Here is a 72089-nt window from a genome sequence, read left to right on the forward strand (position 1 = left end):
GTGCTGAGTTTTCAGCACAAAACAAGCTTCTGGCATGAAATTTGGAGTGTGACTAGCATCTTCCATCTGTTGGCGGAACTCCTTGGAACCTCACAGAGTTTTTACGTACTCTATGGAATTCCACTGAGTGAAATTCTGAGAGTTCCACCCATGCAAGCAATAGGCATAATTGTGTGCCTTGCGTAAGTTCCCCCATATTTGTTTGCAGTAGGTTTGTGGTGCAAATGGAGCCATTGTGTTCCAGCCTGATTGCCCCAGTGGCACTGATATCTGGATCCCTGGTGATGATTTTTGCTCTCATGGGCAAACACAGCTCATGCATATGTAGCATGACATAGGCCTGGCTCATGGATTCTGGTGTTGTCGGATCAGAAGGGGTGCCCAAAGTGCTACCCTCATAGTGGTGAAGGGCTACTGCCTTTTCCAGGAGTTCAGTAGCATTAGTGGGGTGGTGGCAGCATACTGTGCAGTGGTCAGTAGGACCGAACAAGCCTTTTTTACTTGTGTCACTAGAGTGAAGAGGCATGCTCACTCACTTAAAGTTCCACTGCTGGGTACATAAGTCACATTTGGCCTACACCAAATTAGTATGTAGTGCCATAGAGCTCACATGTTGTTGCATGCATGTGCTTAGTTTAGGTGTGCCTGTGAATGGTACAATACATGGAAGACTCTGAGTTCCATTCTGGGAGACCCAGGTTTGACTACAAGAACACGTGGGGGCTGCAAAGATTTTTGGATTGTTGCATTTTTTAGGGCTGGATGGGATATACACTGAAGGAAAAAGAGCCAGGATCTTCAGTACACTTCAATGGGTACCCTTTGATTTAGGGAGCATTCACTGGAAAGGGGCTTGGGCACATCTCAGGAAGGAGATGGGGCTGATTAAGCAATTATAAAGAGTAGGGCCGGGGCCTTGTGGGAACATTTTGCTGAGCATATCACTAACCCACATCCAGGTGTGAACCTCTAGTCACTTTAATGGTCTGTGTTGTGGGGCTGTCGAATTTGGAGTTGCTCCTACTATGAAAGACTGCTTTCTTGATGATTGGAAGGGCAAATGAGTGGCACTTCAAAAGAAAATAGACCCCATCACAAACATCAAAAACCCAAATCACATTTTGTGTCTAGAAATGGACTGTAGGAAGGGAAGCTGGGAGTGCCCAACATTTTCAACTGTCAAGCAGCCAATCAGACTGTATGTTGAGAAGGAGAAGCTCTGCAAGACTTCTGCCTGTGATCAGGAATGGGGACTAAGGCCTGCCAATTCGGTAAGCTGGCTAGGAGGACATCGCCCAAGGAGATCCAGGACTACCCGCTCCTAGAGCCTGGATCACCAGTGTCTGTCACCTTGTCAAAACCAGTGTTCCCTGTGCGGAAGTGGAAATCGTTTGGTGTGAGCGTGATCCAGTGAAGGATCTTGGTGAGTGGATCACTATAGCAAAGTGTGAGGAGACAGCCGCTGCACCAATCGGGTTGTTGCCTGCGTGCAGATTCAAGTTGGAGACCCTATATGATAGAGGGGATAGAGGGAATACAGGGGATAGAGGGGCCCACCATGATTGAGCCTTGGTTGCACAAATCGGCCAAAACCCATATGAAGAGTCAAGTTGGTGACCGTGTATACTAGAATGGACCGCCGTGAATATTACAAGACAGCTGTGCTGATGAGACTAAAGCTCTTGAGGGGGCAGTCAGAAACAATGCAAGACTGTTGTGCTGATCAAGCTGTAGCCCAAGTGTGGAGTGAAGTCCGCGATCCCGTTCATCAGAGGGTGCCACCATGAACTGGAAATTACTGCCATGTTGATCTGGCGGTTGGTCATGTGCAGAGTAGGTCGGTGACCCTGTATGCCAGTGCGGGCCATCGTGAAGGACAAAGAACGTTGCCTAGTTCAGCTGCCATTGCAATAAGAGGTCGGCATGGTGACCTGAGCATGCCCAAGCAATCGCTTCTTCCACCTGTGGGAAGGGTCAGAAGAAATTACCGTCTCACTGGAGGAAGCACCATGGATGCCCAGACACTGCAACTGCTGAGCCACAAATGCTACTCACCGTCAGCAGCTGCTGCAGCCCTCTGCGACGTCCAGGGGTGATTCGATCCTGGGGGCTCCCATAATGCAACCCCTTCAGGGGTGGGTAAGACTGATCATAGGGCCGGAAAGCCTCTAGGGAACTTGTTCTGCCGCATAGCGGTTTGGACATTAGAACACTTCTGATTTTTTTTAAAGTTGAAGAGAGACTCCTGAGACTTCGACTGCTAGTGGGACTTTACCTGAATGTCATCTACAGTGAATGAGGAAGAACTACAATTGTTAGTGAAGGGGAACTGGGACTTAGGGACCTGCCTATCGACCACTAGGGCCCCATCTTTAGGGGGCTCTGTGTATTGTTTGTGTATGCGGTTTTCACTTTGTGTACATATATAAATATGCCTTCTCCACAAAAGCAAGTATTTGACTGGACAATCAGAAACACTGCAATTAAATGTACATACTACATTTTTTGAAGAAATGGTTCCTCTAAAAAATAAATATAATTTGCTGGTGCAATTGTTTACTATTTATCAGCAGAACTCAACAGGAAGATGTGTCTACTCGATACGTTTGACAGTACAACACAGGTAAGTACCATGCAGGTAATCTTTGGCTTGTTTACAGTGTGTTACATTTCCACACAGGTAAAAACAATAATTACATATTTTTAATATAATTTAAAAAAGGTATTTAAGGGTTAAAGGATGGTTTTCTAGGGTTCAGGGTTGGATAGAAGTAAAGGAAGGTAAGGGTTATTTAGGGGTCAGGAATGGGAAGATGTAAGTTTTTTTTAGGGTGAAGGGTTGGGTGGAGGTAAATGGAATTAAGGGTATTTTAGGATTCCTGCACAGGTATAGGGAAGGGAAGAGAAGGTGTTTTTAGGATTTAGGGTTGAATAGAGGTAAAGGGAACTAAGGGGTTGAGTCCAAAGCATGTCTTTCATTTAGGGGCCTGTATTATGGGACATGCCAATCACCATCAATGTTTTGTGACGGTGGGGCACACATGGGACTGAGAGAACCACCACAACAGTTACTGGTGGCGCGAGTCATACTGAAAACTTGTCAGTTTGTGGTTAGGCTAGAATATGACTTCAACCAGCTATATTTCCAGAAATCTATGCACTAGAAAGATGGTTGTGGGCACCCTCCTCCACCTAGTGAAACCAAAACCTATACTGTGGATATGAAGTCTGACTGCCCCCTGGATGTTCATTGTCTAAAAAAGGAATGATACAAGTACCCTTCAATGCACAGGATGGGTTCGTGAAGGTGCAAACTCACCCTTCCATCAATGACAGGGAATATAACAGCTTTATGCCCAGAATGATCATATGAGATGCCCTTGCAAAGGTCCTCCAGTTAGCTGGTCCTTTTGCAGGGTTTCCCAAGGACTAGTTTATTCCCATTAGCAGGCACAGTCCAGCTCCTCAGCAGGCAAACAGGTTCTTCTTCTTTCCCCAAATTACAGCAGCAAGTTGATTCCACATGTTTCCCAGATTTAAGATAAGGGTGAGGGGTGTATAGCTATCCAACAGAGGCTCTGTTTTGGGGCACAATCTTCTCTCCCGCTCTGATGTGCAGGTCTTGGTGCCTAGATAACAAAGAAGGAACAAATGCAGTACTTATTATTGTGTGGTGGTGAGATCCATAGTCAATCAGAGGATCTGCAACATTCAAAAGTGTGTAAGATGCTCTAGTCCTGGAGAAGAAATATATCCCTGTTGCTGGTTAGATCTCTCACTTAAGGACAGTTCACAGTTAAATCAGTTCTGACTGGTCAAAGTGGTACTTGTATTGGCTTCACACTGAAGCCAGCACCTCTGTCCACTACCAAAAGAAATGATCACAACACAAGAAATGAGGGATGGATGAGTTTTCCTTTTCCCGTGTGAAGTATCCTTCAAAAAACACCATTTGGCACTTATAATCCCATACATCCTTTTGAGGGAGAATCCCCCTTATTCTACATTTCAGTTCTGCCCAGGATTTTCAAATCATACTCAATTGCTCTTTTAGATATATATTTTGCCATTGCTTTTCTCTTTGAGGTAAACTATACCTTCTCTCTAAAGGTTTATTTAATTCTATCCAGTTTCCATTAATAGTGTGTTTTTGATGCATCATGTACTACAACTTAGGATACACATGTGAGAACCATTCAATCTCTATAAAATTACCTTTTCTTTTTCTCCATTTTTGATCAGGGTTAGGGAACCCTTGTGCTTTAAACGCTCAACTGGACATTAATGCTTCCCTACAGATCATTTTGAGAGCTAAAAACTCCCTATGATGTTATCTTAAAAAAAATATTTTCAGCTATGGGTGAGCACAAACAGGCAGCCATCTTTGAATGGGTTGAAAGCCCATTCAAGGACCGCTACCCATGTGTGCACATGTGTACCTTTGAACACACACAGGCAGCCATCTTTGTATTGGATTCAAGTTAATTAAAAATGCCCTATACAGTCCACTGCAAGAAGCACCAGAAACACACTAGCACTGGCTGGAGGGTTGCTGGATGCTCGCAGAAAAAATATTACATTTTTTTGAAAATAGGGCACGTAATGGCACAACAGTCCAGGGCACTCCAGGGGATAACTTTGTTTGGCAGACATGCGTTTCTTTGAATGGGCCGAATGCCACCGCTCACTGTGAAGTGAGCCAGTGACTCAACTTGGCTGACCCATTGCCTCAGTAAATTAAATATCAGACTGTTGGATGAAGAGGCAGGCTGCTCCCCTGTAAGTAAATATATGTATAAATTTGGAAACATCCAAAGATCTTGTCTAAAGCAGACCAACCAACAAGTTGTTATTAAAACACACATTTTCAGTATTTACCTTTATTTGTTTTGTAACTTGCCAGAACCACAGTGAGCTTTCTAATGTGTTTAAATTTTACAGTTGTTACCTATGTGTTGTGTTACCTGGTTTGTAAAAACACATTACTATGTAGTGGTGCAGTAGTGCTATAGACAATGTATATAAATGGCACAGTTGCATTCACCACTTTGTATTTATAAGTTTTTCACAGTTTCCATAGCAAAAGCATTTTTTGTTTTTCCTATAAGTTTTGCCTATAACTTCGGTGCTGTTTTAAGAATCTTCACAAAACTTTCCAAATAAAGGTGCATCCACCTCAGCTGTTTCCTGGAAAGTTTTGGGGTGATCCATCACGTGGGTGGTGAGCAAAAGGGACTATTCCAAAATACAATTTTCCCATGTTAATTCTCATAGGAATTTTGGGAAGCAGTACAGCAAGCAGATAAACAGAATTACATGACATTTATCAGAAAGTTAGGTCTTTAACTCAGAAAATTTACTTTTTGTGAATTGTTGTAAATCAATTAAGTCATTTTTGAGAAATGTGGCCATGCTGGAGCACAGAAGGATTCCTGCGTACCACAAATCCAAAAAATAGAGCATTCAGATTGGTCGAGAAACCTATTTTCCCATTGGCCCTGTCGGTCAACGTGGGACCAGTACCAGTCCAGCTGAACTAAGCGAACTAACATGTAGGAAAATTTTGCAGCCATCATTACAGGACACGGGGACTTGTTTCCTATCTTTCTGAGAGAAAATGTGAAAAAATATGCAATGGGGCAGGGCAGGGGTATCCTGACCCTCTGGCACTTATGTGCCAAAAATAGAGATAAACTGTTGTGCATGGGTCCTGCAGCACTCTTGCAGGCCCCAGCACAGAACCACATATGATCCCACAGCAGCCTTGGTACCATGCCACCACATAAGCTTCATCAAGTTTATCTTGTCCAGTTTTCTCGTACTGTGGTTGATGGTAAGCTGCATTATCGCAGGAGTACTGCTGTACCACTAAAAATAAATAAGTAAGGAAAATGTGATGTCAGAGTCTATTGGTGTTGGCCTCCCGTGAGGGCCAGAGGTCCTGTCTAAGGCCCGGTGCTACTGCCAACACCATGCAGCACACGGTCAAAGGGTGTGCATAGATGGGGTTGGCCACCTGCGGGGTTTTGGCACAAGCCTTGCTGCTTGACAGGCCCTGTTGCCAAACCATTGCTGTGCACAGCCAAAAGTCATGTGTGGTGGGTGTTTGAGTGCCTGTGAGGGGGTTGGGCTCAGGGCACTAGGTTAGGCCCTGTAGCCAACCTCATATAGCACAGAGTCTAAAGCTATGGTCAATGGGTGAATTGGGTGAGCATGATCAAAAAATCCAAGAAACTCACTGAAAAAAACAAAGGTTAAAGTGAAAGTCAACTAAATTTTAGAAACCGAAATACACTGAAATTCACCAGGTATAGATTACTGAGCTAATTATAACTTGTGCCTGCAATATGCACAGCTTATGACTTTTTACATTACATTACTCACAACATCTTAAATGGCATTGGTGCCTGATCTACTGATAGCTACACCCCAGAGGAAAAACAAGAATGGCCCACACATTGGCCTTTTCAAGGTGGTCCTTCTGACACTGCTAGACTGCTCAAAAAGCTATTCCAATACTGGTGGCATTCCTAAAACTCCCATTGACCCTTGACCCTCTGGTAGGTCGCTCCCCCACCGATGTAGCTCCACCTGCCCAGGCCCCTGCCACCTGTGTGTAGTTCTCGACTCCACTTCTGCGCTTGCTACTGAGTTGCCAGTTTTCTCTCTTGGTGCCTTTTCTTCTCTCTTTTGCCTTTATTGCTCTTGTTGCCTTTTCTCTCTTTTGCCTTATCGCTCTTGTTGCCTTTTCTCTCCCTTGCCTTTTTCTCTCTTTTGCCTTTATCGCTTTTTGCCATATCGCTCCTGCTGCCTTATCACTCTTGCTGCTCTCTTCTCTCTTTTGCCTTTATTGCTCTTGTTGCCTTTTCTCTCCCTTGCCTTTTTCTCTCTTTTGCCTTTATCGCTTTTTGCCATATCGCTCCTGCTGCCTTATCACTCTTGCTGCTCTCTTCTCTCTTTTGCCTTTATTGCTCTTGTTGCCTTTTCTCTCTTTTGCCTTATCGCTCTTGTTGCCTTTTCTCGCCTTTGCCTTTTTCTCTCTTTTGCCTTTATCGCTTTTTGCCTTATCGCTCCTGCTGCCTGATCGCTCTTGCTGCTCTCTTCTCTCTTTTGCCTTTTTCTCTCTTTTGCCTTTATCGCTTTTTGCCTCTATCGCTTTTTGACCTTTATCGCTCTTGTTGCCTTTTCTCTCTTTTGCCTTTTTCTCTCTCTTGCCTTTTCTCTCTTTTTGCCTATTTTTCTCCGGCTCCCTTTTTCTCTCTTGTTGCGCTCTCCCGCCTTCCCACCCTCCCGCCTCCCGCTTTCCCGCCACTGCCCCCGTGCGGCCCGCCCCTCCCTGCTCCCATTCGTTGTCCCCCCTCTCGCCTCCCAGCTGACCCCTCCTCCCCCTTCCCTCTTATGGCGGCCGCTGTGCAGCCACGCCGCTGGCGCGCCAAAGGCAAACCCATCTGCGCCCATCCGCGCCTGGACCGCGCCCAGCATCAGAACCCCTGGCCCCCACCGCACTCAAAACACCCGGCTAAGATACAACGCCGCCTCCCTCAATGCACTCAACCCCGGGCAAACTGCCAACTGCTACCAAGCCAGCCCCAAACACACTCATGGACCCTTCGCCTGTCAAGCCTGCAAGTATACCTTCCACCAAACCTGCAGTCCTTCCACCGGCCCACGCACCAACAACCACCTCAAGTGCATCCTCCTCAACACACGCTCCGTCCACAAGCACGCCACCGAACTATGGGACCTCCTGGACACAACAGCACCTGACGTTGCCTTCATCACAGAAACCTGGATGAACGCCTCCTCGGCTCCTGACATCGCCGTAGCCGTCCCCGACGGCTACAAGATTGCCCGAAAAGACCGCACCAACCAAATCGGGGGAGGAACCGCCATCATCTACAAGAACTCCATCAACATCACGGCCTCCACCGAAGACAACCCCCTCTCCGCCGAACACATGCACTTCCAGATCCACACCGACCCCAGGACCACACTCAGAGGTACTCTCGTCTACAGGCCCCCTGGCCCACGTGCCCTATTCAGCGAATCCATCACTGACTTCATCACCCCGTGCCCCCTAGCCTCACCAGACTACATCCTCCTCGGGGACCTGAACTTCCACCTGGAGAAGAACAACGACACCAACACCGCCACCCTGCTTGACAACCTCGAGCTCAAGCAACTAATGAACACCCACACCGCTGGCCACACGCTCAACCCCATCTTCCCCGCCAGCAACCACATATCCTTCAGCCACTCCTCTGAGCTACACTGGACCGACCACAGATGTGTCCACTTCACCTTCAAACGTGAGACCCACCACCTTCGCACACAACAAATCCCCCGCAGACCCTGGAACAAAATCTCCTCAGAGCAGCTACTCTCAACCCTAAACCATAACCAACCAGCCATCACCACCGACGCCAACAACGCAGCCCTCAGCCTCACACAGTGGATCACCAACTGTGCCGACAACCTCGCCCCTCTCAGAAGCCACCCAAGAGAGACCAACATCAAGAAACCCCCGTGGTTCACAGACGCCCTCAAAGAATCCAAGAAATCCTGCCATACCCTCGAAAAAACCTGGCGCAAAGAACACACCGCAGAAAACATGTCAGCCCTCAAGATCGCCACCCGTGAACACCACCAGCTGATCCGCTCCACCAAAAGGGCATCTTTCAAAGAGAGACTTGACAACAACACCCACAACAGCAAAGAACTCTTCAACATCGTCAAAGAGCTCTCCAACCCCAACGCCATCTCCAACACCATCACGCCCTCACAAGAACTTTGCAACTCCCTCGCTACTTTCTTCCATCGAAAGATCACCGACCTACACGACAGCTTCGGACCCCAAACCCCGCCGCCCACCACTGAACCAACAGCCCCAGCCACCACCGTCAACGCCTGGACTCCCATCTGCTCCGAAGAGACCAGAATCACCATGAACACCATCCACTCCGGCTCCCCCTCAGACCCGTGCCCCCATCACATCTTCAACAAATCTGACGCTATCATCCCCCCTATCTCCAGAGCATCATCAAAGCTTGTTCGCATCGGCCACCTTACCCGAGAGCTGGAAACATGCGGAAGTCAACGCTCTCCTGAAAAAACCCACAGCTGACCCCAACGACCTGAAGAACTTCCGCCCCATCTCTCTTCTCCCCTTCCCGGCCAAGGTCATTGAGAAGGCCGTCAACAAGCAACTGACCAACTTCCTTGAAGATAACAACCTGCTCGACCCCTCCCAATCAGGTTTTCGTGCCAATCACAGCACGGAAACCGCCCTCATCGCAGTCACCGACGACATCAGAACCCTGATGGACAACAGAGAAACAACCGCCCTCATCCTCCTGGACCTCTCGGCTGCCTTCGACACCGTGTTCCACAGCACCCAAATAACCCGCCTCCGCTCCACTGGAATCCAAGGACAGGCCCTGGACTGGATCATCTCATTCCTCTCTGACCGAACCCAAAGAGTCTTCCTCCCGCCTTTCCGCTCAGAACCCACCGAGATCATCTGCAGCAGTCCACAAGGCTCTTCGCTCAGCCCTACCCTCTTCAATATCTACATGAGCCCCCTCGCCAACATCCCCCGCAAACACAACATCAACATCATCTCCTATGCCAACGACACCCAGCTGACACTCTCCCTCACCAAAGACCCAGCCACCGCCAAAGCCAACCTGCAGGATGGAATGAAAGACGTCGCAGAATGGATGAAGCTCAGCCGCCTGAAGCTGAACTCTGACAAGACGGAGGTCCTCATCCTCGGACACTCTCCGTCCGCCTGGAATGACTCTTGGTGGCCCACGGCCCTGGGCACCGCTCCTACCCCTTCAGACCACGCACGCAACCTCAGATTCATCCTGGACCCCCTCCTCACCATGACCAAGTAAGTCAACGCCGTCTCGTCTTCTTGCTTCCACACCCTTCGCATGCTCCGAAAAATCTTCCGCTGGATCCCCGCCGAAACTAGAAAAACTTTTACCCACGCCCTCGTCACAAGCCGCCTGGACTACGGAAACACCCTATACGCAGGAACCACCGCAAAGCTACAGAATCGTCTTCAGCGCATACAGAATGCCTCCGCACGCCTCATCCTCGACATACTGTGCCACAGCCACATATCCGCCCACCTGAAACACCTGCACTGGCTCCCCGTCAACAAAAGGATCACCTTCAGGCTCCTCACCCACGCACACAAAGCCCTCCAAAAAAAAAGGCCCCGAATACCACAACAGACGCCTCTCATTCTACATGGCCACCCGTCAGCTTCGCTCAGCCAGCCTCACTCTCGCCACTGTCCCTCATATCCGCAGAACCACCGCTGGAGGAAAATCCTTCTCCTACCTGGCAGCCAAGACATGGAACTCCCTTCCCGTCCACCTAAGAACTACCCAGGACCACCTCGCCTTCAGGAGGCGCCTCAAGACTTGGCTCTTTGAGCAGCAGTAACTCCCCCCCTAGAGCCTTGAGACCCTCATGGGTGAGTAGCGCGCTCTATAAATGCCTTGATTGATTGATTGATTGATGAATCCCCTGTAGCAAAAACAACGAGGTGATGGAAGGAATGGTTGAATTAATCTCAGCTACTGGTGAAAGCTCTGTATCACATTTCAGACCATCGTTTGTCACCCATGTGAGCTCTGAAATTTTAACTAATAAATATTTCATGATTTTGTATTCTGAACATGCATAGAAAATGACTTAGCATAGAAAATAACATGTAAAATCGTAAAATGTCTCCACTTGAATGGCCACCGCCTAATATAAATTGTCGTGTTAAATATATAATAATGTTTATTTAGAATCTATATTGATAATATAATGCAGTAATATGTCATACTTGTGATTAAATGCTATGTTTATCAGAAAATGCAATGTCAGAATAAAATATGATCTCATACTTGCTGAATAGAAGATAACTAATTGTTTCAGTTTTGAAGGTTGACCAAATCTTACAAATGAGCAAATGTTTTTCCTGTCTTCATAAGCTACTGTGTATTAGGTAATGTGTGTAGAAACATGAATGTACTTAAGTTGTTACAATTATTAACTTCAGATGTATGGGAAAGTAATGTTCCCAGGAACAAACAATGGATGTACTGATGAAAGGAGCGGAAGAACGCTATATGTTGCTTCTTGACAACTCAAGAACGTGCGTAAAGGGAGAAGAACCAGTCATCGTGTGAAAGACTGTCTGATTTTCTGACCAATGAAAACATCGGACAACTTTAACTTAACCGCACTGCACTTAGAACTTGTCTGGCCACTCTTATGAGCTCTTTTATGGGTCACTTTTATACTTTTCTACTGAGACTTTACTCTATTGTTATCTTTGTGCTCCATGCATAAATGCTGTTGTTCACTCTTGCGCTTGATGCTTAGAGCTCAATGCGCCTTTAGCGCATGTCTTAGAAACTTCTCTTGATGGTTCAGAAAGCTTATAGTCCCTCAAATTCGGAACCATTACCCTTTCCATGTCCTGTTGCTGATGCTGCCAGAACTGATGCCTGCCTGACAAAGATTAATCACCGCTTGCTGATCCATAAAAGGACAAGTATCCTAATCTGCAGATGTTTTTAATATTGATTTGTCTTTTGTTTCTAGGTAACAACTGCTGCCTTTTGATAGAGCCTTAGTTAGATGTTTTCCAAATTAATGTTGACTAAACCTTGTGCATGAAGCCCAACATGCTGATGCTAATCCCATGACAGAGAGTCTATTTCCATTCAACTAAAATATTGATTTGATGTTGCTAAATTGCTGAATATTTCAATGTATGTTATTTCTATTGCGCAATAACTCTTATTGCTGTTCTGTACTCTGATCTTAGAAGGACTGATCGTAAATGCTTTAATTCAGTTGAGATTCTTTAGAAGATTTGGTCAACCATTGTTGTTTTTGTACCTATATCATGTGTTTTTGAGACTAATTTACGTGATACTATCATTGTAAACCTAGGGAAATGCAGTTCTAACTGATACTAAAGGTGTGGTTATTTGTGACCACACGGGTCACGGTGTGTTAAATTCACTGTCTCTAAAGATTTTCATTGATTGTTTTTGTTGGTATTCACGATATGTGCAAACTTGGGGGTGTGAGCGTCTTAAATTAGTCCAAAGGTTCATCATCATCATACATGTGTCCCCTTATCAGCTTATTGCAATAATTCAATAAGGTCAGACGCGCCAACAGAAATGGTAGTAAAGTAGGATGGTTTTTTAAGAGCACTTCCTTGAGTATAGTTCATGGTGTGTCTCCTTAAGAGATTGCCATAAAGTTCTGCAGATATGATAAAAGATCAAAAATTGATTTTGGTTGAGATTTTTCTGTTGATGATGCAAAATAGAGAGGAAATGTGTCCCTAAAAGCCTAGGATGACTTTCCCACGTACTCGGAGTTTGCCTATGCTTGTTTGAAAATGTTCTTGGCATTCTATTGACAGGATGAATGAAACAGGTTTTGCGATTGCACAGCTTAAGCATACTGCAGGTGAATTGTGATGTTTTGTGAAGATTTAGGCGAGTTGACATACTCCAAATGAAGTTGTAGAAGGAGTTTGCATACTCTGAAGTGTGAGGGTATGAAAGTCATCGAACTTCACTTGTGTGTTGCGCTTTATGCTCAAAGAATTGTATACATGGTTGTTGGTATACGGACCCTGCGAGGTCTAAGACTCAGGAGTATATTGAAAATGTCTATGAGACACTTGGGGACTGATTTATGAAAAGTTAGCACCGCCTTTGCATAATTTTTTGATGCAAAAGCAGCGTAAACTTAAAAATATTATTATATTTTGTGAATTTGTGCCGCTTTAGCGTAAAAAAAAATGACGCAAAGACAGCACTAACTTTTTATAGATCAGGCCCTTAGTTTTTGTTATAATTTGTCTGTTTAGTAGGTTGATCTGGTGTGGTCGACGAGTCGGTGTGTGTCAAAGTGAGGGCAAGAGATTTTTCCACTGACATCTGGCAAATCCTATGTGCACCAGGACAGACCCACTGATCAGTTGAGAGTAAAATTTGCGGGTCACATTGTGTTTGCCATTCAGGGAAACTGAGAAAGAAAGAGTAGCTGCTAGAGCGAAACTCCGTCAGTGAAAATCCCTAAGGTTTCTGAAGCGATTGTGTTACCCTACCTGTAGTAAACATACACATTGTTTTTTTGTTTTTTGTAGAAGTGCTTGCAATAATTTTGCATTAGATCAGTGTGAATCTGAATGGAGGAGGGCAAGCCTCAAGACTTTGTCAGCCGCTGTACGTGTGAGTGTGATGTCATTGGAGCTGCGCTGGGATAGGTTGGTTAGTGAGAAGAGTCGTGCATGGATTGGCTAGCGACCATGAAGCGCAATTGGTTTAGAAGGAAGGCGAAGAGGATTTTGGGACTAAAAGTCACTTCCTGATTTGATTTAAATAGCATGAAATTGCAAAGATTAAGGGGGTCATTCTGACCCCGGCAGGGTCGGAGGGAGCACCGCCAACAAGCTGGCGGTGCCCCGCAGGGCATTCTGACCGCGGCGGTTTGGCCGCGGTCAGAAGAGGAAAACCGGCGGTCTCCCGCCGGTTTTCCGCTGCCCTGCTGAATCCTCCATGGCGGCGCAGCTTGCTGTGCCGCCATGGGGATTCAGACACCCCATACCGCCATCCTGTTCCTGGCGGTTCGCCCGCCAGGAACAGGATGGCGGTATGGGGTGTCGTGGGGCCCCTGGGGGCCCCTGCAGTGCCCATGCCAATGGCATGGGCACTGCAGGGGCCCCCGTAAGAGGGTCCCACCCTGAATTTCAGTGTCTGCTTTGCAGACACTGAAATTCGCGACGGGTGCAACTGCACCCGTCGCACCTTCCCACTCCGCCGGCTCCATTCAGAGCCGGCTTCCTCGTGGGAAGGGTGTTTCCCACTGGGCTGGCGGGCGGCCTTTTGGCGGTCGCCCGCCAGCCCAGTGGGAAACCCAGAATAACCGCAGTGGTCTTCGGACCGCGGTGCGGTATTCTGGAGGGGGGAACTCTGGCGGGCGGCCTCCGCCGCCCGCCAGGGTTAGAATCACCCCCTAAATGTTTTAAAGCTCTAAAGAATGCCCTAAGAGGAAAAATATATATTCCAGTGACAATAGGGGAAGTTACTCCACCAGAAGGTACACCTGCATATGTAGTTTTCGAAGAGCGAGGTGCTGCGCAAAGGCCTTTGGTTAAAACAGTGTTGCAGAGCGACAGAAAAAGATGGGAGTTTAGCATTTCCTACACATGGGACATTTAATTTCAGAATTTTAGAGAACTTAAGGATGGTGATGTACGAAATGAAGCCCCTCCCGAGACCAGCACAGTTTGAAGCATTAGCAATCTGGGAACTAGTGGCTAGACAGCAACAACAGTTAAAATTTGAGGGAAGGATGAAAAAGGCAGAAAAGACACTAGTGGAGGCTAGATGGGACAGTGATCAGAGGTTCTGGAGATCTGAGACTTTACAGGTAATCAAACTGTTTTCTGCGATTACACAGGAGAATGAGAAAGAAGGGAGGAAAGCTACCAAGAAGGCAAATAAAAGCCCTTCTGAGGGTAGAGAGCAGAAATCAAAAGAGACTAGGAAGTCCATGACACCTGACGAAGAGTCAGATGATGAAGAGTTTATTTTACAGTTACTGAGAAACCGTCCTCCACCATATGCAGCACAAGAAAGTGGTCCGAGCACTAATGTAAATCCTAGAGCTCAGACACAAGTTAACCTGACGCAGAGTCCGGTACAGAGTAGTCTGAGTATACCTACTACATTGACAACTTAAAATACAATGCCGCGGCCGAGTATTCCAAGAATTTATCCAGATGTGCCCATGGTAGATACTGCAACAAATTTAACGGTGCCGGCAGGACAGGTTTACCAGAAACAGACATTGGTTCAGACAGAGTCAACTCCACACTTTTTGCCTCAAATGCCGCCACAAACAATTCCGAAATTTACCCCTGTGAAAGGAACACAGACAGAGATGTCTAGGCTACATGAGTCAGAATACGGGAATGATGCACCCCCAGAATCCAATTGTTAGGCCAAGTCCAGACGCAGTCTCAGTACCTGCTACTATTGGTCGAGTCATACCATTCTTTGCCCAGGGAAATAGCGGAACAAATGACCAGGGAATCCTGAGTCAGAATATAATGGGAGAAAGATTTGATGGGAATGCAGGAATAGTATCCCCAATGAGACAGACCCTAGATGAAGCAGGATCATTATTAGATTTGCGTCCGTATAGAGTTCCTTCAAATACTGAAGCAGGGTCACATGTCAGTCCCAACCTGAAGTTAATGACACCCTAACCTCCCAAGCTAAATGCACATCAGTTGCCAAGTACACAGCCTAATAATACTACACAGCAAATGACTGAATGGTTGGAACAGTTGAGTAGTCCGCAAGGTGTATCCACTGGAGAGAATTCCGTAAATTATACTAGACTTGTAATGGAAGTAGAGGAATTGATTGAAGGGACAATGGGAGTAAAAAGACTTGAATCATATACAGAAGACTAATTGAGACACGTGTGTCCAATAGTCACTAAGAGAGCAGGAATTGTTCATCAGACATTGGCAGAGGTAGCAGATAATCAAGACATAAACCTCAAGAAAATTAAACATTTGAAGAGGAATTACAGGCTAGAATTTGATACAAAGGATTTTGAAAACATCAGGACTGCAGGAATGAAAACGCATCTTAGAGAATTACTTCAAAGCATTCAAACATGGAGAGCATTATACAAATGGGAAAGCAGATGGGTGAAGAAATGAGTGAAAAGAAAGAGAGATTCTGACATTCCTCCTGCAAACATGCCACAGGCTGAGGAAGCAGTAGAAATACTATCAATGACAGAAATTCCAGGAGGGAATGTTGTTCATGTCTCTTGGAGCATTTACAAATGACTACCCCAGACTCAGGAAGAAACCTGTAGAATGGTAACAGCAGCAGACAGACAGGTTCGTGAAACTTGCAGAATGCCTATGGAAAGACTTAAAGACTCTGTTAGAGACAGTAGTCCCAGCAGATTTATGGGTGGAATGCAAGAGGAGTGTAGATTGGCCAACAAGGCAACCAGAGAGAGATCCAGTAACAGGTGCACCATCTCCTGAAGAAAGGAAATATTACTTTAAGGTCATTGATTTTTTTAAAACCAGGATTTCGCCCAAGAACATTTATTGGCAGCACATAGACAGAACAGCCCAGGAAGAGAAAGAGTGGATTCATGCATACTGTGAGAGACTGTTGCAGGCATTTAAACATTACAGTGGTACAGAACCAATTGAGCCAAAAGACATGATTCATTTTATTTTCAGATTTGTCGAAGGTCTGAGACCTGAAATTAGCCAGATGATTAAGAGCCATTTGATTTGCTGATTTGCTGGCAAGCGAAGCCGATTGATGAAGTGTTGCAGCATGCAAAGTACTTTAGAGTTGAGTTTGAATTGAAACAGAGAAAGTTGAAGAAAAAGGCAATGGTGATGCAGATTAAAGCAGCGCAGACAAGGATTCAGGGAAGTTTTCTGCCGCAGTGGGGAAACATGTTGTATCAAAGTCAAGGCAGAGGTAGAGAGAATGGAGAAAGTATGAATCGTGGTCCTGATTTGAATACGGTGATGGTGCAAGGTGAAGCACAAGGAATGAAAAGAATGTTACCATATCACTCTTGTGGAGGCCTCGGGCATTGGAAATGGGAGTGCCCGATGATGAATCAGGGAGGTGTTGTTCAGCAAATGAGTGATGCCAATTCTTTCCAAAATATGAGATGGCCGAGACTGTGAGGTCCAAATCCAAATGTCCAGAATAATGTGAATCAGATACAAGGTTTTCAGCCCATGCAGCAGGTGCAGTTGCCTCAATTACAAATACCTCAGACACAGCCGATGCAACCGCAAGTGCAAATGGTGCCTAGACAACAAATCCAAATACCTCATGCTCCAATGGAACAGCAACAAGTGATGCTTTCTCAGACGCTCACAAGTCAAAGGTTCACCCAGAGTAATAATAATACTGTACACTAGTTCCCCTTCCACAGTGAGAATGGAATAAACAATGATTGGGGGAGCGAAAGTTTAGCTGAGAAAGAATGTGTGTTGACTGCATCACTAGAGATAAATCAGAAAGGTCCCTACGCTAAAGGAAAGGTGAATGGTCACACAGTCTAATTTTTAGTCGACACTGCAGATACACGCTCCACAGTGAGAAATGCAGAAGTTCCAGACCTGCCCCTTTCAGGGAAAACAGTCCAAATTGTAGGAGTTGAAAACCAATATCTTACGCGCCCGATTACAGAACCAGTCCCAGTCAAAATTGGCAATTGTAGGGGATTGCACAAATTTGTGGTTCGTGATTCGAGTCCTGTGTCCCTATTGGGAAGGGATTTGGTGTGCAAAAGAAAATGGTCGATTACTTGCTCCAATGATGGGATTGAGACTCAGACAAACAGTGATGATGAAGATGATTTACTTACAGAGACAAACAATAACACAGTGACTGAAGAATACCCTCTGTTTAGCTTCTTTCCAGTTTTCACTGTGAGAGATCTTCCTTCCTATTTACTGGGATCTGTTATACTGAAGGTGTAGGATTTTTCAGGAAGACATTGGTCTGATGAAAGGGGTTGAGCCAGTTAAAGTTACGGTCAAGCTTAATGCTGTTTTTCCCCAAGGTCTGCAATACCACATGACAAAGGTGACAATTGAAAGTGCATCACCAATAATTGAAGAATTCCTAGACAAAGGAGTTTTGAAAGAAGTGCTGAGCAGTCCATGTAATTCACCAATAATGGGTTTGAGAAAGCCATGTTGCAAAGTCCGAATTGTTCAAGATTTGAGAAAAGTGAAGGACATTGTGGTTAAATGTTGCCCAGTGGTACCTAATCCCGCAGTGATCATGTTTCAAATTCTATGCAATTCTGAGTGGTTCACCACAGTGGACCTGTCACAAGCATTGTTTTCTGTTCCTCTTCGCGAGGATAGCCAATTTCTCTCCTGTTTCAAATTCATAAATCAAGTCTATTGTTGATGCAGGATTCCACAAGGGTTTTTAAAGTCACCATTCATTTTTAACCAGATCTTAAAAAAGAATTTAGAGTCATTAGAGATGCCTTACCAGTCAACATTGGTACAGTACATTGATGATTTATTGATCGCTTCCAAAACGAAGGAAGAATGCAAACACGCCACAATTGCCTTCCTGGATCATTACAGAACAATGGTCATAAAGTGTCCCCAGCGAAGTTACAATACCGAAGAGAGAAGTAAAATACTTGGGTCACCTAATTGAGAAAGGAATTCAGAAAATATCCAGAGAGAGAGTTGCAGCCATATTGCAGAGAATGTTAAAATGTTTTTGGAATTGGTGGGCTACTGCCGCCAATGGATTCTAAATGTTTCTGTCATTTCAAAACCCCTGCCAAATCTGACCCACAAGGAGGTTACTGACCCTCTAGTGTTAGATCAGGCCTGTATGAAAGCCTTTCCGGAATTGAGAGAGAGTCTGTGTCAAGCACCAGCTTTAGGTATGCCTGATTACATGAAACCCTTTATGTTGTTTTGTCATGAACGTGTTGTCTGTCTTGACTCAAACACATGGCAGTGTAAATCACCCAGTAGCCTAATTTTCAGCTACCTTGGACCCCATAGCAGCAGCCTTACAAGGTTGTCTAAGGTCCGTTGCAGCAGTTGAACAGAGTCTCACTCAGAATGAAAGTGTTGTGATGGGACACCCCCTTACGGTACTGGTCCCTCAATCAATTGAAGTTTTGCTCACTAGATCAAAGACCCAGCACTTAACGAGTGCTCGATTGACCAAGAATGAGTCCATAATCTTGGGATCCCCAAATGTGTCAATTAAAAGATGTACAGTGCTTAACCCAGCAACTTTACTTCCGAATGAAAATGTTGAAATTGACAAAATTGATGACATGGAACATGACTGTCTGGAAGTAACTGAATTGTGTGCAAAACCAAGACCTGATAGTAGAGATACTTGTTTGGAAGAAAATGACAAAATTGTCTTTGTTGATGGCTCTTGTGTGAGAGATAACTTGAGTGCATTGAGAGCAGGATATGCTGTTTGTACTATCTCTGGAATACCAGAAGTGTCCTGGTTGCAAGGAGTATATTCTGCACAAGGGGTAGAGCTGGTAGCACTTACTAGAGCATGCCATGTTTCCGCACAGTTTAAAGTCACAATTTTTACAGACAGCCAGTATGGATTCGGAATAGTCCATGACTTTGGCCAACTGTGGTCATAGAGAGGTATCCTGACCTCTTTTGGTTCATCAGTAAGAAATGACAAGAGAATTTTGTAATTGTTACAAGTGATTCAATTGCCCGAAAAGATTGCTGTGGTTAAATGTAGTGCTCATCAGAAATTGCAAGATTTTGTTTCAATGGGAAATGGATACGCAGATCAAGTCGCAAGGTTTTACACATTGAACTGTATATCATTCAAAGACAATTGTGAAGTGTTACCTGATGACAACAAATTACTTACAAATTATGCTTTGCATGTTATCGATACCCTGGAGGAATTAAAAGCTTTACAGGACAATGTGTCAAAGGAAGAAAAGAGGGAGTGGGTTAAGATGAAATGTGTTCAAAGGGAAGACGATGTTTGGATGTCAGAGGAAGAAAGGGTAGACTTGCCGAATAGCCTACTGACTCAAATGGCTAGATACTACCATGGCCAAGCACATATTGGAAGGGATGTGATGGTTCACACCATCAAACAAAATTGCTTCAATCCAAAGTTTAGACAGGTTGCCGAAGCAATTTGCTAAAGATGCGTTGTATGCCAACAGATGAATGTGGGAAAGGGAACAGTAGTCAATATGGGCTACATTGGAAAAGCCGGAGGTCCATTCAGCAGAATGCAGAAGGATTTCATTGAGATGCCTGTATGTGGAGGTCCGAGATATGTGTTGGTGATTACATGCATCTTTAGCCATTGGATTGAGGCTTACCCTAAACGAAGAAATGACAGCCTTGCAGTAGCGAAGCTACTACTTAGAGAACTGATACCACAGTTTAGGTTTCCGGTCTCTTTAGAATTAGATAGAGGAAGTCACTTCAACAATGAAGTAATCAAATTGCTACGTTCAGCTTTAAACATTGGGCAGAAACTGCACTGTAGTTACTTCCCAGAAGCACCAGGACTTGTGGAACAGATAAGTAGTATCCTTGAAGCCAAGAATGGCAAAACTGTGTGCGTCCATGAATCTGAAATGGCCTGATGCACTACCATTAGTTTTAATGTCAATGAGAAGTACACCGGACAAGAAAATAGGACTGGCACCACACGAGATCCTCATGGTCAGAGCGATGAGGTTGCCAGCGGTCCCTGCAAATGCTCTTGTGAACATTACAGATGATATGGTGTTGGACTACTGCAAAGGCTTGGCTGATGTGGTTCCCTCTTTCTCTCATCAGGTGGAAGCTACCACCCTGCAGACACAATCTGAAAGCAGGAGACTGGGTTGTGGTCAGAAAGCATATAAGGAAGTTGTGCTTGGAGCCTCGGTGGAAAGACCCCTACCAGATAGGGCTGATCATAACCACAGCTGTAAAGTGCGCTGGTCTTCCGAACTGGATTCATGCCAGCCACACTCAGAAAGTACATAACCCTTCTGATGAGGAAGCAGAGTTGTTGAGATTACCAACAATGTCCAGACAAGCTCCAGGCTGGGAAAGAGGAGAAAGCGAACTGGAGACTGTACCTGAGCAGACCACATCCAAAATAAACACTCCTGTGAGAGACGAAGTGGAAGGAATACAGGAGAATGATAATGAACCGACCTCTACTGAAACAATAGGAGGACCTGACCAGAGGAGGGCTTTCCCAGAAGCAAACAGTCTTGAACGACAAATAGAACACACAACTGGCCCCAACAGGGAAGGAGTGGAGGCAGATCAAAGCCACATAGATTTGACTCCTCCAGAACTGGTTGCGGGAACGTCAAATGAAGATATCGCAGGCCAAGGGAGATCTGTAAGTCCAGAACTGAAAAGAGAAGGAACAAGAGGGTCATTGAGAGGAGATAAGTGGCCAGAATCACAGCCAAAAGCAAAGAAAATGATTAAAGTGAGAACAATTGAGGAAGAAGTCGATACCACCGGAATAGAAGACTCAAGTGAAGGAGAACTAGGTGGAGATCGAAGGCTGAAAAGAAAGAGAATCATAAATCGAAGGTACTCAGGTCCTGAATTGGCGTATGTATCTACCAGTGAGTGGCAGAAATAATTTTTGTCTTTTTGTTTTGATTGAGATATTCCAGGTCAATACTTTGGCACATTAAGAGAATTGATGAACTGAACTGTTGAAAACCTAAACTGAGAAAGTGCCAGGAAAAGAAACTGTTATGATTAACCGGAAGATACATTTTTGATAACCTGATTTGACAAGCTGCTAAACTAATTTAGACAAAGTTACCGATTTTGACAAGGGTCCTGAATGAGAGACTGAAAGCTGTAAATAATTGCTGAAGAAGATTGAAGATTTTTTTGTTTTATTTTGCTGCATAGCTATACATTTTTATTACTTCTACTTTCTGATCCTTTACAGACCATGAGTAACCCTAACCAGACGGGTAGAAATAATAGATGCTGTAAATACATGGGCATTGGTTTGGCGACTGTATGTGTGATAGTGTGCCTGATATTGATTGCAGGTGTGACTGTTCTTGATGAGAATGAAGCCAATCATACCACAGCTATAGAAACAACGACACTCTAAAAAATAGATAAGTTTAGGTTAGATGAGAAATATCTGCATGTGGATGACACACAGGGAGAACTTTCTTGTAATGTTTTCTATCGCTTATTGCATGAGTATGTTGATACAATGGATGTGAAAGAGTGTTATGTTTGTACACACATTCCTGCCTTAGTCGAGGAAGGAGTGACGTATCATAGTCTGCCTCTAACCTACGGCATAAATTGTAGTCTTTTACTAACAAGATTTTATAATCCAGAGTATATCCAGTATTTTTATTCCAATTTTCATGTAGTGTTTTCGTTTGTTCCTATAATTAGAGATCTGAATAAAATAGCTAAAGATAACAACATAGTAATAGTGAGAGATTTCTTTGAGCCTACATTAACATTTGGAACTGCTTACGCGCATAGGAACAATCTAACATGTTTGCTTATACCAGTAGAAAAGAGCTTTATAGAACACTCAGAAGATAGAAGAAGAGCATTAAAAGCACTGATAGAAAAGGAGTTAGTAATAAGGAAACTGTGAAATGATCATGCATTTAGTGACACAACCATGCAAGGGAAATTAGCTTTAGATGCGCTACATGTAGGAAAACTTTGTGTGTATATATAGGGCCTAAATCTAAAGCTGACAAGGTGTTTGTGGGAACAAGTGAATGAAGGCATGTGTTTTTGTTTCAGTATAAATGGATATTTATGATGAATGGTCAGGACCTAGCAGTTCCAGGTGGTTATTACATCTGTGAACCAAATGCATATTACCATCTTCCTAGAGGACGGTATGGCACATGTTACAAAATGACTGAATTACATCATGAAAAACAAAAGTGAGAATCAGTTTCTGGCATTGTAGGAGACATATTGGAGCAATCATTCCTTCAGTAGGAGTTGTTCTGAATTCTATTAAGATTTGAAAGTTGTCTACTATCGTGAATAACATGCTGACAGATTTTTCAGGAGCTATTATCCTTTATGGATACAGGAATGGCTGCGTTAAGAGCTTTGACTCTTCAGAACCGCCTTGCATTAGACATCCTTTTTGCAAAAGAGGGCGGAGTTTGTAAATTGCTAGATCCGCAACATAGTTGCTCATACATTCCAGATAATAGTGGAGAGATTAGAGGTCTTGTTAACAATCTAGCCAAAGATAAAGCTGATTTAAAAGAACTAATTGAACCAAGTTTATGGGAAAATGTTGGCAAAGACATTGCTTCTATGGGGAATTAGCTTTGCAACCTGGGAAATAATTAAAATAATGCAAGTAATTTAGGGAAAATTAGAGAGGGAAAAGAACAAATAAGAACATAAAGGAAACCAAATGTTGAAAAGAAAATTTGTGGGGTAAATTTGTGTGATGACATATTTAGTCATCAGAGGAGGGATTGCGAGTGCTGAAATTTTACCTAATAAATATTTTATGATTTTGTATTCTGAAAACGCGTAGAAAATGACTTAACATAGAAGATAACATGTAAAATCGTAAAATGTGCCCACTTGAATTGCCACCACCTAATATAAATTGTCGTATTAAAGCTATATTAATGTTTATTTAGAGTCTATATTAATAATAAAATGCAGTCATATGTCATACTTGTGATTAAATGATGTGTATTAGGCTAAATTAACTGTAGGCCTCAAGCTAACAAAGCCTTAGCTTTAGGATTGAACTATTGTTTATTAGAAAATGTAATGTCAGAATAAAATATGATCTCATGCTCGCTGAATAGAAGATAACTAATTGTTTCAGTTTTGAAGGTTGATCAAATCTTACGAATGACCAAATGTTTTTCCTGTCTTCATAAGCTACTGTGTATTAGGTAATGTGTGTAGAAACATCAATGTACTAAAGTTGTTACAATTTTTAACTTCAGATGTATGGGAAAGTAATGTTCTGAGGAATAAACAATGGATGTACTGACGAAAGGAGTGGAAGAACGCTAAATGTTGCTTCTTGACAACTCAACGACGTGTGTAAAGGGAGAAGAACCAATCATCAACTTGTGAAAGACTGTCTAGTTATGACTCTGATTTAGAATATTAATATTATTGGACTAATAGTTATCGCATGGTTTTCTGACCGATGACAAAGTGATACAACTTTAACTTAACTGCACTCAGAACTTGTGTGGCCACTCTCATGAGCTCTTCTCTGGGTCACTTTGATACTTTTCTACTGAGAGCTTACTCTATTGTTATCTTTGTGCTCCATGCATAAATGCTGGTGTTCACTCTTGCGCTCAATGCTTAGAGCTCGATGGGCCTTTACTGCATTTCTTAGAAACTTCTCTTGATGGTTCGGAAAGCTTAGAGTCCCCCCGATTCTGAACCATTACCCTTTCCATGTTCTGTTGCTGATGCTGCCTGAACTGATGCCTGTCTTACGAAGATTAATCACCGCTTGCTGTTCCATAAAAGGACAGTTATCCTAATCTGCAAATGTCTTTAATACAGATTTGCCTTTTGTTTCTAGGTACCAACTGCTGCCTTTTGATAGAGCCATAGTTAGATGTTTTCCAAATTAATGTTGACTAAAACTTTTGCATGAAGCCCAATATGCTGATGCTAATCCAATGACAGAGAGTCTATTTCCATTCAACTAAAATATTGATTTGATGTTGCTAAATTGCTGAATATCTAAATGTATGTTATTTCTATTGCGCAATTACTCTTATCGTTGTTCTGTATTCTGATCCTAGAAGGATTGATCGTAAATGCTTTAATTAAGTTGAGATTCTTTAGAAGATTTGGTCAACCAGTGTTGTTTTTGTACTTATATCATGTGGTTTTGAGACTAATTTACGTCATACTAGCATTGTTAATCTAGGTAAATAAATTTCTAACTGATACTAAAGGTGTGGTTATTTGTGACCAAATGGGTCATGGTGTGTGAAATTTACTGTCTCTAAAGATTTTCATTGATTGTTTTTATTGATATTCACGATACGTGTAAACTCGAGGTGTGAACGTCTTAAACGGGTCCAAAGGTTCATCTACCTTATATATGCGTCACTTTATCAACTTATTGCAATAAATCAATAAGGTCCAAGGCGCCAACAGCCACTTAGGTGACATAGGGCTTATGTTGGAAAATGGGTTATTGGTAAGAGCAGGTAGGTATCTACACTTAGCAATAGGCCACTAACCTCCACTTAGGTCCAGTTAGGTCTCAGTAAATTAAACCCAGCTCAACCCTTGGTAGCTTGGCAACGAGTGACAAGGCTTAACCTAGGAGACAAACTGTAAAGCATTCAAATATCACAAAACAGTAATTAAATAAAACACAGGAAACAGTTTAAAAATCCAAAACCAATTTATAAAAATAGATTATATTTTTATCTTTAAAATGACACAAAAACGAATAAAAGCGGATAAGGGGAACCGGAGATATGAATTTGTAAAGAATTATTGTTTTTTTTAGCGCCTAGAAACAACAAGCGCCATCGGGTCATCTGTTTGTACCTCGACCGGGGCAAAGTCAAAGTTTAAGGCTGACAGCGATGGAGCCCGGCTCGGCTACAGGCCGCAGGAGGCCTTGGTCAAAAGTTTACCTTCGCACTTAGTCATTTTTCTGAAGATTTTCTTCAGCGGGACGAACCTGCCAGTCCAATCCGATCTCCTGGAACCCTTCTCCAGATACGCGTCGCGGGAATCCTCGGTGGAGATTTTTACCTTCAGACTTAGTCGTTTTTTCGAGGTGAAAATCCTTCGACCGGGGTGAACCTGAATCTTGATCCAACGTCCTTGGGGCCCTCCTCGGATACGCTGGCTGGGAGGTCCCGGTCAACTTTGTATGTTCGGACGTAGTCTCTTTTTTGGAGATTTTCTTCACCGGGACAAACCTGCAAGTCAGGCCAGGTCGCGGTTGAGGCAAGCCGGCTAGAATTGCCGCGGCGGGTCGGTCCCTCTATGGAGCTTTTTTCAAAAGTTCTCAAAACTTCTCCAAGCTTCTGGATCTTCTCCCAGATGTTCCTTTAAGGTTCTTTTGGGGTCCACAGCTCACTCCAAGGGTCCAGAAGCTCTGAGATGATTCTTGAGGGTGTGGACTACAACTCCCAGAATGCACCTGGTGCAAACTCCTTTTTGGCCACTGGGATATCTTCAGGAGTTGGTGCAGTGGACTCTGGTTAGCTATTTTTCACCTGTAGCAAACAGGGAGTCCCTCCTTGAACCAGTTGAAGCCAGTCAAAGTCCTTCTTGTGGTGAAGCCCAAGTGTGCAGCTGGTACAGTCCTTCAGAGTGCAGGGTCCAGGTGCAGGCCAGTGGTCCAGCAGGGCAGTCCTTCTTCTTCTGTAGTTCTTCCTGGTAGGGATGTGGTAGGGAACTGAGGTGTGTGTGCAGGTCTGCCAATGTTATCCTTTCTCCTGGGTGAAAAACAGGGGGGTCCTGATTCTCCAGTCAGGTGCAGGGTCCTTCCCCCTTTGATGACCACTTCCTGGGAAGTGTGGCAAAAATCAATCCCAGGAGGCAACATTCTTCAAAAATTCATCATGGCTGAAAGTGATTTTTGGAGGTTACATCTGGCTGAGCCCACCCACTGGTGTGGTTAAAAATCATAAACACACCCCTCTCCTGCCGTCACCTAATCTAATCAAGGGGACACCTAGTTGTCTGGGGTTGCAGGATGTGGGGTGTTGCTGGGTTGCTCCAAATGTCCTTCTCTGCCTTTGAAGACCAGTTTGGCAGCCCTCCCCCTTCCTGCCTCACCATCTGCTGAGGGGAGATCCCCCCCCACAGGCACATCTCTTTGTGTGAAGCCAGGCCACTAAACACCTCATCAAGTCAGCCTGGCCAGGCTGCCAGAGTCTGGCCAATCAGAGCACAGCAGCAAAAACAATGCAGGGCTGAAATTGGCAAGTTTTCAGGTCAATTTCAAAACTCTTTACCTGAACAAGTTATATTAAATCCAACAACTGGAAGTTGTTGGATTTATTATAACATTTAATTTGATACCAAACTCTTTGATCTGTCACTTAAGGGGACTTTTAAAATTAAAATAAAGTCTCCCCATTCTAGCTTATGAAGGCCGTTCACTACAATGAGGGAATAACTAATTTGGCTGTGTTTACCTCACAAGGGTTTATAAAACTACTTTTATAAGGTCCCTGCTTATAGTTACATGGCACCCAGGTACATAGGTCACACCTTAGGGGTGACTTATATGTACAAATAAGGTAGTTTAAGACTTTGGAACTACTTTTAATTCCAAAGTCGAATTTGCATATAACTTTAATTTAAATGCAGCCAGCAGGCACCTCAGCAGTGCACCTATGGGTGCACTACCTATGCTGTGGTCCCTAAACCTACATGCCCTACCATATACTAGAGACTTATAGGTAGGTTGACTTAGCCAATTATAATTAGCCTAATTTGCATACTGATTTTACACAGAGCACAGGCCCTGGGACTGGTTAGCAGTACCCAGGGCACCATCAGAGTCAGGAAAACACCAGCAAAAAGTGGAAAATTGGGGCATAACGTTAGGGGGCCTCTGCAATCAGCTTTCTCACAGCTTAATTACGATTTTGGCGGTCTTTTTGTTGCCTGAATAGACGGCTGCATCGCCAACACTGCCACGCCAGCAAGCTTTGTGGAATCCTGCTGGCATGGTGGTGCTGGTGGTGCAAAGCCGCCAGGACCCATCCCCTCCCGGACGACCTCCTTGACTGTGAAGTTAAGTGGTCCTCCAAAAGGGGGGGGTGTCTGTGTGTGTGGTGCGTGTGTGCGTGTATGCGGAGGGGAGTGTAGTGTGAGTCTGTATGTGGAGGGGGAGGGAGGTGTAGTGTGAGTGCATGTAGGCAGAGGGGGGTGGTAAATGCGTGCATGTATGTGATTGCATGTGAATGTGTGCGTGTATGTGCGCGTATAGGGTGAAGGTAAGTGGTCGTCCAAAAGGGGGCTGGGTGTCTGTGTGTGTGGTGCATGTGTGCGTGTATGCGGAGGGGAGTGTAGGGTGAGTGTGTATGTGGAGGGGGAGGGAGGTGTAGTGTGAGTGCATGTATGCAGAGGGGGCGGTAAATGTGTGCATGTATGTGATTGCATGTGAATGTTTGTGTGCGTGTATGTGCGCATATGAGTGTGTCTGAGTGAGTGGGGGTGTGTGGCTGCATTTATGTTAGTGAGTGGGGGTGTCTGTGTGAATGAATGCGTATGCCGAGGGAAGTGTATGTGAATGCATGCGTGCAGGAAGGGGAGGGGGGTGTTTTTAAGTGTGTGGACGGATGGAGGAGTGCCTTCCTGTGTGTGGAGGCGTGGGGTGCGTGTGCCAGTGACAGGAATGGGGATTCTTGTCGCCAGGTGCGTGTTCCCCAGGGTTTTCGTGGCAGGGTGAATGCCTCAGAAAGCCTGGCAGACTGCAGCCCTATAATCCGGCCGGCACGCTGAGGCCTGCCTCTTGGTTTGAGGTGCTCACCACCGGCTGCATTTGTTTGACCGCACCGGCAGACCAGGCAGCATTGTGGAGGTTTGGCTTCTGCCAAACCCCACAACTTGTGATGTGGCGCTGTTTACCGTCGGGTCCACGGCGCTAAAACCGCCACAGCGAGGCTGACGGTCTGATGACTGCCAGCCTCGTAATGAGGGCCATAGTGTACTAAATATTTATGGCCTGCGATGCAGCCCTGAATAATTACCATTGGCTGAGATTACTAAAAGCATTCCATCCATAATTTTTTTTGTATACTTTAACGTGACACCCTAAATGTGAGGGTATGCCCAGGTGTGGGTTCCATGCCCACTGTGCTGCTGAAACCAACCTACACTAGACTGAAGAGGCCCAATCAGGAGGAAACCAGGCTTGAGTTGCTTGTGTTCCTGTTCAGTGAGGACTTGTCCTAGCAATTCGGACTGGACTGTTCTATTGGAGCAGAGTCATGACTGATTTGCATATGGCTGGATCTAAACTGTGGTAACATGGTGTGCCAAATAACAATAGACTAGGATGTGGCCTTGAGTAATTCCTAGTGGCTGAGATTAATTGAAGCATTCCATCCATCCCTTTTTTCTATACTTCACTTGATGTTCTCTACACATATCCAGGTATGATATGGAGGGTTCATACTCTATGTCCATTGTAACAAATGCTTTTTTTTTGCCCTGGTATCGCTGGCTGAACCGTGACCTGGATTTTAATATTTTACTGCAAGTTTTTAAGAAGTGGAACAACACTGCGAGTAATGTACTTTCGGCCCATATGCCTTAGATTGACTCTACACATCATTGTTTAAGATGGAAAAGTAATTTGGGCCCCAGTGAGTGGTTGCGTTTTTTTAAGTATCTCAGAGGTAGAAAACTTTAGATCTACTGTGCTTGGTAGTTCGCTAGAAACAGTAGCCATGAGTTTAAAGAAATGTTTTGCTCTATTAGGGATGAATTTGAATGTGTTTAAAAGACATTCGAAAAAAATTGTTGAAACAAGGAGTTGTTAAAGAAATTTTCTAAGACTTGGGTTACATTAGAAATATCTTTGTAAACCAAATGATTGCCAGTGCATCTGGGTACAGTACCAATCTTGGTCTTCGACACTGTGCAGACTTTTGTAGCTGATTTTTGTAACGCATATTGACTAAGGTAGTTGATCAGAATGTCTCTGGATTTAAAATTTGAAGAAATAGAGATAGCTTGAAGTACACCCTCAACTACTAAGGAAGGAGTATAAATTACATGATTTAGGAGCAAGGTGCTGTGACAATAAACCCCTGGCAAATCCGTGCACAGAACACATGCCCCATGTCTGGGCCATGATTTTAAATACTAATTATTTATTTATTTCGTGTAAGTATTCTATTTTACAAATAGACATGTGTTAACTCTACCAACCCTCCCGAGAAAACACCAGCCTTCTATTTTAGAACAGGTCGTGCAGCTGCCTAAAGTATTCTTTGTAAATGTCTACTTTTTGAGAAGTGTTGATGTTCTCTAGTTTCTTATCTCCCTCTGGTCGCCTCGTTCGTGCGGAGCTTTTGACTGGGTCGCTTCCCTTTGTGAGGTCGGTTTTAACACTACAGCAAATCAGCATCACCATCGTCTGTCAGCTTCATGGAGGAAGGTGTGAACTTCTGTGCAAAGTGGAAACGGAGACAGCCTAGCACTGAGATATTCAAATATATGAAATACTGAGGTATGAATCCCTCTCCCTCTTTAATACTGGTCCCTGAGGGTCTGTTAAACTCTGCGCCAAGGTGCCGTTGTTGTCACCAAAATATTGCCATATCGAGGGCATATTTACAAGAAAGTGGTGCAACAGTCCTGATGTGCCACATTTCTTGCATCGCCCCCTGCCCCACCTAACGACACCATGGTTGCGCCAAATTTACAATACGGCACACCATGGCGGTCGCAACTTTTTGTATGCTATTGTGCCGCTTTGCTACACTAGCATCAAAAATGTTGATGCTAGTGCAGCAAAGCACAGGGAGGACCATTGCTTAAAATGGGTGTGTCATTTTAACGCCTGCTGTGAGCAGGCATTAAAATGACCTAAAAAATTGTGCAATCAAATATTGTAAATTTCACTGTGCCACTTTTTTGGGCCTCCCTGCGTCGGAACGCAGGCAAAATGTAGCACAAGGGTTTATAAAGTGGCGCAATGCAAGTATTGAGCCACTTTGTAAATATGGCCCGGGAGAAAGGCCTCCTTAATGCTGCTTATGCTAGGGCGGTGCACAGTGGCACTAGGGACTTGTAAATATGCCCCTTGTTCCTTTTTTCAGCACATCTATTCACATTATCAGGAAAACAATCAATACATCTACCTTACGATCATATGAGTTCATATACCACATGTACGTATCATTCGCCTTCCAAAATATGATGTTATTCCCGCACCCGTCGGCTATGAGTGTCCTTTGCACCACAAGGGAACCCTATCTGCAATCCTGATGTGTTGTGATTGTTGCCTCTGAGCTAAATTTCTCCCATGCAGTCTTCTCTTTTGGAGAGACATGTTTTATTCAGGAATTAAAAAATATGTGCCTCTTCTTTATGTAATTCTCAGGATTATGGGCCTTATTTAGAGTTCAGCTGATTGCATACTGTCAAAACATGGCGGATTTGCCGTCTGTTGTACTACATGTGTCAAAGGCTAAAATGCACTTGTGATATGGTGGACAGAACATATGCCCAGTGGTGCTGGCACAATTTTCAGAGTGGGGATGCTGCCATCAATGTTACGTCACTGAAATGGCAGTGATTGTGAAAACTCGAAGCACTACATAAAGACAACTACAATATTTAATTTGTAAAAGAATAAGCTCAGGGGCACAAGGATATGCTCAGCTCACAGCCAATGCTATTTAATGGCTGGGATGCACGCATACCAAGGGTCACATGTATGAAACATTTCATTTGCGATTCCCAGTGCGTCACAAATAGACCTCCTCATGAATATTAATGAGGTAGGTCTTGGTTTGCGACCCATTGAGAATCGCTAAAATCACAGGGATGGTGATCTGCTGCAGTCAGCAGATTACTATGCCTGTTATTGCTTTTAAATGCAACCTGTTTAAGAGTATGCAGATGGCCCCTGGAATTTAATTTCAGAGTTAGCACCACCATGGAAAGGCTGGCAGAGAATGGGCGCACAGTGCCCCCCTGGCCAGCACTGACGCAATGTTCATTGTCTGCTTTGCAGACAGTGAACTTTGCGACACATGCTTGTGCAGCCTATCCTCTACAGCATTGCCGCCAGCACTATTACGAGCAGGAAACAATGCTGTAGGCTGTCTCCCGCTAGGCCACCGGGCGGAAACTGAGGTTCTGCCCGCTGACCCAACGGGTAACTCGTAATGGGCCCAGTGGGGAGGTAGCCACAATGGCGGCAAATTCCCCGTCAGACTTTCAGTGGACGGGCTGTTCCGTCTGCCGAAATCATAATGAGGCCCTAAATGTTTCCCCTTTTCTTATGGATGCAATGCTGCCTTGTAGGATGTTGGCTCTGTATATACTATTTCAAAGTAAGAAATAGCATGCAGAGAGTCCAGGGGTTCCCCTTAGGGGTAAGATAGTGGCAAAAAGATAATTCTAATGCTCTATTTTGTGGTAGTGTGGTCGAGCACTAGGCTTATCAGAGGAGTAATGTTAAGAATTTGCTGTACACACACAGGCAATAAATGAGGAACACACACTCAGAGACAATTCCAGGCCAATAGGTTTTTGTATAGAAAAATATATTTTCTTAGTTTATTTTAAGAACCACAGGTTCAAGATTTAGAAGTAATACTTTAAATGAAAGGTACTTCACTTAGGAACTTTAGGAACTTTGAATTAGAAAAATAACATATACAGTTTTCACATAAATGACATATAGCTATTTTAAAACTAGACAGTGCAATTTTCAACAGTTCCTGGGGGAGGTAAGTGTGTGTTAGTTTTTGCAGATAAGTAAACCACCTACGGAGTTCAAGTTTGGGTCCAAGGTAGTCCACCGTTAGGGGTTCAGAGCAACCCCAAAGTTACCACACCAGCAGCTCAGGGCAGGTCAGGTGCAGAGGTTAAAGTGTTGCCCAAAACGCATGGGCTTCAATGGAGAAGGGGGTGCCCCGGTTCCAGTCTGCCAGCAGTTAAGTACCTGCTACTAAGGAGGGCAGACCAGGGGGGTTTTGTATGGCACCGGGGGGGACACAAGTCAGCACAAAAAGTACCCTCAGCGGCACGGGGGCGGCCGGGTGCAGTGTGCAAACAGGCGTCAGGTTCGCAATAGGTTTCAATGGGAGACCAAGGGGTATTTTCAGCGATGCAGGCAGGCAAGGGGGGGGGGGCTCCTCGGGGTAGCCACCACCTGGGCAAGGGAGAGGGCAACCTGGGGGTCGCTCCTGCACTGGAGGTCGGATCCTTCAGTTCCTGGGGACTGCGGGTGCAGAGTCTTTACCAGGCGTCGGGTCTTTGAAGCAGGCAGTTGCGGTCAGGGGGAGCCTCGGGATTCCCTCTGCAGGCATCGCTGTGGGGGCTCATGGGGGTCATCTCTGGCTACTCACGGTCTCGTAGTCACCGGGGAATCCTCCCTGTGGTGTCTGTTCTCCACAAGTCGATCCGGGGGCGTTGGGTGCAGAGTGCAAAGTCTCACGCTTCCGGCGGGAAACGTGTGTTGTTTCAAAGTTGCTTCTTTGTTGCAAAGTTGCAGTCTTTGGGGAACAGAGCCGCTGTCCTCTGGAGTTCTTGGTCCTTCTCGATGCAGGGTAGTCCTCTGAGGCTTCAGAGGTTGCTGGACCCTGGGAACGCGTCGCTGGAGCAGTGTCTTTAAAAGTGGGGAGACATGCCGGTAGAGCTGGGGCCAAAGCAGTTGGTGTCTCTGTCTTCTCTGCAGGTTTTTCAGTTCAGCAGTCCTCTTCTTCTTAGGTTGCAGGAATCTATCTTGCTGTGTTCTGGAAGCCCCTAAATACAGAATTTAGGGGTGTGTTTAGGTCTGGGAGGGCAGTAGCCAATGGCTACTGTCCTTGAGGGTGGCTACACCCTCCTTGTGCCGCCTCGCTGAGTGGAGGGGGGCACATTCCTATCCCTATTGGGGGAATCCTCCATCTGCAAGATGGAGGATTTCTAAAAGTCAGAGTCACCTCAGCTCTGGACACCTTAGGGTCTGTCCTGACTGGCCAGTGACTCCTCCTTGTTTTTCTCATTATCTCCTCCGGCCTTGCCACCAAAAGTGGGGCCGTGGCCGGAGTGGGGGGCAACTCCACTAGCTGGAGTGCCCTTGGGTGCTGTAACAAAGGGGGTGAGCCTTTGAAGGTCACCGCCAGGTGTTACAGTTCCTGCAAGGGTAGGTGAGAAGCACCTCCACCCAGTACAGGCTTTTTTACTAGCCACAGAGTGACAAAGGCACCCTCCCCATGTGGCCAGCAACATCTCTGGTGTGTGGCAGGCTGCTAAAACCAGACAGCCTATACGGGTAGTCGGTTAAGGTTTCAGGGGGCACCTCTAAGGTGCCCTCTGGGGTGTATGTTACAATAAAATGTACACTGGCATCAGTGTGCATTTATTGTGCTGAGAAGTTTGATACCAAACTTCACAGTTTTCAGTGTAGCCATTATGGTGCTTTGGAGTTCGTGCATGACAGACTCCCAGACCATATACTCTTATGGCTACCCTGCACTTGCAATGTCTAAGGTTTTGCTTAGACACTGTAGGGGCAGAGTGCTCATGCACTTATGCCCTCACCCATGGTATAGTGCATCCTGCCTTAGGGCTGTAAGGCCTGCTAGAGGGGTGACTTATCTGTACCTATAGGGAGTGTGAGGTTGGCATGGCACCCTGAGGGGAGTGCCATGTCGACTTAGTCTTTTTATCCCCACTAGCACACACAAGCTGGCAAGCAGTGTGTCTGTGCTGAGTGAGGGGTCCCCAGGGTGGCATAAGACATGCTGCAGCCCTTAGAGACCTTCCCTGGCATCAGGGCCCTTGGTACCAGGGGTACCAGTTACATGGGACTTACCTGGATGCCAGGGTGTGCCAATTGTGGAAACAAAGGTACAGGTTAGGGAAAGAACACTGGTGCTGGGGCCTGGTTAGCAGGCCTCAGTACTCTTTCAAATCATAACTTGGCATCAGCACAGGCAAAAGGTTAGGGGGTAACCATGCCAAGGAGGCATTTCCTTACACCCCCCCCCCCAAACGAAAGAGGATGAGACTAACCTTTCCCAAGAGAGTCTTCATTTTCTAAGTGGAAGAACCTGGAAAGGCCATCTGCAGTGGCATGGGCAGTCCCAGGTCTGTGTTCCACTATAAAGTCCATTCCCTGTAGGGAGATGGACCACCTCAACAGTTTTGGATTTTCACCTTTCATTTGCATTAGCCATCTGAGAGGTCTGTGGTCAGTTTGAACTACAAAGTGAGTACCAAAGAGGTATGGTCTCAGCTTCTTCAGGGACCAAACCACAGCAAAGGCCTCCCTCTCAATGGCACTCCAACGCTGCTCCCTGGGGAGTAACCTCCTGCTAATGAAAGCAACAGACTGGTCAAGGCCATCCTCATTTGTTTGGGACAGAACTGCCACTATCCCATGTTCAGAGGCATCAGTCTGCACAATGAACTGCTTGGAGTAATGTGGAGCTTTGAGAACTGGTGCTGTGCACATTGCTTGTTTCAGGGTGTCAAAGGCCTGTTGGCATTCTACAGTCCAGTTTACCTTCTTGGGCATTTTCTTGGAGGTACGTTCTGTGAGGGCTGTCACTATAGATCCATATCCCTTCACAAACCTCCTGTAGTACCCAGTCAAACCAAGTAATGCCCTGACTTGAGTCTGGGTTTTTGGAGCTGCCCAGTCCAGAATAGTCTGGATCTTAGGCTGGAGTGGCTGAACTTGGCCTCCACCTACAAGGTGACCCAAGTAAACCACAGTTCCCTGTCCTATCTGGCATTTGGATGCCTTGATAGAGAGGCCTGCTGCTTGCAGAGCCTTCAAAACCTTCTTCAGGTGGACCAGGTGATCCTGCCAGCTGGAGCTAAAGACAGCAATATCGTCAAGATAAGCTGCACTAAAGGATTCCAAGCCAGCAAGGACTTGATTCACCAACCTTTGGAAGGTGGCAGGGGCATTCTTTAAACCAAAGGGCATAACAGTAAACTGATAATGCCCATCAGGTGTGGAGAATGCTGTCTTTTCTTTTGCTCCTGGTGCCATTTTGATTTGCCAGTACCCTGCTGTCAAGTCAATTGTACTTAAGTATCTGGCAGCACCTAGTTTGTCAATTAATTCATCTGCCCTTGGAATGGGATGGGCATCTGTCTTGGTGACAGAATTAAGTCCTCTGTAGTCCACACAAAACCTCATCTCTCTCTTTCCATCTTTGGTGTGAGGTTTGGGGACTAAGACCACTGGGCTAGCCCAGGGGCTGTCAGAGTGCTCAATGACTCCCAATTCCAGCATCTTGTGGACTTCCACTTTGATGCTTTCCTTAACTTGGTCAGACTGTCTGAATATTTTGTTTTTGACAGGCATGCTGTCTCCTGTGTCCACATCATGGGTACACAGGTGTGTCTGACCAGGGGTTAGGGAAAAGAGCTCAGCAAACTGTTGCAGGACCTTCCTACAGTCAGATTGCTGTTGGCCAGAGAGGGTGTCTGAATAGATCACTCCATCAACTGAACCATCTTTAGGGTCTGTGGAGAGGAGATCAGGGAGAGGTTCACTCTCAGCTTACTGGTGCTCATCTGTTACCATCAACAGATTGAAATCTGCCCTGTCATGGAAGAGTTTGAGGCGGTTCACATGGATCACCCTTTTGGGGGTCCTGCTAGTGCCTAGGTCTACCAGGTAGGTGACCTGACTCTTCTTTTCTAGCACTGGGTAAGGGCCAATCCATCTGTCCTGAAGTGCCCTGGGAGCCACAGGCTCCAGAACCCAGACTTTCTGCCCTGGCTGAAACTCAACCATAGCAGCCTTTTGGTCATACCAAAACTTCTAGAGTTGTTGGCTGGCCTCAAGGATTTCACTTGCCTTTTCCATATACTATGCCATCCTTGAACGTAGGCCTAGTACATAGTCCACTATATCTTGCTTAGGCTCATGAAGAGGTCTCTCCCAGCCTTCTTTCACAAGAGCTAGTGGTCCCTGTAGGAGGCTGGACTGGCTTATAGTGAGTACCAAGGGGTACTTACACCTTGCACCAGGCACAGGTATCCCTTATTAGTGTAGAGGGGTGTCTAGCAGCTTAGGCTGATAGAAAAGGTAGCTTAGCAGAGCAGCTTAGGCTGAACTAGGAGACGAGTGAAGCTCCTACAGTACCACTAGTGTCATATGCACAATATCATAAGAAAACACAATACACAGATATACTAAAAATAAAGGTAATTTATTTTTATGACAATATGCCAAAGTATCTCAGTGAGTACCCTCAGTATGAGGATAGCAAATATACACAAGATATATGTACACAATACCAAAATATGCAGTAATAGCAATAGAAAACAGTGCAAACAATGTATAGTCACAATAGAATGCAATGGGGGCACATAGGGATAGGGGCAACACAAACCATATACTCTAGAAGTGGAATGCGAACCACGAATGGACCCCAAACCTATGTGACCTTGTAGAGGGTCGCTGGGACTGTAAGAAAACAGTGAGGGTTAGAAAAATAGCCCACCCCAAGACCCTGAAAAGTGGGTGCAAAGTGAACCTAAGTTCCCCAAAGAGCACAGAAGTCGTGATAGGGGAATTCTGCAAGGAAGACCAACACCAGCAATGCAACAACAATGGATTTCCTGACGAGAGTACCTGTGGAACAAGGGGACCAAGTCCAAAAGTCACGATCAAGTCGGGAGTGGGCAGATGCCCAGGAAATGCCAGCTGTGGGTGCAAAGAAGGTGCCAAAGGGTGGTAGAAGCTGTGGATTCTGCAAGAACGACAAGGGCTAGAAACTTCCCCTTTGGAGGGTGGATGTCCCACGTCGTGAAGAGTCGTGCAGAGGTGGTTCCGTGCAGAAAGACCGCAAACAAGCCTTGCTAGCTGCAAGGGTTGCGGTTAGGGTTTTTGGATGCTGCTGTGGCCCAGGAGGGACCAGGATGTCGCCAATTGCGTGAGGAGACAGAGGGGGCATCCAGCAAGACAAAGAGCCCATTCAGAAGCAAGCAGCACCCAGAGAAGTGCTGGAACAGGCACTACGAAGTGGAGTGAACCAGAGCTCACCCGAAGTTGCACAAGAGGGTCCCACGAAACCGGAGGACAACTCAGGAGGTCGTGCAATGCAGGTTAGAGCCAGGGACCCAGGCTTGGCTGTGCACAAAGGAAATCCTGGAAGAGTGCACAGGAGCCGGAGTAGCTGCAAAACACGCGGTTCCCAGCAATGCAGTCTAGCGTGGGGAGGCAAGGACTTACCTCCACCAAACTTGGACTGAACAGTCACTGGACTGTGGGAGTCACTTGGACATAGTTGCTGAGTTCAAGGGACCTCGCTCGTCGTGCTGAGAGGAGACCCAGAGGACTGGTGATGCAGTTCTTTGGTGCCTGCGGTTGCAGGGGGAAGATTCCGTCGACCCACGGGAGATTTCTTCGGAGCTTCTAGTGCAGAGAGGAGGCAGACTACCCCCACAGCATGCACCACCAGGAAAACAGTCAAGAAGGCGGCAGGGTCAGCATTACAAGGTTGCAGTAGTCGTCTTTGCTACTTTGTTGCAGTTTTGCAGGCTTCCAGTGCGGTCAGCAGTCGATTCCTTGGCAGAAGGTGAAGAGAGAGATGCAGAGGAACTCTGATGAGCTCTTGCATTCGTTATCTAAGGAATTCCCCAAAGCAGAGACCCTAAATAGCCAGAAAAGGAGGTTTGGCTACTTAGGAGAGAGGATAGGCTAGCAACACCTGAAGGAGCCTATCAGAAGGAGTCTCTGACGTCACCTGCTGGCACTGGCCACTCAGAGCAGTCCAGTGTGCCAGCAGCACCTCTGTTTCCAAGATGGCAGAGGTCTGGAGCACACTGGAGGGGCTCTGGGCACCTCCCAGGGGAAGTGCAGGGGAGTGGCCACTCCCCTTTCCTTTGTCCAGTTTCGCGCCAGAGCAGGGCTGAGGGATCCCTTAACCGGTGCAGACTGGCTTATGCAGAGATGGGCACCATCTGTGCCCATCAAAGCATTTCCAGAGGCTGGGGGAGGCTATTCCTCCCCAGACCTGACACCTTTTTCCAAAGGGAGAGGGTGTAACACCCTCTCTCTGAGGAAGTCCTTTGTTCTGCCTTCCTGGGCCAAGCCTGGCTGGACCCCAGGAGGGCAGAAACCTGTCTGAGGGGTTGGCAGCAGCAGCAGCTGCAGCTGCAGTGAAACCCCGGGAGAGGTAGTTTGGCAGTTGAGCTAGAGACTCGGGGGATCATGGAATTGTCTCCACAATGCCAGTATGGCATTGGGGTGACAATTCCATGATCTTAGACATATTACATGGCCATGTTCGGAGTTACCATTGTGACGCTATACATATGTCGTGACATATGTATAGTGCACACGTGTAATGGTGTCCCCGCACTCACAAAGTCCGGGAAATTTGCCCTGAACAATGTGGGAGCACCTTGGCTAGTGCCAGGGTGCCCACACACTAAGTAACTTAGCACTCAACCTTTACCAGGTAAAGGTTAGACATATAGGTGACTTATAAGTTACTTAAGTGCAGTTGTAAATGGCTGTGAAATAACGTGGACATTATTTCACTCAGGCTGCACTGGCAGGCCTGTGTAAGAATTGCCAGATCTCCCTATGGGTGGCACAAAAATGCTGCAGCCCATAGGGATCTCCTGGAACCCCAATACCCTGGGTACCTCAGTACCATGTACTAGGGAATGATAAGGGTATTCCAGTATGCCAATGTGAATTGGTGAAATTGGTCACTAGCATGTTAGTGACAATTTGGAAAGAGAATGAGAGAGCATAACCACTGAGGTTCTGGATAGCAGAGCATCAGTGAGACAGTTAGTCATAACACAGGTAACACATACAGGGCACACTTATGAGCACTGGGGCCCTGGCTGGCAGGGTCCCAGTGACACATACAACTAAAACAACATATATATAGTGAAATATGGGAGTAACATGCCAGGCAAGATGGTACTTTCCTACAGTCCCCTTACAGGATGGCCAAACAGAAGTTCAAAGGGGGAAAACCCTACTCCCTTCTGAGGCACCTCTCTGTAGGCGAAAAGCAGACATGGCAAGAGGACATCCCATCTCCTTTTGAGTTTTTTAGGGAGCCCCATGATCATGCCTTTTAATGTCTTGTTGAATCTTTCCACAAGTCCATTGGTTTGTGGATGGTATGGGGTGGTGAATTTGTAAGTCACCCCACACTCATTCCACATGTGCTTCGGGTATGCTGACATAAAGTTGATACCTCTGTCAGACACCACCTCCTTAGGAAAACCCACTCTGGTAAAAATACCAATGAGTGCCTTGGCTACTGCAGGGGCAGTAGTCGACCTAAGGGGAATTGCTTCAGGGTATCTAGTAGCATGATCCACTACTACTAGTATGTATTGGTTCCCTGAGGCTGTGGGAGGTTCAATTGGACCCACTATGTACACACCCACTCTTTCAAAGGGGACCCCCACCACTGGAAGTGGAATGAGGGAGGCCTTTGGGTGTCCACCTGTCTTACCACTGGCTTGACAGGTGGCACAGGAGACACAAAACACCTTGACCTTCTGGGACATGTTGGGCCAATAGAAGTGGTTGACTAGTCTCTCCCACGTCTTGTTCTGTCCCAAATGCCCAGCAAGAGGAATGTCATGAGCTAAGGTTAGGATGATCTCCCTAAACTCCTGAGGCACTACGACTCTCCTAGAGGCACCAGGTTTGGGATCTCTTGCCTCAGTGTAAAGGAGTCCATCTTCCCAATGGACTCTATGTGTTCCTGTTATTTTTCCTTTGGACTCTTCAGCAGCTTGCTGCCTAAGGCCTTCAAGAGAGGGACAGGTTTCTTGCCCCTTACACAACTGTTCCCTTTAGGGTCCCCCTGGGCCTAGGAGCTCAACCTGATAAGGTTCTAACTCCAGAGGCTCAGTCCCCTCAGAGGGCCGAATTTCTTCCTGGGAAGAGAGGTTCTCTTTCTCTTGTTGTGTTGAAGCTGGTTTCCCAGCCTTCTTTCCTTTTCTCTTGGAGGGCTGGGCCCTTTTCCAGGCTCCAACACTACTTTTTCACCCTTAGCCTTGAACTGTGCCCTTGTCTTGACACACACCAGTTCAGGGATACCCAGCATGGCTGCATGGGTTTTGAGTTCTACCTCAGCCCATGCTGAGGACTCCAGGTCATTTCCGAGCAAACAGTCTACAGGGATATTTGAGGAGACCACCACCTGTTTCAGGCCATTGACCCCTCCCCACTCTAAAGTTACCATAGCCATGGGATGTACTTTAGTCTGATTGTCAGCGTTGGTGACTGGATAAGTTTGTCCAGCCAGGTAATGACCAGGGGAAACCAGTTTCTCTGTCACCATGGTGACACTGGCACCTGTATCCCTCAGGCCTTCTACACTTTGCCCATTAATTAAGAGTTGCTGCCTGTATCTTTGCATATTAGGGGGCCAGGCAGCCAGTGTGGATAAATCCACCCCACCATCAGAGACTAATGTAGCTTCAGTGTGAACCCTGATTTGCTCTGGGCACACTGTTGATCCCACTTGGAGACTGGCCATTCCAGTGTTAGCTGGAGTAGAGTTAGAAGTGAAACCTTTCTTGGGACAGGCCTTGTCTCCAGTTTGGTGTCCTGGCTGATTACAGCTACGACACCAGGCCTTTTTGGGATCAAAGTTTTTATCCTTGTTCCCAAAATTGGATTGTGAAGAGGCTTTGGACCCTCCCTCCTGAGCAGGTTTTTGGGGCCCTTTAGAAGACTCTTTACTTTTTACCTTGGATGTCTCAACACTCTTCCCCTGGGGAGCCTTTGTGACCCCTTTCTTTTGGTCACCCCTTGTGGAAGTCTTGGTCACCCTAGTCTTGACCCACTGGTCCGCCTTCTTTCCCAATTCTTGGGGAGAAATTGGGCCTAGGTCTACCAGATGCTGATGCAGTTTATCATTGAAACAATTACTTAACACGTGTTCTTTCACAAATAAATTGTACAGCCTGTCATAATCATTTACACCACTGCCTGGAATCCAACCATCCAGTGTTTTTACTGAGTAGGCAACAAAATCAACCCAGGTCTGACTCGAGGATTTTTGAGCCCCCCTGAACCTAATTCTATACTCCTCAGTGGAGAATCCAAAGCCCTCAATCAGGGTAGCCTTCATGAGGTCATCTTTTCCAGAGAGTGTGAGGAGTCTATCCCTACACTTTCCAGTGAACATTTGCCAAAGGAGAGCACCCCAGTGAGAGCTGTTTACTTTTCTGGTTGCACAAGCCCTCTCAAAAGCTGTGAACCATTTGGTGATGTCATCACCATCTTCATATTTAGTTGCAATCCCTTTAGGGATTTTCAACACGTCAGGAGAATCTCTGACCCTATTTATGTTGCTGCCACCATGGATGGGACCAAAACCCATCTCTTGTCTTTCCCTTTCTATGGCTAGGAGCTGTCTCTCTAAAGCCAATCTTTTGACCATCCTGGCTAACAGTAGGTCATCTTCACTGAGGCTGTCCTCAGTGATTCCAGAGTTGCTGGACTCTCCTGTGAGAGAACCAGTATCTCTGACTATCACATTTGGAACCAGGGCTTGAGGTGCCCTGGTCTCACTAACTAGGACTGGAGGTGGGACTTCCTCCACATCACTAGTTTATTCCTCTGTGAGGTCATCCTCAGAGGGGTTGTTCTTGGCAAACTCTGCCAAAAGCTCCTGGAGCTGTAATTTGGTAGGGTTTGAACCAGTTCTAATCTTTTTTATTTTGGAGAGAGACATTAACTCTTTCATCCTAAGATTCATGTATGGGGTGATGTCGAGTTCCATCACATTCTCATCTGCATTAGACATTATGGCCCTCATTCTGACCGCGGCGGGCGGCGGTCGCCGCCAAATGGCCGCTCCGCGGTCAGAAGACCGCGGATGCCATTCTGGCTTTCCCGCTGGGCCGGCGGGCGACCGCCAAAAGAGCGCCCGCCGGCCAAGGGGGAAAGGCCCTGCAACAATGAAGCCGGCTCCGAATGGAGCCGGCGGAGTTGCAGGGGTGTGACGGGTGCAGTTGCACCCGTCGCGATTTTCACTGTCTGCAATGCAGACAGTGAAAATCTTTATGGGGCCCTGTTAGGGGGCCCCTGCACTGCCCATGCCAGGGGCATGGGCAGTGCAGGGGCCCCCAGGGGCCCCACGACACCCGTTCCCGCCATCCTGTTCCTGGCGGTAAAAACCGCCAGAAACAGGATGGCGGGAAGGGGGTCGGAATCTCCATGGCGGCGCTGCTTGCAGCGCCGCCATGGAGATTCAGCCCATGCAGGGGAAATCCGGCGGGAAACCGCCGGATTCCCTTTTCTGACTGAGGCTTTAACGCCGCGGTCAGAATGGGCTGGGAAGCACAGCCAGCCTGTTGGCGGTGCTTCCGTGGTCGTCGACCCTGGCGGTCGATGACTGCCAGCGTCAGAATGACCCCCTATGTTTCTAAAAGTTGGAATACTTTTTAATATTCTAAAACTATCTCTAGAACTTACTTCAAACTTTTACAAAACTTTTAAACTCTAAAAGAAATGCTAACAGGGACTAACACAAGGCCCTAGCAGGACTTTTAAAAATTTAGAAAAATAGTTAAAATTTCAAAAACCAGTTTCTAATGACAATTTTTGGAATTTACTTGTGTGATCAGGTATTGGCTGAGTAGTCCAGCAAATGCAAAGTCTTGTACCCCACCGCTGATCCACCAATGTAGGAAGTTGGCTCTATATGTGCATGCTATTTCTTACTTTGAAATAGTACAGAGTCAAAGGGTCCCCTTAGAGGTAAGATAGTGGCAAAAAGAGATAATTCTAATGCTCTATTTTGTGGTAGTGTGGTCGAGCAGTAGGCTTATCAGAGGAGTAGTGTTAAGCATTTGTTGTACACACACAGGCAATAAATGAGGAACACACACTCCAGGCCAATAGGTTTTTGTATAGAAAAATATATTTTCTTAGTTTATTTTAAGAACCACAGGTTCAAGATTTACAAGTAATACTTTAAATGAAAGGTACTTCACTTAGGAACTTTAGGAACTTTGAATTAGCAAAATAGCATATACTGTTTTCACATAAATGACATATAGCTATTTTAAAACTAGACACTGCAATTTTCAACAGTTCCTGGGGGAGGTAAGTGTTTGTTAGTTTTTACAGGTAAGTAAACCACCTACGGGGTTCAAGTTTGGGTCCAAGGTAGCCCACCGTTGGGGGTTCAGAGCAACCCAAAGTTACCACACCAGCAGCTCAGGGCCGGTCAGGTGCAGAGGTCAAAGTGGTGCCCAAAACGCATAGGCTTCAATGGAGAAGGGGGTGCCCCGGTTCCAGTCTGCCAGCAGGTAAGTACCTGCGTCTTCGGAGGGCAGACCAGGGGGGTTTTGTAGGGCACCGGGGGGGAAACAGGTCAGCACAGAAAGTACACCCTCAGCGGCACGGGGCGGCCGGGTGCAGTGTGCAAACAGGCGTCGGGTTTGCAATAGGTTTCAATGGGAGACCAAGGGGTATTTTCAGCGATGCAGGCAGGCAAGGGGGGTGCTCCTCGGGGTAGCCACCACCTGGGCAAGGGAGAGGGCCACCTGGGGGTCGCTCCTGCACTGGAGGTCGGATCCTTCAGGTCCTGGGGGCTGCGGGTGCAGAGTCTTTACCAGGCGTCGGGTCTTTGAAGCAGGCAGTCGCGGTCAGGGGGAGCCTCGGGATTCCCTCTGCAGGCGTAGCTGTGGGGGCTCAGGGGGGTCAACTCTGGCTACTCACGGTCTCGTAGTCACCGGGGAGTCCTCCCTGTGGTGTTTGTTCTCCACAAGTCGAGCCGGGCCGTCGGGTGCAGAGTGCAAAGTCTCACGCTTCTGGCGTGAAAAGTGTGTTGTTTCAAAGTTGCTTCTTTGTTGCAAAGTTGCAGTCTTTGGGGAACAGAGCCTCTGTCCTCGGGAGTTCTTGGTCCTTCTAGATGCAAGGTAGCCCTCTGAGGCTTCAGAAGTTGCTGGACCCTGGGAACGCGTCGCTGGAGCAGTGTCTTTAGAAGCCGGTAGAGCTGGGGCCAAAGCAGTTGGTGTCTCCGTCTTCTCTGCAGTTTTTTCAGTTCAGCAGTCCTCTTCTTCTTAGGTTGCAGGAATCTATCTTGCTGTGTTCTGGGAGCCCCTAAATACAGAATTTAGGGGTGTGTTTAGGTCTGGGAGGGCAGTAGCCAATGGCTACTGTCCTTGAGAGTGGCTACACCCTCCTTGTGCCGCCTCCCTGAGGGGAGGGGGGCACATTCCTATCCCTATTGGGGGAATCATCCATCTGCAAGATGGAGAATTTCTAAAAGTCAGAGTCACCTCAGCTCAGGACACCTTAGGGGCTGTCCTGACTGGCCAGTGACTCCTCCTTGTTTTTCTCATTATCTCCTCCGGCCTTGCCGCCAAAGGTGGGGCCGTGGCCGGAGGGGGCGGACAATTCCACTAGCTGGAGTGCCCTGGGGTGCTGTAACAAATGGGGTGAGCTTTGGAGGCTCACCGCCAGGTGTTACAGTTCCTGCAGGGGGAGGTGAGAAGCACCTCCACCCAGTACAGGCTTTGTTACTAGCCACAGAGTGACAAAGGCACTCTCCCCATGTGGCCAGCAACCTGTCTGGTGTGTTGCAGGCTGCTAAAACCAAACAGCCTACACGGGTAGTCAGTTATGGTTTCAGGGGGCACCTGTAAGGTGCCCTCTGGGGTGTATGTTACAATAAAATTTACACTGGCATCAGTGTGCATTTATTGTGCTGAGAAGTTTGATACCAAACTTCACAGTTTTCAGTGTAGCTATTATGGTGCTGTGGAGTTCGTGCATGACAGACTCCCAGACCATATAGTCTTATGGCTACCCTGCACTTACAATGTCTAAGGTTTTGCTTAGACACTGTAGGGCCATAGTGCCCATGCACTTATGCCCTCACCTATGGTATAGTGCACCCTGCCTTAGGGCAGTAAGGCCTGCTAGAGGGGTGACTTATCTGTACCTATAGGCAGTGTGAGGTTGGCATGGCACCCTGAGGGGAATGCCATGTTGACTTAGTCTTTTTATCCCCACTAGCACACACAAGCTGGCAAGCAGTATGTCTGTGCTGAGTGAGGGGTCCCCAGGGTGGCATAAGACATGCTGCAGCCCTTAAAGACCTTCCCTGGCATCAGGGCCCTTGGTACCAGGGGTACCAGTTACAAGGGACTTACCTGGATGCCAGGGTGTGCCAATTGTGGAAACAAAGGTACAGGTTAGGGAAAGAACACTGGTGCTGGGGCCTGGTTAGCAGGCCTCAGCACACTTTCAAATCATAACTTGGCATCAGCACAGGCAAAAAGTCAGGGGGTAACCATGCCAAGGAGGCATTTCCTTACACGCCTGTCTTGTGGGGGTTGTAGTTTAGGGCCATTCTTATGTTTTTGTTTCAGATATCAACTCCCTTTGCTTTTATGGTGGTGACGTTTGTGTCAATTATTTTACCTTCACTATCCTTGGTGCTGAAATCTATATAATATGGTGCTCCATTCTTACTCAGGCGTTCCTTGTAGCATGGTTCACACTTTATTTGAAAATGAGACAGCATAATCTTTTTGTTTTCACTCTGTAGACTATTGACCTTCAAAGCAATGATTTTAAGGGTCTTGCTCTTGTTTAACGCAAATAATAGGAGCCATGAAAATTTGATGAAGTGTGTACAGTTTACTGGTTTTTAATTTTATTGGTGTAGCATCTATCCTACTTGCAGTTTTTTCTTTCTGCGCAAGCAAACCATTATGCTTTCCCCCTTCCCTTTTCTTTCTCCTATTGCGTTAATGCAGAGTTGAATGTTTGTCTTCAGGGATAATTTTTTTGTTAATTCCCACGCGAGTTTTCAGTATTTTGTTTTGACCCCTAACAATCTCTGACCCTGGGATGGATCTCATTTAACTTGCAGCAGATAATTATGCAATCTTACTGGCACCCATGGCTTTCACTGCCCTGCTCCTGTTATTGGGCTCAGTTCTCTTGTATTTGCCAATTCACATATTTCTTCTTCACTGTATATTATCTTGTTTCCCCATCTCATTATCTACTGAGCTTTTTCCACTGCTTAACTATTCTTTCTCGTGCTAATTATTGTACGGGTTGCCCAGTCAGATTGACCATCTCTGTTAGTTAGTCAGAAAAGGCCACTTTTCGTTTACAAAAAATACTGGGCCGTATTTATATGCCCCGAGCACCACAAGAGCGTCCCTTTTTGTGATGCTCCTGTGGCGCTAAGCACAGCGCCGTATTTACAAGGTGGCGTTAAGCCACTTTTTGTGGCTTAACACCTCCTTGTAAATGCAGCCCCTTCCCACGCAGCACTGTGCATGGAAGGGGTGTACAATGGGTGTTGCCGTGGGCGTGCCACAGCAACACCCATTTCATTTTGACACTGCCTTACATTTATGAAATTTTGTAAACCTGAGGCAGTGGCAAAATCTAATGCCAAGGGGTGGCGTTAGCAGGGTGCAATGAGGAGGAATACTTTTATTCATCCTCGTTTTTTTGCTTTTTCTATCAGTGCTGCATTCTGCTGAACATTTAGAAAAAGCAAAATGCCAGAAATTATTGTTTATGTGCAGGAAGGTGCATTGTGCAGCACACACAGAAGTGCCAAAGCGCCATTAGTGATTGTTTATGTGCAGGAAGGGAAACCTTCCCACAGATAAACAATCACACTCCTCCACACAGACATCCTTGCACGATGGTGCAAGGATGCCTGTGTTGGCCCTGGCAGCTACATTTTGTGCCAGCGCAGGGGGAAATGCAGGTGTGCGCCGTATTCCCTTAAATACAATGCTTCCCTGTGTTTCCAAAGTGACCCAGCGTGGCGCTGCTAATTTTGGTGCAGCTCTGCTCTCTGCCACTTTTCTTTAAATCTGGCCCACTATCTTTTTGTATTCCCAGGATAAACTGTGCTTTTCAAAGCCTCTAGTTAAGAAACTCGAAAAGGTTTCTGCATGTGTTGATGGTGATTTGTACTGGAGAAGGTCCACACCTTAGAGGTTTTGTTTCCAGTGTCTGAAAGGATGGCTGGAAAAAGAGCAAGTGCTTTTGTGTTTTTGCAACATAGTTTAAGCACCTCCTGCGGAGAAGTGTGTGATGTATACATGCATCATATCCCTCTTCTCTGAGCTTTATACTTAATGGATCCACTCTCGTGTTTATGGCTTTAGTAGGTCTTGTTATTGAATAAACTGCTGTTTTTTCATCGGATTAACTACTGCTTCTACACTTAGGTGGACATCTCAGCTCACTCCTGACGTCCGAATAATCTTTTGAAATGGTTGTCATCGTGCTGGAGCATGTGATTGTCTCACAAATAACTAGGATTCCAGTTTGATGCCTTCATAAATATGGTTGTGATTGCATGGGAGAGAACAAGGGCAGCACTAGCTAATTCTAGGTGCAGCTCTAGTGATCCCATTCCATCAAAAGAGGAGGATTTTCAAGTTGATCTAATAGTGTGGCAAGTTATTGCTTACTTGGTATCTCCGAATTGCACTGGAACTCCATCACCTTCTAGGTGGACCTAAGAAACCATCTTATGATGCCTTTGTTTTGGAATTTATGCTTTTGAGTGGATGTAGCACAACAGTTTTTTGGTATGTCTGATTATTTTTAGGCTACAATGTTTCCACTACAAAGTTGACCCACCTGACCCACCACTGTGGTCACATATTATACTCTACCAGCACTATCTCATCACCTATCTAAAGTCCTATAAAACCAGACACAACCATTCACTCCAAAAAACTTTCAATTGAGCTCCCACCTATCTGGATGGATTCCTATCAAGATTTAGATTACTCAGTCAACCAGAAGTGGCCCTGATAGCTGAAGATCTGCTGCAATAGATGTGTTTGTATATGCAGTGAGCAAAACTATCAAACTATTTGCATACTACCAAATGCATAGGTTGCACCCCAGACAATGCACAGCCATCCTCCAGCCCCATGTACAACACTAAAACACACTGAACATAGCTGATCCCTCATCCAACACCCTTTTTCAGATATAGGCAGTACACAGATATGTGCTTACAGGTCCACTTGGAAAGTTCTATGGAGCCTTGTCAGAGCATAAGAATTAACTACTGGTGTGCTACAATGAGCTTTCTGTGCATGAAGTGAGAAATAGTTGCACATGTGCACTCTCCAACTGTCCCGGAGAGGGCAAAGTTGTAGTTCTAGATTTAGTTTTGAGCTGTAGAGGAGAAACCTTCAGTAATGTATTGATGGAAGGCTGGCAAGGTAAATATTCTAGAGTACATCCAGAAGTTAGAGAGGTCCAACCCACTGCATGCACTGGATATTCAAAGCAAATGATCTATATAGCCCATTGAAAAGTGACAGATGGGCAACCCAAATGATGCAGTGGTTACAGGCAACCAGATAAATGATCTGCAGGGTTCACACTGCAACAACCAGGTGGAATCTGCATTACAGACATGTGGCGGCCACAACAATAGCATTTGTAGTAGTTTCCTTCTCTGTAAGGGATTTTGTTTGTTTAACAAATGAGTAAAAGGAAAGAAGTGGTGTTGGGAAAGGTAGGTTTGGAAGTAATCAAGTGGTATTTTTTTGCTCAGACCATCTCGTCCAGTGGGAGACACAATCCATGTTTCAAAGGGTGCAGTGGAGTTGGTTCCAAAAGAGGAGGATCGGGGTGGTATTTTCATGTTAATTCTTGATTCACAAGAAGGATCATCTTTTGCATCTGATCCTAGACCTCAGGATTTCTCAGACAGGAAAAAATCAAAATGCTGACACTAGCTCAGGTGCTTCTCACACCGAAGAACCAAGACTGGATGGTTTCAATCACCTTACAGGATGCATACTTTCATATCCCTATTCGGCAGTCAAACAGGAAGTATCCCTGCTTCACCGTGGGGACACAACACTATCAGTTTACAAGTCTTATTTCTGCTCCTCGAGTCTTCACGAAGGTGATGGCAGTGGTTGTAGCTCATCTCAGAAGTTTGGAAGTATCAGTATTCCCTTAGCTGGATGATTGGTTCATCAAAAGTCAATTCTCCGAAATTAGTGTTGTGACTTGCGGTTCATGACTTAGTGGTTGCTAAGCATGGGCAAACCCAAATCTCACCTAGGGCCCTATCAGTTCACTCTGTTCTTAGGGGCAGAACTGGTCACTACAGTGAGTAAAGCCTTCCCTCCTCCAAGGATTAAGGACATTCAGGCTATGATGCCGATATTTCAGAATGGAGCAATAATTCCAGTTCTGAAAGTCCTGAAGGTCTTGTTAGGTCTTTTAGCCTACTGTATTTTGTTGGTCAACCATACACGCTGGCACATGAGGACCCTTCAGCGATGCCTCTGCAGACAGTGGTTTTACCACAACAGGGATCTCCAGGTGGCTGTTTCTAGAGACACTGCAGTGGATCTGCAAAGATAGGTGGTAGGGTATAGTAGAGTGCCCCTTTTTTACATGGTCACCCCAACGTTTTGCCTGGTGTATGATGCAATTTTGTCTGAAATTGCACTGGGTTCCTTTTATCCAGGTCCCCAGTGCCAGATCTTCTTCCCTAAAATTGAGCAGTTCACCATTTGCAACACTTTTGGCACCCTGCTAGTCCTTGGTAGATGGCACCTCTGGAACCTAGGGCAGGGGTACCAAAGAGGGTCCCCAAGGTCTGTAGCATGTATTGTGCCACCCTCAGGGGCCCCTCACCTAGGATATACCGACTGCCAATGCAGGCTGCGTGTCTTGGTGCAGCTGTAAGTGAAAACACGGCAAGGCACACAGCCTGTGTATCATGTCCCTTAACACTGCATGCAACATATGTAAGTCATCCACACAGCAGGCTTTACAGCCCTAAGGCAGGGTGCATTAGATTACATGTGAGGACATACCTGCAACAGCAGATATGCTCCTGCTATGTCTTTGTTGATTCTTAGTGAGTGAACAGGGAAGCAATTTCAATGTCTAAGTACATGTGCTGGACACTGGTCAATACAAGTTCCTCAGCTACATAATGGCTTCACTGAAAATAGGGATGTTTGGTATCAAACATCACATATTAATAAACCGTAACTGGTGGCATTGATGGATGTATTGATACATGCATCCAGAGAGCACCTTGGAGGTTCCCCTAGAAAAACCTACCGTCTACATTAAAAAAAGAAGCCTCTGCTCAAGATTGACATCCCGCCTCAAAATACCACAGTACAAGAAAAAGACAATAGGTAGTACATCTTTCTCTGCTTAAGCAGCCAAACTATGGAATTCATTATCCCCAAATATAAGATCCATTGATATCTATCCCATCTTCAGAAGACTACTTAAGAGTTAGCTCTTTACTTCATAACCACCATACTCAAACTGCAAACATTTTAAACATTTATAATTTTATTATATGTATATATCTAGATATGTGTATTTTTTGTACAAATAGGTATAATAACTATTTTCTCTTAAAATATATACATGCTCTTTACTCCCGTTTTAACAAATGTATTTTTTACTTATGTTTAAATGAGTATGTATGAGTATATATATTATGTATATGTGTATGTATGTATATATGTGTATATTATTCTACGCTTAACATGTTCATAGGTCATTGCATAATTACTAGATAAGTTGTTTGATTGGATGCTTAAGAGACACTGGGGGTCATTACAACCCTGGCGGACGGTGTTAAAGCTACGGTAATACCGCAAACAGGCCGGCGGACAAAAAAAGGAAATTATTACCCTGGCGGAAACCGCCAACAAAGACAGCCACTTTAACACACCGCCCGCCACGGCGGTACCGACAAGCAGCGCAGCGGTCACCACCAACAGACAGGCGGAAGTCAATGTACCGCCCATAGTATTACAACCCGCCAATCCACCACCTTTTCCGGGGCGGATACACCGTGGATAAAAAGATGGCGGACACTGCTTGTGCAATGGGAAATGCTCACCTGAACACATCCCACAAGGAAGGAGGACTCCATGGAGCCCGAACTCCAAATACTCCCAGCGCTTGTCTTTCTGCTCCTCTATGACCACCATCTACGTAGGCGCCGAAGACAACGGTGAGTACTGCACCTATGACATGGGGGAGGGGGAGGCAAAAGTTAGGGGGACACCCACGAAACACTCCCACCCCCACCCTTGCATATTACAACATACACACCAATGCATTTCCAAACCTCACAGTAACAACCCACAATCCCCTCGGAAGAATGCAAAGACAAAGCGAGATCCGTTCAAACATTGTAATGTTGCAATAAACAAGTTTAGCAAAAATATACAGATATATACGAAAATCTTTCAGAAATATATACAGTACGAGAAGTAGTGCAGATATGTACATATCAATGTCCGTGCACCACTAGTCCAAAAATGCATGGGCGAGGCCCACAAAAGATACCTGACGACAATCGGAGAGAACACTGCCGGGGCATCAGATAGAAATACTACAGGCACCTCAGGGTGAAGGGAAGGGGGGGCACCTCCACCGGATGACTGCAAAGCCAAATCCACGACGGGGCTCCATGCCCACTGTGCCATCCTGGGGAGTGCAAAGCCACAGTCTCTCAAGTCTCTACAGTGGGTGGCTTGCCCACTGTGCCATCCTGGGGAGTGCAAAGGCTCAATTTCGCAAGTAGATAACATCCGCCAGTGGCTCGTGAGGGGGACTGGTGCCCAGACTGGATTAGTCTCCCTGTGAAAGTGCCTGTCCCGTCACTGTCCCAGCTGCACATGGGATAAGGATGCTTGATGTGGCGGTCTATTCATTCTTACCCAGTGCATGCCCTGTTCAGCTGAATTCACCATGGCGGTTCGGGACTGTTCAGCGGTGCTTTGCCATGGCAGTTCTGGACTGTTCAGCGGTCTTCACCATGGCGGTTCGGGACTGTTCAGCGGTGCTTTGCAATGGCAGTTCTGGACTGTTCAGCGGTCTTCACCATGGCGGTTCGGGACTGTTCAGCGGTGCTTTGCCATGGCAGTTCTGGACTGTTCAGCGGTCTTCACCATGGCGGTTCGGGACTGTTCAGCGGTGCTTTGCCATGGCAGTTCTGGACTGTTCAGCGGTCTTCACCATGGCGGTTCGGGACTGTTCAGCGGTGCTTTGCCATGGCAGTTCTGGACTGTTCAGCGGTCTTCACCATGGCGGTTCGGGACTGTTCAGCGGTGCTTTGCCATGGCAGTTCTGGACTGTTCAGCGTTCTTCACCATGGCGGTTCGGGACTGTTCAGCGGTGCTTTGCCATGGCAGTTCTGGACTGTTCAGCGGTCTTCACCATGGCGGTTCGGGACTGTTCAGCGGTGCTTTGCCATGGCAGTTCTGGACTGTTCAGCGGCCTTCACCATGGCGGTGCTTGCCCTGTTCAGCGGTCTTCACCATGGTGGTGCTTGCCCTGTTCAGCGGTCTTCACCATGGTGGTGCTTGCCCTGTTCAGCGGTGCTTTGCCATGGCGGTTCTGGTCCGGACATTGGTGTGTGGCATGACGTTCCCTAGACTGGGCATTGGTGTGTGGCATGACGTTCCCTCATAGCCCACCTGGGCTGTGGCAGCCGGGGCCCTCCTGGGCTATGACTCCGGCGGTGGTCTCCTGACCAGTGACGATACTTGGGCCCTCCTGGGCTATGACTCTGGCGGTGGTCTCCTGACCAGTGACGATACTTGGGCCCTCCTGGCCTATGACTCCGGTGGTGGTCTCCTGACCAGTGACGATACTTGGGCCCTCCTGGTCTATGACTCCGGCGGTGGTCTCCTGACCAGTGACAATACTTGGGCCCTCCTGGGCACTGACACCTGGGCACTAACTCCGGCGGTGGTCTACTGACCAGTGATGATACTTGGGCCCTCCTGGGCACTGACTCCTGCGGTGGTCTCCTGACCAGTGACGATACTTGGGCCCTCCTGGGCACTGACTTCGGCTGTGGTCTCCTGACCAGTGACGATGATTGGGCCCTCCTGGGCACTACTCCGGCGGTGGCGGTGGTCTCCTGACCAGTGACGACAGTGCTGGCGGTTGGGTCTCGACCACCGGGAATGATGGCGCCCTTCTCCGCCGTGATACTCCTAACATGCTGGCCAGACTTCCTCTGGGCCTTCCCCACCTTTGGTGGAGTCACAGCTGACTCTCCAATCCCCTTGGAACCCATGTGAGTTGGTTTCCCACCAGGAGGCTTCACACGGTCCGTCATCCACTCTCCAATTTCAGAGCCTTTACAGGGGGTGGGCTGCCAGTGCCTTGGCTCCGGGTCACACTGCCTGCCCTGGTGGCCGGTGCACTCCACATACCTTGAACAGGCACCACTGGTATTGGAGGCTTTTTGGCTGAGGCGCTACGACGGGACTGATGAATTGGAGGGTGGGGTGGTGCAAAAAGGTCAACTTTACAGAGGGACAGTTTCTGACGGACACTGGGATGGGTAGTTGGAGGGAGTCTGGGAGTGGAGGAAGAGGAGGTGGTTGTAGGAGGTGTCACTTTAGGTGATTTGGGTGCAGGTGCAGGTACTGGAGGCAGTCGTGAGGTGGATGGATGTTGGGTGTGTGATTGCCGGCGTTTGTGTACTTTGGGAGGGGGCGTCACAGACACACTAGGAGAGGACACAGGGGACGTGTAAATGGCAGTGGAGGTGGTGAGTGCAGGTGAGCGGCTTGTGGTGCTGGGTGTCCTGGTGCGATTCCTGGTGCCTGTAGATGTGGTGCATGCAGGTGTGTGTGTAGACGAGACTGGGAAAGAAGAAGGGAGAAGAGGAGGAGGGGGACACAGTGGAGGCAGTGGATGTTGCTGTGTCTGTATGTGTGTGATGCTTGCGTGAGTGCCTGTGGGTTGTGTGGTGCCCATGTTTTCTTGAGCTACTTGTGTGTGCTGACTTGTGTGCATGCTGGTCTGTAGGTGTGCTTGGGATGGGCTGGGGTACAGGGGATTGGGTCTGGGTGGAGGAGGTTGGAGGGGGGAGGCTAGACACAGGGACAGTGGCTGCCATCAGTGCTGAGGCCAGAGATTGCAGGGTTCGCTGAAGGACATCCTGACCAGAATGAATGCCCTCCAGGAATGCATTACCGTGTTGCAACTCTCGTTCTACACCCTGGATGGCATTCACAATGGTAGACTGCCCAACAGTGAGTGACCTGAGGAGGTCAATGGACTCCTCACTGAGGGCAGCAGGGGTGACTGAGGCAGGGCCTGAGGTGCCTTGGGCGAAGGTGATGCCCACCCTCCTGGGTGAGCGGGCACGGGGCGAAGGCTGAGGGGCTGCTGGGAGGGCGGTGCTGGTAGGGGAGGTGGCGGCTGTACCGCGACCGTTGGCGTGCTCCTGCCCTGTGCATATGCAATTTCTGGGATATGGCCTACATGGCAATGGTGGACATCTGCACACGTGGATGCTACAGGGGCAACTATACCTCGACTTGGCACTCTACTGAGGTGGGGTACAATGCCACATGGGCTGCATTACAGAGGGGCCTAGTCTTCGTGTTTCTGCCTGGCCTAGGTACACCCACAGGCCTCCTCCCCCACCCAGACCCCTCTACTGCGCGCAAAGTCAGCAGAATGAGGTTGTACTCACCCCCTTGTGTCTGCTGTGATGCACTCAAGCGCCCATCCAACTCCGGGTAGGCCACCGCCAGGATCCGGAACATCAGGGGGGTCATGGTGCGACAGGCACCCCTCCCACGTTGGGAGGCCATCCCCAGCTGAGCCTCCGCCGTCTTCTTGCTGCAGCGGCGAATGTCCTCCCATCTTTTACAGCAGTGGGTGCCCCGTCTCTGGTGGGCCCCCAGGGTCCGGACCTCCTTGCCGATGGAACACCAAATGTCCCTCTTCTGGTGGGCGCTGAGCTACATGACATGCACAAGGGAAGCAGAGAAGTCATTACCAACTGCACGACGATATGAGTGGCCCACCCCCTACTCTAGCCATGTGGCCCATTCATTGACATGCATTATTGTTCCCTGAACTCTGCCCCCTTCCCTCTTCCAACCAGCCCTCTCCACCCAGGCCTAGCCCATACAACGTGCTCCCTGTGTACTAACCTGTTGGTCTGGAGGACCGTAGAGTAGCGTGTACTGGGGGAGGACCCCCTCTACCAGTTTCTCCAACTCCTGAGCAGTGAAGGCAGGGGCCCTTTCCCCAGACGCAGCAGCCATTGTCGCTTCCAGACCGAGATCACAGCAGCACTTGCAGTGTAGGTCCTCTCCTGTCGAAGGTCAGGTATCTAGTGACTGAACAGATAGAAAATGGCGGTGACGTCCGCGGCGGTGCGCCTCATCATCGCCGGCGCACCTATTCATTGGCTCCTGGGACCCATAGGGTCCAGTGTTAACCAATGCTGCATTACGCCGCGGTCTACGACTGCCTACCGCCACGGTGTGCAACGCCAGCGCTGTTACCCCACAATCCCATTATCCCAGTTTAGAGGTCAGACAGCCGCCATTTCAGGGAGCCCCACAAGGCTTCATTTACCTCTGCGTCACACATAGCTAGGCCTACACTCAACACACATACAGGAAGGGTTTTTTGATTGGTGTAGTCTTGTGTGTAACTGTGGGTACATGCCTGGATGAAAAATGACAGATTTGTCGCTGTTGTCCTTCGTAGGAACCGTCAGCTGGGACATGTGAGAAGATGGCGGAATCTTCCGGTGTACCGACCGCTGGTGGACCTGTTGACAATGGAAGAACGACATGTCATCATCACCTACAGGTTTGACCGTGCCACAATCCAGGAACTATGTACCCAGTTAGAGCCAGACCTGATGTCACCAATCCGCCATCCCACTGGAATCCCCCCTGACGTGCAGGTGCTGTCAGCGCTCCATTTCCTTGCAAGTGTGTCATTCGAGACGACAGTGGCCATGGCATCAGGGATGTCCCAGCCTATGTTTTCCAGCATTTTGTCCAGAGTGTTGTCTGCCCTGCTGAAACACGTAAGGAGATACATAATTTTCCCTGAGGTGGAAGATTTGCCTACAGTGAAAGGTGACTTCTATGCCCTTGGACATATCCCCAATGTCATTGGTGCCATTGATGGCACCCATGTATCTCTGGTCCCCCCCCACAGGAGTGAACAGGTGTACAGGAACAGGAAGAGTTATCATTCCATGAATGTTCAGATGGTCTGTTTGGCAGACCAGGTCATCTCGCAGGTAAATGCTATGTTCCCTGGCTCTGTGCATGACGCATACATCCTGCGGAATAGCAGCATCCCTGATATGATGGGTCAACTCCAGAAGCACCGTGTATGGCTATTAGGAGACTCTGGTTACCCCAACCTGTCCTGGCTATTGACCCCAGTAAGGAATCCCAGGACCAGGGCAGAGGAACGCTACAATGAGGCCCATGGGCGGACTAGGAGGGTGATCGAACGCACCTTCGACCTCCTGAAGGCCAGGTTCAGGTGCCTCCATATGACAGGTGGTTCCCTATTCTACTCACCGAAGAAGGTGTGCGAGATCATCATCGCCTGCTCCATGCTTCATAATTTGGCTTTGCGACGGCGGGTGCCCTTTCTGCAGGAGGATGGTCCAGATGATGGTGTTATGGCAGCTGTGGAGCCTGTGGACAGTGATGAGGAGGAAGCTGAGGAAGAAGACAACGACAACAGGGAGTCAGTCATACAGCAATATTTCCAGTGACACACAGGTGAGAACATTTTCATTTTTTCCATTACATTAACTTTTTACACGTCTACCTCTATCCTGTCTGTCGATATCAACCAGTATTTGCTAACTGAGTTGTTCCTTTCCATTACGGTTTCACAGGTGTGGTTACCAACGTGTGTTATCTGCTTGCATCCTTCAAGGACTTGTGATGTGTGACATAGGTATGGTGGCTTTACAATGGGGAACGCATTATGACTCTGTCATTGATAATACATATTTACAATCTCACAGACTGACTCAAGATTGTTTTTTGTTTCAAGGGTGTTTATTGAAGTGCTCAGAATTGGGAGGGGGTTGTAATATGAGGATGGGTGATGGTGGAGGAATGTCCATGGCAGAGTCCAGTCTATTAGTCTCACAGGTGCTTTGCCCATCTGGGCATAGGAAGTGGAGCTGGGGCAGTTCAAGTATGGACAGGGTATCAAAGTGGGTCAGTGGGGGCACAATCAGGGTGGTCTCATTTTCTGGCGGGGGTCTTGCCATCTTGCTCTGTCCTGTTCCTGGCTCTCAGGGACCGCTTGCGTGGTGGTTCTCTGTCTGCAGGGTTTGGGGTGCTGGTGTGGTGGTCCTGTGGCGGGGCGTCCTGTCCACTAGCGCCGGCGGAGGTGGTGGGCAGTTCATTGTCCTGGCTGGTGTCAGGGGCCCCTTGGAGTGCCACGGTGTCCCTCATGGTTTTTTGTATGTCCTTCAGCACCCCCACGATGGTGCCCAGGGCGCAGCTGATGGTCATGAGCTCCTCCCTGAACCCCAAATACTGGTCCTCCTGCAGTCGGTGGGTCTCCTGAAATTTGTCCAGGACCGTAGCCATCGTCTCCTGGGAGTGGTGGTATGCTCCCATGATGGAGGATTGGATTGGACCTCGTATAGATCGGGTTCCCTTGGCCTGTCCGCCCCCTGTTGCACAGCAGCCCTCCCAATTCCCCTGTGTTCCTGTGCCTCCGTCCCCTGGACCGTGTGCCCACTACCACTGCCCCCAGGTCCCTGTTGTTGTTGGGGTGGTGGGTTATCCTGGGTTCCCTGTAGTGGTGGACACAGCATCTGATTGACCTGACCTGGGTACGGAGGTTTGGGCCCGCTGGGTGGGTGCTGGGCTGGTGTTACCAGAGGGTGGAAGGTCTGTGGTGGGCTGTGCCTGTGCGAGGGGAACCGACTGTCCCGAGGCCCATGATGGTCTGGGCTGGTCATCAGGATCCAGTAGGGCAGAGCTGCTGTCGTCACTGTGGGCCTCTTCTGGGGGTGGAGTGGTGTTGTCTGGACCCTCTGGTGTGGTGACGGTCCTTCGGGTTCCTGCAGGGGCATAAGAGCATGATTATAGCATGTGTGTGTGTGATGTTGTGCAATGGGTGGGTGTCTGTGTACCCCAGTGGTAGCATTCCTGTGTGGGGGCTTGTGTGATGATGGTTAGGGGGTTTTCTGGGTATGTGCAGTGGGCATGCTTTAGTGAGGGGTGACCATGCTTAGTTGTGTCATGCAGGGCTTGGTGTTGGGATGTGTGGTTTGTGTTCTTAGTACATTAGTGAGGAGTTGGGGTGATAGGGGAGGGGGTGAGGGTAGGGGTGTGTGATAGCATGCAGGTAGGGTGGGGGATTAGATAGTTAAGATTTGACTTACCAGTGTCCGATCCTCCACCGACTCCTCCGATGCCCTCTGGATGCATGATGGTCATGACTTGCTCCTCCCATGTTGTTAGTTGTGGGGGAGGAGGTGGGGTCCGACGCCAGTCCGCTGCACCGCAATGTTAGATCGTTGAACGCACCTTCCCCCGTAGGTCGTTCCACCTCTTCCTGATGTCCTCCCTATTTCTTGGGTGTTGTCCCACAGCATTGACCCTGTCGACGATTCTGTGCCGTAGCTCCATCTTCCTGGCTATGGAGGTGTGCTGTACCTGTGAGCCAAATAGCTGTGGCTCTACCCGGATGATTTCCTCCACCATGACCCTGAGCTCCTCCTCGGAGAAGCCGGGGTGTCTTTGGCGTGACATGGGGTGGTGTGTGATATGTGTGGGGCGGTGTGAGTGTTGATGTGTGTGGTGATGTGTAGTGGTGTGTGGTGTTTTGTGCGTGGATGTGGTGTGGGTGATGGTGTTGTATGCCTCTGTATGGTGGTGTTGTCTTGGCTGTGCTGTCTCTCTGGCCTTCGTCTGTAAATTTTGGTCATAGGGGTTTGTGGGTGATGTGGGTGTGTGTTTTATATTGTGTTGGGTGTGTGGGAGTGTTGTTTGTATATGTGTCAGGTGTGTGTATTTGGAATTGTCCAATGTGGCGGTGTTTTGGAGATGTATGTGGTTTTGGAGCGCGGCGGTGTGTACCGCCAATGGAATACCGCGGTTGAAAGACTCGTGGATTCGTGGGTCGTAATAGCATGGGCGTGTTTCTGTCGGCGTGGAGGTGGAGGATTTGTTTTCGCCAGTTTAACACTGACCTTTGGTGTGGCGGACTTGTGTGGGTGTCTGTATTTCGGCAGATTCCGAGATGTGGGTCATAATAGCTGTGGCGGACTACCGCCACCGCAGCGGTGTCTTGGCGGTCTTCTGCACGGCGGTAAGCGCCTTTTACCGCCAATGTTGTAATGACCCCCTCTGTTTTTATTTTATCTATCACAATAGGTAAATATTATCCTAACTATTTATCTACAAACATTTCAGGGCGATGATCCCAGATGTATACTAAACTTAACCAACAGCAATACCCCCCCTCCCTCCCCAAAGGACCAGCACCGTAACTTTAAGCAGTACCTTAACCAGAAACCGGAAATAGTGTTACTATTCTGGAATATTGCAGGCCTAGCCAATAAGCTAGACAATGAGATTTGGGCCAATTTTTTAGTAGACTATTCATGTGTTTGCCTACAAGAGACATGGCTTTTAATTCCCGCCCATCTAAATGGCTATAAAACATTTCATACTCCTGCCGAGCAGTCAAGGTATAGTAGACCCAAAGGGGGACTGTGCACATATATTTCCAACAAATTACCCTTACAGAACTTAGAGATGCAATTTACGAGTCCATATTACCAATTGATAGAGAGTAACCTGGATCACAAGACCCACTTAGTCATTATTAATTTTTATAATAATGCTGCTCCAGGAGAATTCTCCAACATTTTAGTGGGAATGGAAAATGATTTAAAAAAATATTCGGAAAAAATAATCGAGAGATCCTATTGATATGGGGGGGTGATTTTAACGTCCATCCGTGTGAAGAAATTTCAGATAAGATATGTGGTTGGGACTCGGAAGGTATAGGTGCAAGCCTCCACTTCTCTCATAACACTCAAGGAGAGGAAATGAATTTACTGACTCAAACCTACAACCTATCCTTTGTAAATGAATTAGTTTTGGCCGAACCACAGTTCAAACCAACGTATAACGGAAGGGGCGCAAATACAGTGATCGATTATGTCCTAATGTCTACTCACTTCGCTCACTATCTTACAAACTATACCTTGCACGACATCACAATTAGTGATCACTACCCCCAGAGCATGAATCTCCTACTATCTCCCCTTTTAGCAGCTAGGGAAGATAGTATTATACTGGTAGATGATATTGAACTGGCCCCGCACAATGGATATACTATGAAGTGGGCCCAGACAGACCCCAACTCTTTATTGAAACAGGTAATACGCCAATGTAAACATGCTTTCGCAGACTGTCTAAGAGAGAACCCACATCCAGGGCAATGTCTAAGTGCGTTTACAACGATTACACAAACTATAAAAGAAGCCCTCACTATTAAAAGCAGTAAGGTAGGGAATAAAAGGATGTGCGGATGGTTTGACCACAACTGCACCCAAGCACATAAGAGACTGAAAAAGGCCCTAAATGCCCCAAAAAGGTGCTTGAGTGACATACGCAAACGCAGACAGGAATACAAGACAGCAATAAAGAAAAGGAAATTGACTATAAAAACAAACTTGTAGGAAACCCTCCATATAGCAAGTTGTAAGAAAGATAATATACTCTTCTGGCAGACAATAAATTCCCCCATGCTAGGGGACAGTAACATTCCTAGGATGGAAATTGCTATCTCCGAAGAAGACTGGGTAGCACATTTCTCTAATATATATTCACTGACGAGTGATATATTAGACCATACACATGACCACGATGCACAGGAAGGTCTGCGCCTAGTCATAACCCCCCAATTTAGCCTTCAGGAGGTAGAGGAAGCTATAATAGAAAGTAAATCAGGGAAAGCGCCAGGCCCTGATGGCGTTCCGATCGATATATTCAAGGCCAATATTGAGCTATGGGGGCCTGTACTGACGCAGTCATTGAGGGCTATCTGCACATGCGGACCTCTACCATCTTGGAGAGACTCTAACATAATCCCAATATATAAAAAGGGTGACTGCCTTAATCCAGCCTGTTACAGGCCAATCTCCCTGCTGGACACAACAGCTAAACTAGCAGGGAGAATAATTCTGAATAGGCTGCAAACATGGGCAGAGGAAAAGAACGTTTTATCCCCGGTCCAGTATGGATTCCGGAAAGGAATCGGAACAGTGGAACAAAGTCTAAATTTAAGTCTCATTATTGCAAAGTATACCAAGATCAGACCAGGCAACCTGTACCTGGCCTTTATTGACTTATCATCAGCCTTCGACTGTGTAATCCATGATAAATTATGGGATACTTTAAACAGCATGGGGGTGGAACCGGCCTTAATTCAATTTATTTGCAAAATGTACACAGGGAGCAGAGCAAGAGTGAGGTACGGCCTAAAAGGGGAATGTACTCGCCCCTTTGGTCTACATAGAGGAGTGCACCAAGGCTGCGTTCTTGCTCCGTTCCTGTTTTCAATGTATATAAACAACTTAGACAAAGAATTGGCCACTAGGTGTAAAGATCTACCCCAAATAGATAATCAACCTGTTCCGGCATTACTTTATGCAGACGACGCAGTACTAATGGCCAGGACCCCAATAGCTCTCCAGAAACTCCTAACAACCTGCATTACATACATGACACAGCTGGGACTCACCGTCATTCGCTTCAAAACTTTTATCATGAACTGCGGAGGGAAGTGCGGCAAGTTTTATAACATCACTATTGCAGATAGCAAGGTCGAAATCGCGCAAACCTTTTCATACTTGGGCATAACACTTGATAAGCTGGGTTCCTGGGCCAACTGCAGGAAGACGAAGAGAGTGCACTTGATCAAAACAACAATGGCACTACGACTCTTCTCCAAAAGGCTTGGGGGGATCACACCACCTAATATGGTAAAGATCTATAAAGCCAAGTGTATTCCAGCTGTTACGTACGGGGCAGGAATTTGGGGTCATACAAACTGCGATCTAGTCCAGACTGTGGAAAATGATTTCCTACGACATCTGTTGAGGGTACCAAAAGGCACTTCATCGTACGTCACACACTCGGAACTTGAGGTTCCCTTTATTGCAGACTTGATAAAGATACAGCCATTGTTATTATGGCATAAAGGGGGTCATTCCGACCCTGGCGGTAAAAACCGCCAGGGCCGCGAACGACGGAAAGCACCGCCAACAGGTTGGCGGTGCTTCCTGGGCCATTCTGACCGCGACGGTAAAGCCGCGGTCAGAAAACCGGGTCCGGTGGTTTCCCGCCGGATTAACCCCGGTTGGCCCAATCCGCCATGGTGGCGCTGCAAGCAGCACCGCCATGGGGATTCTGACCCCCTTCCCGCCAGCCTGTTTCTGGCGGTTTTCACCGCCAGGAACAGGCTGGCGGGAACGGGTGTCCTGGGGCCCCTGGGGGCCCTAGCACTGCCCATGCCACTGGCATGGGCAGTGCAGGGGCCCCCTAACAGGGCCCCAGTATGCTTTTCACTGTCTGCCTAGCAGACAGTGAAAAGCGCGACCGGTGCAACTGCACCCATCGCACACCTGCAACACCGTCGGCTCCATTCGGAGCCGGCTTCAGTGTTGCAGGCCTCTTTCCCGCTGGGCCGGCGGGCGCTATATTGGCTAGCGACCGCCACCCGCCGGGGTCGGAATGACCCCCAAAGTCTGGACCTCGGAACACACCAGTTTTAATAAGGCCATTTTGACCGACTGTACGAAGTCATTATATACATCAAGGGTACCATGGTTAAAATACATCACAATCTTTTTTGAAAAATTGGGCAATAAAGACTACTATACAAACCCAGTCTCGTTGCAGAAGATATCTAGGAAGGACCTGAGTAAACTGGCATTAAAATATCTAGAAGACATACGTTGGGGTGTGGAATAAAAAAAAACTTCAGTCATTCATAACCAAATAATTTTGACGGCTGAGGGCATGCAGCCTTACTTGGCAAATATGGTACTCCCTCGCCACTGTTATGTTCTTACTAGACTTAGGCTAGATACGTTTCATCGCCTAGTTTCATTTCCAACTATGAACGATTGGTCCACCTTGTTAAAACCATGCCCCTGTGATGCAAAAACACTGCAATCCACAATCCATGTGGTTTTATTTTGTAATTTCTACGCCTACCAGAGGAAGCGGCTAGTTGTTCCGCTTTTAAGGAAAATCAATCTCCCCCAATGTCGCACAGCCTACACCTGTCTCCAGTCACTATCTTCTTTAGAGATATGTGGAATCTTAGCTAATTTTTTATGTTCTGTATTAAAGATAAGGAAATCCATGGGGGAGGCGATTGAAATATAATCTACTGTGATAGGTTTCTTTCATTGTTGTGTGTTTTTATTACATTTTTATTGTTTTACCTACTTGACTTTTTATTGTATATTGAAATGTATGTATCATAACTGGAGATCTTTTTATGACTGTTATGTCTTTTATGACTTGGTGAAAGTCGAATAAAGATTTTGTACTACTACTACAAACATTTCACTATTGAAATATTCAGGAAAGATAAAATAATGTTTTAGAAGTACACAAATTAACTTCAAATACTGCAACTCTTAAAGTCTGGTAATAAGTTACAACTTAAATCTCAATATATTATATTCCTTACACAAGTATTCCCTTACTATGATATTTATTACTTTAGTCCTACTGTATAAGTGAAAAAGAAAAAAAGAAAAACAATAATCTCTCGAAAGCTTTACTCTGTCTCACCATCACCCTATACCTCTATCAATCTATGCTCTATCGCCACTATCTGAGTCATCCCAAACCCATTCTACTATTATGATCTCCAAAATAACCCTTCCTGGACTCTTTCCTCCTCTAACCCTCCTGGCTCACCCCAAGCCTCAGTTTACTACTATGATCTCCCAAACAGCCATGCTAAATTCTCCCTCCTTTATCTCTCCTTTAACTCATCCAAACTCCATTTTACTACTATGATCTCCCCAATCCCTTTCTACAGACTCTTCCCTCCTTCATCTCTACTTCGCTCATCCCAAACCTCATCTTCCTACTATGATCTCCCAATTAACACTTCTGGATTCTTCCATCCTCTATACCTCCATTATTCTATTCAATCCAGCTAACAGACTCACATCCTCTGTTCAAATTAAATTATACCTCCCTATACTAATACTGTACTCATATTCCCCTATACTAATCCACCACTAATCCTTTTGGGTTCCAAAGTAGCGTGCTACTTGCGAAAAGGGGTTTGATGCCCCATCGGGGGTAGTAATCGCTATATAAATACAATTACATCATCTGAAATATATGGATAAAGCATAGAGTGCTAAAGAACAACCACGTCCTGACAGTACATCTTCTATTGAAATGTCCTCTTTAAACTGTCACTAAATCTGCATCAGGCATGCAGCTTTACAGCTACACTTATGTAGCACACAAACAATAACTTGTTGAGATTTGGTTTCTGTGCATTTCATCACACATGTAAACTGTCCTGGTATGTTTTCATCCTTTGAAAATCTTTTTATCAATTCGAATGGGTGCCTTATCTCCATTGCTAAGTCAGTATTAGTGAAGTCATGTTGACCCTTCCTTCAGATCTGAATCTGTTTCTTTGAGAGTCGTTTTTTTTTTAATCCTTCTTTATCTTTGTGTTTAACTCACTCTGTTTCCAGACAGTTTTGGAGAAGCACAGAAGAGACTGGACCGGGTGACCGATCTTATCTCCATTGCTAAGTCAGTATTAGTGAAATCATGTTGACCCTTCCTTCAGATCTGAATCTGTTTCTTTGAAAGTCGTTTTTTTTAAAATCCTTCTTTGTCTTTGTGTTTAACCCAATCTATTTCCAGCCAGTTTTGTAGAAGCACAGAAGAGAGTGGACCGGGTGACCAATCTACTTCCAGAGGCATGGGAACCAGTAGTTCACTTCATATTTCTTTTCACCTGGGTTGGTGCATTTGGTAAGGGTTACAGCCTACAGTTATCAGTTGCCTTTTGGTTGTTGTGACAAAAAGGAATGTAATTGAAGGCCAGGAAGCACTGGTCAAAATCTTACTCAGGGGGTCATTATGACCCCGGCGGTGAGTGTTAATGTGGCAGTAGTACTGCCAACAGGCTGGCGGTACATACCCCCAAATTCTGAGAATGGCGAGTTGGCTGCAGCCAACCCGGCACTTCTCCACGCATACCGCCATGGCGGTATCAGCCGCTGGGCCGGAAATATCAATCTGCAGTCCGGCGGCCAGCACAGTACCGCCGTTGGCATTTTGAGTCTGCCTACTACCATGGTTTTCATGGCGGTAGGCCCTACTGGTGACACGGAATTCCATCCCTGTCACTGGTAGGCGGCTCCCCCATCCCCCCAACACACACCAGACACCCCCTCACCCCTTCCATCCAAGGCCCATACACACACTAACTCCCCCACCCCTGACATTCAAATACACCCCACACCCCCGATCCAAACACACACACACCCCCACCCCCTCCGATCCAAACACGCACCCCACCACCCCCTCAGATCCAAACACACACACTCCCCCACCCCCTCGGACCCTCTCACTAACCCCCCACCCCCTATACATGCACGTACCCAATCACTCACACTGACATACACGCATTCATACATGCATACTTCCAGACATGCTTGCACACAGTCTTACACACAATCACACTGACATGCAGGCACGCACTCATTTCACCATTCTTACACGCATCGCAATACAACCACACAAACAACACAACACATACAGAAGCATTCACACACTCACTCACACATTCATGCACACACTCAGACACACACACACAACACCCCCCATCCTGCCACCCTTCTCCCCTGTCGGATGCCCAACTTACCTTGCACAAGCAGTTCTTCCGGCAGGGAAGGGGTACTGCTACTGCCAGCAGCGCCCCACCAGTAGAACACCGCCAGGCCGTATTACTTGTAATAATACAGCTGGCAGAGTTCTACTGGCGTGGTGGTGCTTTGTGGTAGCAGCACCACCTCACCACCATCCGCCACGATGAGCACTGCTGAATTTCCACCCTTCTTGTGGCGGATGTCCGGCAGTGCTCCTAATATGGCGGATGGATGGTAGCCGCTGTGGTGGTATTTTGGTGGCCATCACCGCGGGGGTAGGCGTTTTTTACCATCAAAGTCAAAATGAGCACCTCAGTGTCCTTGGGCAAAACTGAAAAACATTATATTTCATTACATGTCTTCTAATATACCATTGTCACAACAGCCTGCCTTAAGCAAATGCGAAATGAGGCAGCTTGAACGCAAGCAACAAGCCCCCTATTAGAGTGAAAACGTTATGTAATTATGTATATATTTGTTTAGTTTATTTATTAAGTGCATGCTACCGTAAGGCTTTCTGAAGCTGAAAAAAGAATGGGAAAAACACGAAGAGGAACACAACATCAAAATAATACATGGCATAACTAGGATGACTGACGTCTCGTATCACTCGCTGACTTTATGCTTGTCTCTGACCCTGTGCAGTGCTCCACTGTCTTCTGTCTGGGTTTGTACTTTAGAAATACTATATGCAAATATAAGTATCTGCATACTTAGATAAAGGGTTTGCTGATAGGAAAGACAGCCTGATGGTTGGGTGGTGCGTTTTGGGCTAGCAAAGATACCCTGGAGCCCGTGGCTGTTTATCATAACTTCAAGATTCTTCTGCTGACCTTCATCATGAGGTCACTGTCTTCTTACAAAAACAGATTTGAGGCATTGGAGGGGCTAGACAGTCAAACCACAGATTAAAGTCCAAGCTATGTGCCTTAGATTAGGATCCCTCAAAACTGGTTGTGGGGCCTTTGAATGACAAACCTTTTATCAAGCATATTTTGAGAGGAGAGTGATGGGCACCTGCATAATGCAATTTCCTATTGTAGTAAAACATGGAAAGTGTGTAGTGTAGTGTTAAGAATTTTGGTTAACTGTTTTAATCAGTGCAGCTCTTCTAGCTTACCTGTAGCTTCTTAGAACCAGACACTAGAAGAGGGAAGCAAAAGCTTCTGGTAGGCTATGAGTTGAAGCACAATTTTACTGCCGCACAAAAAAATTACTAGTTCTTTTGTGCCACAAAGCATTTAATGTGCATATCTATAAGGAGATTACTGTCAAAGTGACTAATTAATAAGTTAGAATGATTGCAAAATGGGATTAGGGCTGTCTGAGTCTTCATGAAACGAAACCCTAGTGCCAATAAAATAAACTTTCAAAGGACAACATTCTAAAAGTTCAAAATTAGGATAATTACAGATAATAGAAAATAATAAGATAGTCAAATTCATATTATCATGAACAATGAATCAAATTTGGCAAATGTGAAAGAATCAATGTAAGGTTTAACAACAGAGCCAGTAAATTGCCAGAACCAAAGTTCATTCTAGCAAAAGGACCGACATAGCATCTGCCTTAGCAGAAAATCAGGAAAAGCCTAAGTATAAATCAAAAGATAGAATACCACAGAGTCTGCTCAACTTTAAAGGTCAGAAAAAGTTTAAATATAGTCTCAAAAGACAGAGGGGGTTATTCTAACTTTGGAGGAGGTGTTAATCCGTCCCAAAAGTGACGGAAACGTGACGGATTTACCACCAGCCGTATTACGAGTCCATTATATCCTGTGGAACTCGTAATACGGCTGGTGGTATATCCGTCACTTTACCGTCACTTTTGGGACGGATTAACACTCCTCCAAAGTTAGAATAACCCCCAGACTGTCATTTAGGTTGCCTTTGAGAAAGGAAGTAGAAAGTCAAAATATATAGCAAACGGCAGACTAATACAGAGACTGCTAAGGTTAGAAAGTGCAAAATGAACTAAATATACATCAATAGGCATAGAGACTTCACAGTTAAAAGGCAAAGAAAGCCTGATGCATATCTCAAAAATATGACATTCTCTAATGCTTTAGTCAGAAAAGCCACACACTTGAAATGATGAGTGTTGACGGGGGCTGAACTAATATTGCTACATGTCAAAGCATCACTCACTATTAAAATTCACATGATACATGAATTAATAAACATTTAAGAACACCTACTTGAAACATACTAATGAGGAAAATATGATTAAAACAAGGGGAGGGGAACAAATACAATAACACATTAAAAAAATGAATGGGGCATTTTAGAGCCTTAAGCAAAGGACCTTGAATTGTTACTAAGGCGGAAATATCCTGGACATGGCTTTCTTGCGAGGAAAGCAATTAATACATTACAAATAAATGGCACAGTGAAAACAACTTTTATTTTGTTTATTTTTTGAAATGGGAAAACACTAAATATGAAAACATGCATGGCAAATGCTCACTCACATAAAATAATAGCACATTTATTGCTGGATATATAAATGAAAATGCACACTGGCTGCAGCCTAGTCATGCCAACTGAAGCTTGGTTATGCTAATCTGAACATGTCTGAATTCAAGCATTATTTTTTAATTATTAAAAACTCTCTCATTGGCAATCTTCAATGTCACCTCAGTGCTATCAAGTCTGGTGCTGGTTGTATGTCTTTCTAACTAATTCTTCAAAAATTCTTAGGAACAGTGTTTTTGGGAATAGCTAAGATGAATCCTAATAGTAAATTTGTTTCCAAAGATCCATAAGGCTGCACATTAACAACTAACAAATAAGGCAAGGTTGATTAATGTTCCTATGCTTGAACCAGCCTGAATACTCTCATATTCCTTTTACCAGCGGGGTCGTCTTCTGGAAAAGATTTTCTAGGTTGTGCACTCATATAATTAGGGAAGACATCCAACTGGTCAAGAGGTACCCGCTGTAGGAGGCAGGAGTGGCTTGTAGTGAGTACCAAGGGGTACTTACACCTTGCACCAGGCCCAGGTATCCCTTATTAGTGTATAGGGTGTCTAGCAGCTTAGGCTGATAGATAATGGTAGCTTAGCAGAGCAGCTTAGGCTGAACTAGGAGACGAGTGAAGCTCCTACAGTACCACAAGTGTCATATGCACAATATCATAAGAAAACACAATACACAGTTATACTAAAAATAAAGGTACTTTATTTTTATGACAATATGCCAAAAGTATCTCAGTGAGTATCCTCAACATGAGGATAGCAAATATACACAAGATATATGTACACAATACCAAAAATATGCAGTATAGTCTTAGAAAACAGTGCAAACAATGTATAGTTACAATAGGATGCAATGGGGACACATAGGGATAGGGGCAACACAAACCATATACTCCAAAAGTGGAATGCGAACCACGAATGGACCCCAAACCTATGTGACCTTGTAGAGGGTCGCTGGGACTATTAGAAAATAGTAAGGGTTAGAAAAATAGCCCACCCCAAGACCCTGAAAAGTGAGTGCAAAGTGCACTAAAGTTCCCCCAAGGACAAAGAAGTCGTGATAGAGGAATAATGCAGGAAAGACACGAACCAGCAATGCAACAACAATGGATTTCCAGTCGAGGGTACCTGTGGAACAAGGGGACCAAGTCCAAAAGTCACAAGCAAGTCGGAGATGGGCAGATGCCCAGGAAATGCCAGCTGCGGGTACAAAGAAGCTGCTACTGGACAGTAGAAGCTTAGGTTTCTGCAGGAACGACAAGGGCTAGAGACTTTCCCTTTGGAGGACTGATCCCTCATGCCGTGGAGAGTCGTGCAGATGTGTTTTCCCGCCAAAAGACCGCCAACAAGCCTTGCTAGCTGCAAATCATGCGGTAAGGGTTTTTGGATGCTGCTGTAGCCCAGGAGGGACCAGGATGTCGCAAATTGCGTCAAGAGACAGAGGGGACATCGAGCAAGACAAGGAGCCCTCTCAGCAGCAGGTAGCACCCGGAGAAGTGCCAGAAACAGGCACTACAAGGATGCGTGAAACGGTGCTCACCCGAAGTTGCACAAAGGAGTCCCACGTCGCCGGAGAACAACTTAGGAGGTCGTGCAATGCAGGTTAGAGTGCCGTGGACCCAGGCTGGACTGTGCACAAAGGATTTCTGCTGGAAGTGCACGGAGGCCGGAGTAGCTGCAAAAGTCACGGTTCCCAGCAATGCAGTCTGGCGTGGGGAGGCAAGGACTTACCTCCACCAAACTTGGACTGAAGAGTCACTGGACTGTGGGAGTCACTTGGACAGAGTTGCTGGATTCAAGGGACCTCGCTCGTCGTGCTGAGAGGAGACCCAGAGTACCGGTGATGCAGTTCTTTGATGCCTGCGGTTGCAGGAGGACGATTCCGTCGACCCACGGGAGATTTCTTCGGAGCATCTAGTGCAGAGAGGAGGCAGACTACCCCCACAGCATGCACCACCAGGAAAACAGTCGAGAAGGCGGCAGGATCAGCGTTACAGAGTTGCAGTAGTCGTCTTTGCTAATATGTTACAGTTTTGCAGGCTTCCAGCGCGGTCAGCAGTCGATTCCTTGGCAGAAGGTGAAGAGAGAGATGCAGAGGAACTCGGATGAGCTCTTGCATTCGTTATCTAAAGTTTCCCCAGAGGCAGAGACCCTAAATAGCCAGAAAAGAGGGTTTGGCTACCTAGGAGAGAGGATAGGCTAGCAACACCTGAAGGAGCCTATCAGAAGGAGTCTCTGACGTCACCTGGTGGCACTGGCCACTCAGAGCAGTCCAGTGTGCCAGCAGCACCTCTGTTTCCAAGATGGCAGAGGTCTGGAGCACACAGGAGGAGCTCTGGACACCTCCCAGGGGAGGTGCAGGTCAGGGGAGTGGTCACTCCCCTTTCCTTTGTCCAGTTTCGCGCCAGAGCAGGGCTAAGGGGTCCCTGAACCGGTGTAGACTGGCTTATGCAGAAATGGGCACCAAATGTGCCCATGAAAGCATTTCCAGAGGCTGGAGGAGGCTACTCCTCCCCTGCCTTCACACCATTTTCCAAAGGGAGAGGGTGTAACACCCTCTCTCAGAGGAAGTCCTTTGTTCTGCCATCCTGGGCCAGGCCTGGCTGGACCCCAGGAGGGCAGAAGCCTGTCTGAGGGGTTAGCAGCAGCAGCAGCTGCAGTGAAACCCCTGAAAAGGCAGTTTGGCAGTACCAGGGTCTGTGCTACAGACCACTGGGATCATGGGATTGTGCCAACTATGCCAGGATGGCATAGAGGGGGCAATTCCATGATCATAGACATGTTACATGGCCATATTCGGAGTTACCATTGTGAAGCTACATATAGGTAGTGACCTATATGTAGTGCACGCGTGTAATGGTGTCCCCGCACTCACAAAGTCCGGGGAATTGGCCCTGAACAATGTGGGGGCACCTTGGCTAGTGCCAGGGTGCCCTCACACTAAGTAACTTTGCACCTAACCTTTACCAGGTAAAGGTTAGACATATAGGTGACTTATAAGTTACTTAAGTGCAGTGTAAAATGGCTGTGAAATAACGTGGACGTTATTTCACTCAGGCTTCAGTGGCAGGCCTGTGTAAGAATTGTCAGAGCTCCCTATGGGTGGCAAAAGAAATGCTGCAGCCCATAGGGATATCCTGGAACCCCAATACCCTGGGTACCTCAGTACCATATACTAGGGAATTATAAGGGTGTTCCAGTAAGTCAATGTAAATTGGTAAAACTGGTCACTAGCCTGTTAGTGACAATTTGAAAGAAATGAGAGAGCATAACCACTGAGGTTCTGGTTAGCAGAGCCTCAGTGAGACAGTTAGGCATCACACAGGGAACACATACCTATAGGTCACAAACTTATGAGCACTGGGGTCCTGACTAGCAGGGTCCCAGTGACACATAACAAACATACTGAAAACATAGGGTTTTCACTATGAGCACTGGGCCCTGGCTGGCAGGATCCCAGTGAGACAGTGAAAACACCCTGACGTACACTCCCAAACAGGCCTAAAGTGGGGGTAACAAGGCTAGAAAGAGGCTACTTTCTCACACA

Source organism: Pleurodeles waltl, chromosome 7 (assembly GCF_031143425.1).
Source record: "Pleurodeles waltl isolate 20211129_DDA chromosome 7, aPleWal1.hap1.20221129, whole genome shotgun sequence".
NCBI lineage: Eukaryota > Metazoa > Chordata > Amphibia > Caudata > Salamandridae > Pleurodeles > Pleurodeles waltl.